A 72,089-nucleotide genomic window follows, 5' to 3' on the forward strand; every position below is an offset into this window, starting at 1 on the left:
CTAGTTAAAGTCAACATGACTTATAGGCTACTATAGAATTTATACAAAGATGTATACAGAAATGTGCTACAGACTCATTATTACATAAGCTACTCACTCGATGGATAATAAGTCATCATCCGTCGGGACTATAATGAGTTATCCGTCGGGACTATAATTCTTATCCGTCGAGTGCTACATAATTTCACTAAGTAAAATCTACTTAGATGTTTTGTTTATGAAATCATCAAGTACACAATATATGCACAACAGCAGAAGTCAAATGGGTTGTTTCGGATAAAATAGAATTCATTGACTGTTATGCATTTTTCCTGTCTGTGGTAGACCCAATTTTTTATTTCTTTGAGGTCTACTCTCAGCTTGTGCCAACTTTTCATCACTTTCAAGTTGCAAGGTATGCAATAAAACTTGTCACAGAATGAGTAAGGATCATTTGCATCTGCTTCATTGTATTTGCAGGCTCCTTCAACTGGCTTTCTAATAACCTTTTTACAAAGGTGAGTTAGGTGATTTACAGAGCCACATTTTTCACATTTCTTTCTTGGACCATCTGCAACATAAGCAAAATTGTTGCTTTTGTTTATCCCAATCTTCCCATTTCTATTCTTCTTCTTCTTTCTTGCATCTTCAGTTTTTGTTTCCTTGACAGGTGTCTTGGAATCTTGGTTGTTCGTGAGCTTCTCTTCAGCTTTAGAAGATTGAGTTATTTCTACATTTTCATTCCCATTGTCTTCATCAACAATTTCTTGCTTTATAATCAACTCTTCTTTACTGAAGTTTACTTCACATGCTTTGAACATAGGTGAACCAACCTTTTTCAGAATAACTGGAACATCATCTTTTTTATTTGTTTTTCCTTTTTCACCTACAGCTTTCTTCTTGTTGTTCAAGGCATCGTAGTCAAGACCAATAGCAATATTAGCACATGTATTGTTATTCTCATGGTATTGTCCAACCAACTCAGATGCATTCCTGAAACATTTTAACTTGACTTCATTCTTTTCCAGCTTCTCCCTTAGTACTGCTTCAATTTCACTTGCACACTTGAGCTTGTTCTTCAGATATGCATTTTCTTATTTTACAGCTTCAAGCTCTACCAGAAACAACTCAGTTTCTTGTTTTTCATTTTCAAGTTTCTCATTTATATTTGTCAGTCTGCTACCCTCTTCATTATCAGCAACCATACTTGTGTGAATGTGAAACATTTATGTGCTCATCCTTTCAACAGTTTCCTTATATTAACTCACATTTAAATCAGTGGTGGTAAGAGTTGGTACCTGTGATTTTGATGAGGATGACTCTCCTTGCTCCAAGGCCATTAGTGCATTATTTCCAACTTTCTCATCTTCATCATTATCAGAATCATCCAACTCTTTCCCTCTGCAATATAAGCTTTGCTTTGCTGCTTCTTCAGAAGAGCTTCATACTTTGCTTCCAATTCAAGACAAGCTTTGTCTTTCTTTGCTTTCTTGGGTTTCCTGCATTCTGTAGCAAAATGTCCTAGCTCATCACAGTTATAGCACCTTATCTTTGATCTGTCAACAGATTCAATTTTGTAACCATTTTTGCTGTCAGATGTGTACTTCCCTTTTCCTTTCTAGCTGTTGTCTTTATTGAATGATTGTCCTTTACCCTTGAAGAATCTTGGTTTCTTAACTCTAATGTTAGAGAACTTTCTTTCCAGATAGGCCATTGACTGATCAAGCTCATCAAGTTCATCCAGGATGTAGAACTCATCATCTTCCAATTCCAGTATGACGTGTTCCTGTGAATCATTGTTTTTTTTGCTCACTTGTTGAGGCAACTGGAGTATGAGATCTTGGCCCATCATTAGAGGACTGGTTTTCATTGACAATTAGAGCACTTGAACCACCTACAACATGCTCTTGACCATCTCTTAATGATTTCCTTTGAATCATCTCTAATTCATATATTTTTAAGATTTCATATAGAACTTCCAGAGTTATTCTGCTCAAGTCTCTCCCTTCTCTAATTGCTAAAATTTTATGTTCCAAATTATCAGGGAGTGTAAGCAAAAATTTCAAGTTCACTTTTTCGGCTTCATAGTATTTGTCATGCAGCTGCAAGTCATTTATCAGTTTGTTAAACCTTTCAAACACATCAGTGATACTTTCTTTTAGCTTAGCCATAAAACCCTCATACTGTGAAATCAGTATTCTTCTTCAATTAGATCTAACTTCCTCAGTTCCTTCACATAGTATTTTAATCTTTTCCCAGATCTGCATAGCAGTGTCACAGTTGACAATATTGTTGTACATTACATTGTCAAGTGACTCTATTAGGATCAACTATAAGCCACTGTCCAGGGAGACTTTTTCTTTCTCAGGCTCAGTGTACTCTGAAGGGTCTTTAGGAGCATAATGAGCTGGGATGACCATGTCTCCATCTGTATATTCCTCAACTTTAACCATAGGAGTGAAATGCCCATTTTTGAGAATCTGAATATATAATGGATTGACCATCCTGATAAACATCAACATTTTCTTCTTCCATAGAGTGTAGTTAGTTTTATCAAAAGTAGGAATTTTGATGCTACTTATTTTCTGTGTATTCATTCTTCCAAGATCTTGAATCTGTTTGCTTTCAGATTTTGCTCTGATACCACTTATTAGGTAATGAATAACACACAGGGGGGTGAATGTGTTTTACTGTTTTTCTGCTTTTCTTTATTTGTTTATGGTGGTGAACAAAGTAAATTAAACCTTGTAGTGAAATGTATTAAAACTGAAATTAAACAAATAATAGTAAAGAACACAGATCTTTCAAAACTCACTTAATTTTATATTAAAATTAAGAATATTTTGCTATAAAATTTCTAGGCTCTTTGTTGATAAAGAGCTTAGCTTCTTGCTTGAGAGAATACAAGATTTTTCTTATCTAATTTTGTTGCACTAAACAAAGCATCCAGTGTTTACTTTATAGAACAGTAAACACTGGTTATTACACAACATGCATTAGCTGTACTAAACCCTATTTTTGGAAATCAAATCTTTCTATTTCTGGCTTAGTATATATTTGCTAATCTTGCACGCCTGTGACTTTACCCTGTCAGTTAATCTTGGCCTTTGATCTTATACTCTTCAATCTGCTTTTTGTAGACTTGTCAATCCAACTGATTGGATTGTTTGTTGATTGTTAATCTTGGATATTGAACTGGTCTGCACTTTGTACATTGAGTTTTACTTCAAGATCTCCAGTTTGGTATATAGAGAACTTGACATCTCGATAAGTATAATGGCTTATTGAGATCTCTCATTACTCTATAGTTGTTTTTACTTGTAGAGGTCTCTGAGTTCTCTATAAGAAAATTTAGCTTGTTGAGATCTCTCATCTTCATGTCTTTACTTTGACTTATCGATATATCTGAGTTCTCTAGTGACCAATTGACTTGTCGATATCTCAGAGTTTTTAAGTGATATTTTGACTTGTCGATATCTCAGAGTTCTCTAGTGATATTTGACTTGTCGATATCTCTGAGTTCTCTAGTGAATAAATGACTTGTCGATATCTCCAGTCTTCATGTCTTCAATTTGACTTGTCGATATCTCTGAGTTCTCTAGTAGCTTTCCTGACTTCTCTACAAGTCATTCTGGAGTTCTCAAATGACTTCTCTATAACACTAAATCTGTGACTTGTAGAGATCTTGACCCATAATTTTTTTCTCTAAACAGATTTATTCAACTCCAAGCTTCTTCATATTTCTTCTGAGGTATGATCTTCTTGATCTTCTTCCAGATAGAATTCTTAGGCTTGATACTGTTTACAGAAAAAGACTCCAGTCTGCTCCATTTACATTTTTACAGACTTTAAATGTTACAATACAAAATGCAAACTAAGATTCCAATAACTTACTTAGGGTTGTCAATTTAACTTTGTCTTGTTATAGTACAGGCATGTCTTGCACAACATATCTTTGTTCTACGTGGCAGCCACATCATTATAATATTATAAAATTTAACACTGGGGATTCTATATTAGGGGTGGTTTGATAGGCCTTAGTGTTATTGAGAGGGATAGTATTGATCATATGGTGTTAGTTGTTGTATTAAAGTGCAAAATAAATTAGGATGCGTAAGTAGCATAAATGGCAGCGACAAGATTTGGCATGGTTGTTGCAGAAAGATTAGGATACCTTTCAAGTCACAAAATATATATATATATGTAACTCTTATTCTCCGTTGCAGTCACCCCCTCGGAACATTATTAGTCCAAGATTGATGCTGCTATATTGGGGGGATGGATAGATAGGCCTTGTTGTTATTTGAGAGAGTGACAATGGTCAAGTGGTATTAGTTGTTGTATTAAAGTGCAAAAAAACCAGGAAGCGAAAGCGGCAAAAATGCTAGCTGCAAAATTTAAATACAGTTGGAATTTAATGCGCTTAACGTAGTCAACCTTTTCAATGATGGTAGTTGTGGCCTGCGGGTATGCTCCGGAAGATTTATTAGTTGAAGATTAGCAAGTTTTTAGTTCTAAATTCAGTTCTTTTTATTTTACATATGTAAAGAGAATAGGTAATTTCGTTGTTCATTCAATGGTTAGATTTTCTTTGTTGATGAGTGATGAATGTATCTTGTTAGCAATTTTCCTCCAAGCATTCTCGTTTTGGCGGAATCTGATTTTAGCTAATAATTTTTGTATTTGATCTAAAAAAAGGGAGTCGAATAAAATTTCAATCTTGTAGGATTGTGTTCGACTCTCTTCTTCTTCTTTTTTTCTCGTCTCATGGAAATGTGTCGGTTAGATTTATTAAAAAACAAGCGAATAAAGTAGCCCATCAATTGGTTCGTTTTCCTTACTCGTTAGATTACTACAATTTTTTTATCTCCTCCTAATTTGATGGGGACCATCATGCATGACTCTTTATCAATTTATTAAAATAATAATTATTCTAATAGGATGATTGGATAATGCAATAGAAATTGGGAATGACAGACACATACATAAAAGAAGTAACAAGTTTTGCTACACAACCTTTTTTCTGTCGAGTCTATATACACGCACGTAAATTATATTGAGATACAATATCCGCATCGGTGATTTATTTCTTTTAATTAAGTGTATCATATAACTGAAATATATATAAATATATCTCCAGACGTTTATATAATAAAATTTAATGATCGAAAAGAGAAAACCCATTAAGCGAAATTATTTATCCCTATATACATTGCTTTTCCAAATTTACAACTGCAAGATACGAGGGGTTGTCCTCTAACTCTCGGTGGGTTTGTTTTTTTACTTATGTGGGTTAGTTCTTCAAATAGTCTTTGCCTTGGCTTTCCTAAGATACATAGGTGTACTCTCAAACATCAAAAATTAAATTTATATGTTAGATATATTTGATAATGTCATGGCTAATATGTTTTATGTTTAGCTTTCAGAATCTTACGTGAACAGGATAAATCAGTACTTAACTGTTGATCAGTACTTATACTGGAAGTCAGGACTTATGGATATCAGTACTTATATTATCAGGAGATAATCATCAGAAGATAGATATCAGAACTTAAGTGCTGAAGGACAATCAGATAAGGACAGTAGCTGATTAAAGGAAAGAAGATCGAGATAAACATAAGAAGAGATATGCATGAAGAAGGAATTCCGTAAAGAATGGAATACTTGGAAGAAAAGATATCTGATTGATATATTTTAGGAAGCAGAATTATATTCCATATCAATTAGCGATTATCTTGTAACTGTGTAGTATATAAACACAGACATAGGGTTTACACTACAAGTGTTATCATTATTAGAAAAGATTATTCATTGTAACCCTTGCAGCTCTCGTGATATTTGTTCATCACTGAGAGGTAACAGTTCCATACTGTAACAGAGTTTATTGTTTCAATAAAGTTTGTTTTCTGTTACTTAAGTTCTTAAAGTTCGATTTGAGTGTACTATACACTGTATTCACCCCCTCTACAGTGTGTGTGTGACCTAACAATTGGTATCAGAGCATATCTGTTAACATACATACAGTTAAAGATCCAAACACAATCATGTCGGACACAGAAACTCCAACTAAGCCTACCACAACTGAGGAACCACCAAAGACACAAATTCAGAGTCGGTATGAGACCATCAGAGTCCCCATACTGAGACCATCTGAATATCCCATATGGAAGGTAAGGATTTCCATGTTCCTGGAAGCAACAGATCCAGAATACCTTGATAGAATCAAGGAAGGTCCTCACAAACCAACCAAACTCGCTGTTGCAGTTGCAGGTGAAGCAGCAAAGACCGTACCAAAGGAGAAGAGTGATTATACTGCTGAGGACATAGCATCAATTGCTAAGGATGCTAAGGTACGACACTTACTGCATAGTGCCATTGATAATGTAATGTCAAACAGGGTAATCAACTGCAAGACTGCTAAGGAGATATGGGATGCTCTGGAAACAAGGTGTCAAGGAACTGACATAATTAAGAAGAACAGGAAGACAATACTCACTCAAGAGTATGAACACTTTGACTAAAAGACTAATGAGTCATTGAATGATTTATATGATAGATTTGTCAAACTTTTGAATGATTTGTCATTGGTTGATAAAGAGTATGATCTTGAAGATTCAAACCTTAAGTTCCTGTTAGCTCTTCCTGAATGCTGGGATTTGAAGGCAACGACAATAAGAGACAACTACAATCTTGATGAAACAACTCTTGACGAAATCTATGGAATGCTCAAGACTCATGAGCTGGAGATGGAACAAAGAAGCAAGAGGAAAGGAGGAAAGTCAAAGACAGTTGCTCTTAAGGCTGAAGAAGAATTCCCCAAAGCAGCTTCCTCAAAGAAAGACAAGGGTAAAGCTCTTTTCATAAAGTCTGATACTGAGTCATCAAGTTCTGAGAGTGATGATGACTCAGATTCTGAAAGCTTGCCTGAGACTGATGCTGATGAGGAGATGATGAAGCTGTGTGCTCTTATGGTGAAAGGAATCACAAAGATTGCATACAGGAAGTTCAGGAAGGGAAAGAAGTTTTCCAGGAAAAGCATAAGTTCTGATAAGAAGAATTTCAGAAGATCTGAAGGCAGAGGAGGAAAGTCTGACAGAGGAGATTACACCAATGTTAAATGCTATAACTGTGGTGAGAAAGGCCACATATCTCCTGACTGCAAGAAGGTAAAGGGTGACAAAGGCAAGGCTCTTGTCACAAAGCAGAAAAGCTGGATAGACACCTCAGACTCTGAAAGTGAGGAGAACTATGCATTGATGGCAAATGCTGATAAAGAAAGTGCTGAGAGCAGTTCTGAAGCTGCTGAAACAAAGGTACCTCAGACTACTTATGCTTTTCATACTGATGATATTAATGAGTTGAGAAGATATCTTAAAACCATGTTTGTTAGCTATAGAGATCAAACTTTAACATGTGAAAGATTAACTTCTGAAAATCCTGCATTTAAGAAAAGGAATGATTTCTTAGAAAAAGAGTTAGTCATGTTCCATCAAACTCAGAAGGATAGAGATGATGCTTTTTATGTTAGGAATGAAGTGCTAAAATTAAATGAATCTCCAAAAACTGAGTTAGAAAAGGAAAGAGAGATTATCAGGACTTGGACTAACTCTGGCAAAACAACTCAAAATTTTCTAAGTAGTGGAAACTGGAAAGAGGGCTTAGGTTATGGAGAAGATAAGAATGATAAAAGAACTGAAGAAATTAAGCATGTTGTTAAGCAAAAGCCAAAGTTTAAACCTGTTAAGTTTGTAACTGTAAAGTCTGAAAATGAGAAATCAGAAGTTAAAGAGGAATTAACTTCTGACAAACTAAAATAGGAAAAGATAGCTGAAGTGAACATAGGCTTAATGACAAAGAAGCAGCTTAAGCATAAGCTGAAAGATGTCAAGAATGCAAATAAGGTAAAATCACCTAGGAAAAATAGGAATGGAAAGGAAGGTGTGAATAAAAGCAATGATTATAAACCTGTTCCTGATGCTCCTAGGAAAACATGTCATAACTGTGGAAGTTCTAACCATCTGGCTTCTTTTTGCAGGAAGAATAAGAATATTAACTCCTTACCTTCAAAATCAGGAGTTAAGAGTCAGTCTGTTAGATACAAACCACAAAATCCTTGTTTTCATTGTGGTAGTTTATGGCATTCCATTTATACTTGTAAGGAATATCATAGTTTGTACTATGATTATTATCAAATAAAACCTTCTTTGAACAAAGTTTCCATTATTCCTTCTAGTGTAAATTCTGATTCGAAGTCTGATAGTGTAAGTTCTGATAAGAAAAATGTTAACATAAACTCTGATGCTAAATCCGCTGCAAATGTTAACAAACTTAATAAGGCCAAAGGATCCAAGCAAGTCTGGGTCCTTAAAACTAATAATTAGTGGTGTTTGTGATTGCAGGGCAACAGGAAAAATATTCTAGTTCTGGACAGTGGATGTTCAGGACATATGACTGGAAATAAGGCCCTGCTATCAGACTTTGTGGAGAAAGCTGGCCCAAGTGTTTCTTATGGAGATGGCAACATTAGAAAAATATTGGGATATGGCAATATCAATCTTGGAAATGTCATAATTAAACAAGTAGCTCTGGTCTCAAGACTTAAACACAACCTACTGAGTATAAGTCAAATCTGTGACAGAGGTTATCATGTTGATTTCTTTGAAGAACACTGTGAAATTGTGAGTAAATCTAAAGGCAAAGTTGTTCTGAAAGGATACAGACGTGGTAACATTTATGAAGCTAAGCTTTCAACAAGTACTGATGGTTCTGCAATCTGTCTGTTAAGTAGAGCATCAATTGAAGAAAGCTGAAATTGGCATAAGAAACTCTCTCATTTAAATTTCAACAATATAAATGAACTGGTCAAGAAAGATCTTGTGAGAGGATTGCCAAACACAGTATTTGCTCCTGATGGTCTTTGTGATTCATGTCAGAAAGCCAAACAAAGAAAATCTTCATTCAAGAGCAAGACTGATTTATCAATTCTTGAGCCTTATCATCTTATACATGTTGATCTATTTGGTCCAGTAAATGTCATGTCTATTACAAAGAAGAAGTATGCGTTGGTCATAGTGGATGAGTTCACCAGATACACATGGGTGTATTTCTTGCATACAAAAAGTGAAACTGCATTTATCTTGATTGATCATGTCAAACAGCTGGATAAAATGGTCAAAGATTCTGTGAAAATTTTAAGGAGTGATAATGGCACTGAGTTCAAGAATTTGATAATGGAAGAGTTCTGCAAAAGCCATGGAATAAAGCAGGAATTTTCTGCTCCTGGAACTCCACAGCAAAATGGAGTTGTTGAAAGGAAGAATAGAACTCTCATTGAAGCTGCATGTACAATGCTTGAAGAAGCAAAGCTTCCAACCTATTTCTGGGCTGAAGCTGTGCAGACTGCTTGTTTTACTCAAAATGCAACACTCATTAACAAGCATGGAAAAACACCATATGAGATGGTGAAGAAAAAGAAGCCAAATCTGAAATATTTTCATGTATTTGGATGTAAGTGTTTTGTTCTCAAGACTCATCCTGAACAGCTATCAAAGTTTGATCCAAAAGCTGATGAAGGAATCTTTGTTGGATATCCACTTTCCACAAAAGCCTTCAGAGTCTATAATTTGAGAACAAAAGTGGTCATGGAATCTATCAATGTCTCTTTTGATGACAAGAAGATCACTGGTCTTAAAGATTTCATTGACCATGATCAGCTGAGATTTGAAAATGAAGACTCATATTCTGATACTGACAGTCTAAGTCCTGATACTGCAAACTCTGATGGATTAAACTCTGATGTTATTGAAACTGTGGTGACTACGTTAAAGGAAGATGCACCTATGCAGGGGGAGCGTACTCAAGATCCTACCACATCTCAAGAAACATCAGAACATGCATCTGGCTCTTCAAGTTCTGATTCGTCAAGTTCTGATAAGCCAAGTTCTGATAGTGCTGAAAATCTAAATACTGAAGAATCCAACTCAGAGAGCATAGTTTCAGGGGGAGCATCAGAAAATGAAAATGAAGATAGCATGGATCATGGGGGAGCATCCAGTTCTAGAGAAAACCTTCCATCTGCAAGGAAGTGGACAAAATCACATACACCTGATTTGATAATTGGAAATCCTGATGCAGGTGTCAGAACTAGAACAGGTACTTCAAATGAGTGTTTTTACAATTCTTTTCTCTCTCAGACTGAGCCAAAGAAAGTGGAAGAAGCTCTTCAAGATGCTGATTGGGTGCAAGCAATGCAGGAAGAGTTGAATGAATTTGAAAGAAACAAAGTCTGGACCCTAGTGCCAAGACCAAAGAATAGATCTGTTATTGGTACAAAGTGGGTATTCAGAAACAAAATTGACAGTGATGGCATAATTACAAGGAATAAGGCAAGGCTGGTTGTAAAAGGATATTCTCAACAGGAGGGAATTGATTATGATGAAATATTTGCACCAGTTGCTAGGTTAGAAGCCATAAGGATATTTTTGGCTTATGATGCTCACAAAAATTTTACTGTCTTTCAAATGGATGTGAAAAGTGCTTTTCTCAATGGAGAATTGGAGGAAGAGGTATATGTTGAACAACCTCCAGGTTTTGTAGATACCAAACATCCAGATTATGTCTACAGGCTTGATAAAGCACTTTATGGACTTAAGCAAGCTCCTAGAGCATGGTATGAGACTTTAGCTCAGTTTCTTCTGGAAAGTGGATTCAACAGAGGGACAATAGACAAAACACTGTTCTACCTCAACCATGGAAAGGACTTACTTCTGGTCCAGATTTATGTTGATGATATCATTTTTGGATCTACAAATGACAAACTTTGCAAGAAGTTTGCCAAACTAATGCAGTCAAGATATCAGATGAGTATGATGGGGGAACTTAGCTATTTTCTGGGCCTTCAAGTCAAGCAGAATGAGGAAGACACTTTTATTTGTCAAACTAAGTACACCAGAAACTTGCTAAAGAAATTTGGAATACAAGATTGTTCAAGTGCATCCACTCCAATGGCCACTGCGACAAAACTGGATAAGGATACCGGTAAATCAGTAGATATTACTGACTACAGAGGTATGATTGGCTCTCTACTCTATCTAACTGCTAGTAGACCTGATATCATGTATGCTACCTGTCTTTGTGCAAGATTTCAAGCAGATCCAAGAGAACCTCACTTAACAGCTGTAAAAAGAATCTTTAAGTATCTTAAAGGAACAACTGCTCTGGGATTATGGTATCCTAGAGAAACAGATTTTAAACTAATAGGTTACTCAGATGCAGATTTTGCAAGTTGCAAAATTGACAGGAAAAGCACAAGTGGAAGCTGCCAATTTCGTGGAGGCGGATTGGTTTCTTGGTACAGCAAGAAACAAAAGTCAATTTCCACATCAACTGCAGAAGCAGAGTATATTGCTGCAGGAAGCTGTTGTGCACAGATTCTTTGGATGAAGAATCAGTTACTGGATTATGGGTTAACATATTTCAAAATCCCTATTTACTGTGATAATCAAAGTGCTATTGCTATGACAGGTAATCCAGTTCAACACTCAATGACAAAGCACATCAGCATCAGGTACCACTTCATCAGGGAACATGTGGAAGAAGGTACAGTGGAATTGCATTTTGTTCCCACAGATCAACAATTGGCAGATATCTTCACAAAACCATTATGTGAAGCTACTTTTACAAGATTGGTAAATGAACTTGGAATAGTTTCAGGTTCTTTCTCTAAATCTGCTTAGACTTGTTCTATGTTATCAGACTTTATGCTCAGTATTTACAGAATTAATCTCATTGTATATTCTGTGCTTAATTGATAAATGTCTTTAAGTACTGACTGTTGTCTGATATATGTTTCTAAACTCTGATAAGTGATATGTTTGTTCTAGTACCTATTCAATCCTATGAGGATAACTGTGCTAGATAACTGACCTAATAGTCTTTAATAAACAAATGATTCCATGTAAGAAGTAATTATTTCGGTGGAAATCTTATGACACTAGCAAATTCTGATAATTGAGCTTAGTTAAGTTTACTTTGTATATCTTATTACTAAGTCACAAATTAGAATAATGCTACTCATCTGTTAAGTTCTGATACTAGTAAAACTGGTGAATGTACTAAGTGCTAATAAACCTCACTTATCAAAAGAAAAAGCAAAAAGATCAAAGAATAAAATCAGGTACTCCTTTGAGATCTAGAGTAAAAATGTGGAAGGGACGACCCAAGTGCATTGCTGGTATTAAGTAAATATGCATTAGAAAAGCAAAATATTTTCTTGGTGACTTTTCACACTCTATGATTACTGGAGAAATACTCTGAAAATAGCATAAATTCTGATAAACAGTCGTGACTCACTTACACTGAGAAGCCACTGTAAAATAGAATTACAAAAGATGCATAAAATTAGCACAAAACAGTTGAGATGGACTCAAGCATGAACTCATTCATCAATAGGTTTCAGGACAATGACAGATCTTTAGCAAAATTTTAGTTATGCCTTATTTCTAAGATGTACTGAAGTGAATCAGACTTTACTCTTTGTCTGTTTTTAGCTTAATGCACACACTAATCACTCCATCTGAATGATGAAAATTTCTGTGGTGGTCTATTTTATATTAGATAAACAGTCATAGTGTCATTATTGCACAAATTCTGAGGACAAGTTCTAAGTTACACGTTCTGATGATTAAGTTCTGACGTCCATAACTCAGAACTTGTATGAGTATTTACTAAGATGGGCATTCCTTTTTCGAGTTAAGAAATTATGTTCTGATGACTGTTAAGTTCTGGTATAGGTCTAAGTTCTGATTTCTCAGTCTAATCCTTTACTTGGCTTATCTGTGAATAAAATTTGATAATAGTCTCAGTTCGAACTAGAATATGTTGAAGTGGAAGATTAATAGTCACTATGATTAGGATTAATGGTATTTGTACTTGAACAGTCCACTGTTTTTTGTGTCTTGTGCGGTCTAGACCATGATTCCTCTTTCCAATGACTGTTATTCTTTTTCAAAGTCTAGGGAGATGAGGTAGAATTAATTCTACCTGTCAGCATTAAATATCTTTGCGTCTCTTGGCATTCTCTTGCCTATATAAGCAAGCACTTCACATCAGTCTTTCCATCACATTCTTCTCACACACTTATCCTTTTTTTTCTATCAAAAACACAATGGTCCGATATAACATGTTTTTGAACTACCAAACCTTCACTATGGAGCTAAGTTGTGCCGAGTGGCAGCAAGAGTGGCATGTAACAGCCATTCCTAAGGAGATCTGGGATTCTGTCCCACAGGAGGTGCTGACTCACCTTCTATTCTTCTATATGGATTACCATCGCCATCTGGAGCGATTGGAGGAGGAAAGGCGGGAAGCTATCCGTCAGCAAGAGCGAATCATACGACTCGCCATCTTGTTCGTCGAAGATAGGAATAGGAAGATGACTTAATCTTGTCTTCTTCCTGTTCTTCTTCATCCTCAGCTTTGTCAGGCTTCTTAGCTAGGACTAAAGTTGTTGATGTTAGGATTAGGAGCTTAGGGAAAATCTTGTATAAGTATTGATGTAATTTCCATTTCATAAATGTATTGTCTTGATATATTAATGAAAGCTGTTTTTACTTCAAGATTTTGTCTCTAAGTTATTTCATCTTGTGTTGATAAATCCTGATTGATGTTCTGATGACCATATATATTTTGTTTTATATTAAGTTCTGATTCATTTTCAGCACTTACTCATCTAATTTATCTTGGTCATTTTCATGTGATGTATTTTCAGAATATCAATGATGTAGTGAAAAATAATTTAATCAGTACTAATGGTTTAAATTTTGAATTAAAACTGTTTCTCTTGATTAATGGAACGGTTTTTCCTTGAAAATAGGCAACTGGGTAAGTAATGATTCCTGTTTTCTCGATCCCAGTAACTGACCGTTATTATTGCATGTCTGACAGGTGTCCAACGGTAACATTTTTTTGTTCAGAGTATAAGTACAACAGAGAGAAGATTTCTTTACTCTTTTATTTTCTTTATAATTTATCTCTCTCCTTACTTTTACTCTCTTTCTCCTTCTTTCTCACGTTGGTTTTTCATACAGACATTATCTCAAACACCTAACAGGCATACTTGAATCTCAATATTTTTTCACATGGCACCAAAGGATTTAATCATTGATGGAGCAAAGTTTGTTCCAAACAACTATGCTGCAATTCTTGATCATGCTGAAGCTCCATCTGAATTGCACTTTGTGCAAGATCTTCTTGCACATAGTGAGGTTGGGTACGCCTTAACTCAGCCTGAATTATTTTCAAGTCAACAAGTTCTGAGGTTCTGGAGGACTGGAGTTTTTGATGATGGTGGTAAACGAGGAACTCCCAGTATTATCTTCCAAGTGGGTGATTCATCCTATGTAGTCACTCCTGATACAGTACGAAGAGCATTACATCTTCCAGAAGATTGTACTTTCTCTATACCAGAGGAATCAGAACTTCGGGAGTTAATGACTGATTTGGGATATGAAAAGAGTCTGATAAAACTAGGACAATTGAAACGGGCTCATATCAGAAGAGAATGGAGTTTCTTCTTCGATTGCATCACCAAGGCTTTTGGCAACAAGTGTTCAAACTTTGATGCTATCCCAATCATGAGTCAGCACATCGGGTATTCACTTATCAATCAGACTCACTTTGATTTTGCACCTGCTTTAATTGGTTTTATTGGGGATAGGATGACGGAGGATAGAACTGTTGTTTACTTTGCTCGATTTTGTCAACTTATTTATACGTATTGTACTGATGAACCCCAGTTAGTCAGCACTCAAACCCCACCTTTTAAGGTTGCAAAAAGGTACTTTAACGACCTGATAAATGCTGACACAAAGAAATCAATGGTGAGACCATTACAAATTCCTCAGTCTGTGAAACAGATTCTGGTAAATGTTGATCCTGCTACTTACCAATCTGTTTACTCCAATGTTCAACCAACTCACCATAACCAAAATTCATCATTTTCAGTCCCTACCACTCAGGGTATATCTCAGCCTACCCTCAGAACTTATCTCAAATCCTATCTCTCCACTTCACAGACTGCTCAACCTTCTTCTTCAGCACCTACTGTGAAGCCTACATCCTCTAAGCCAAAGAGAACAAAGACTGTTCCTCAAACACCTCAAAAGAGGAGGAGAATTACTTTGAGAGATGAATTAGATTCTGAGGAACAGATTCCTTCTTCAGAACCTGTGGTAAATGAAGCTGAGAAAGCAACTTCTCAGAAGGATTCTGAAATTGGGGGTTCTAGGCTTCTCAAGAGGTTTAGACGAATGGTATTTCCTGAAACTCCCAAGGAATCCAAATCAACAAGGAAGTACAAGAAATAGAGGGCACAAAGGCCAGTTTCAGATGATGAGGAGGAAGCAGCTAAGGAAGGGGATCAGGAATCTCTGATCTCACAAGACAAGGAATTTGCTCCAGTCACTTCTTCTCCATCAACTCCATCTCAGGAAGCTGTATCTGACAAGGCTAACTCACCATCTGTGTCTCTTGTTGATCCAGGCATAAGTGCTGAAATTGATATTCAGAACCTGGTTGTGCCTGAAATACTTTTCTTAGAAGCTCCAACAGCAAATAATCCTTCCACAACACCTGTTACTGATGCTGTTCAAACTTAAGAGTTATCAACAACACCTTCTCTGCATCAAGATGCTGATGATCAGATTTTAGGTGAGCATCAGGATATGGCTGTTGATCAGAACTTAGTATCAGATCAGCAATTAGAGGATGCTGAAGCCTCCATTGCTACTCACACTGTTGTCTTATCAGAAGATACTGATTCTTTAAGTTCTGATGCTGCAAATGTTGGAGATACTGGTGAAGTTGCTCCAACTGTCGATGTTGATGAAGCAGGTCCTTCTGGACATACTCCACCACCGACTCTTCCTAAGTCTGAACTGGTAAAGGAGTTTGTTATCAGGGATGCACCAGTGCCTTGGAGTGAAACTCCTGCAGGTCAGGAGTGGACTAAGGAATGGAACTCAGTTTCATGTGTTCCAAATGCTTTACATCTTGCTGAGCACTTGACTAAAGCTGATGAAATGTTAAATTCTGATGATTTTAAAACCCAGCTTAGAGTCACTGCATTGAGTACTAAACATCTACAAGGTCTTCATTCAACTACTCATGTAGAGCTACACAAGATTCAGGAGAACTTTATCAAACAGGAACAAGTTTGTAAAATTGATAAGAAAAAGTTCTTTCAACCTACCATTGACAGGATTGCTTATATTGAGAAAACTCAAGAGAAACAACAAGCTCAGATTGATCAAATTCTGACAAATCAAGCTTCTCAGCAATCGCAACTTACTGAAATCCAGACCTCAGTGGAACTACTTATCTCTCTTTTACTACCTGCTGATGCCAAAAAGGGGGAGAAGGTAATTAAGTCCAAATGCAAAACCAACAAGACACTGCAAGGAAAGGATGATGGAAAAGATGACCAAGGAAACTCTGGAATGGGTAGCGGTCATAGTCAAGGTAGAAGGTTTACATCAAGACAAGCTAGTCACAGAACAAGTTCTGATACTGGGAAAAGAATAAGTTCTGCTGCTGGTAAAAGGATAAGTTCTGATGAACTTCTAGATCTTGATGAGGAAATGTCAAGACAGTTATTTCTTCAAGAAAATCCAGGAATGGACTTGGAAAGTTTAAAGGAAGAAGAAGCCAGACTTAAATCAGAGAAAGTCACATCTAAATCTGAAGCTTCTGGTAAAAAGTCACTTCCAAAACTTAAAGGCATTGTGATCAAAGAAAGGACACATACTGAAGCAACATTGGCTAGATCACAACCACAGATAGATCCAAGATCCAAGGGTAAAGAAAAGGTTGGTGAACCTATCAAGGGTTATGTACCTCCTGAGGAAGAAGAAATTGCTGATGAAAAAGATGATCTTGCTCTGACTTCAAGAAAAGTTCTTAAAACAACCTCTGACATGGCTCAAGTTGTTCAGAGTCAAGAAATTGTAAGTTCTGATATTCAGAAGAAGCAAGTAACCTCTGATAGAGCTCAAGTTAACTTGATATCAGAAAATAGATCAAAGATACTCCTACCAGGATTCACTAAAGCAAAACAGACTCAATCTTTGAAGACTACTGCAAGTGGTTTTGAAGCAAGAGTAGTTACTGGAAAGGAAGCTAGAGATAAAACTGGATTGGGAAGTGCTGATGAAAGAAGAGTACACAACACTACCAATGATCCAACTTCCTTGAGTGAACCAGGTATTGGAGCAACTCCTGAGAGATTGAATCAACTGGAATCTGTACAGATGGTTTACCATACCTACTTGAAAGAATACATCATGTTGTATTTCATGACAGATGGTAGGGTTTATCATATAAGACAAAATGCCATTCCTTTGAAGTATTTTGAAGAATTGGAGCATGTACTTTTCTTACTTCAAGTGGATGACAGAATAACAGAGACTGCTGCAAACTACTTAAAAGAACAGATTCAGAGACAGAAAAGGCTTTATTCTGTTAAGTCTGACAGCATATATGTTCCAAAGTACAGAGATCACAATGGTGATATTGTTGATATGAAGTCTAATACTGTACAGATCAGAACGTATCTTGGTATTAAGGGACTTGAATTCAATCTTGAGTCTGACAAAGCTTATGTCATAAGACTAGATCAGGAGTTGAGAAAAGCAAAGATTAATGATCTCAGAGCTGCAATCTTTCAAACTGGTGAAGATACTGCAGAGCTTAAAGATGTTAAAAGGAGAATGATTGATGAACTAAGATATGCTGAGAAATGTTTGTTGAAGAACTATCTCAGAACAACTCCTGACATCAGAGAGATCAGAAAATGAAGAAGCCAAGTCGAAGATCTACAACTGCTTAAATTCTGATATTTATACAGATTGAAGTTGTTATCAGAAGTTGAAATTGGTAAAAACTTTAAGGACTGTAAGTTATAGTTATCTAGTCTATTTCTCATGCATTTGTACTTAATGTTTTTGACATCATCAAATATCTGTTAAACTTGTATATTTTGTTAATTTACAAGTTGGGGGAGATTGTTAGATATATTTGATAATGTCATGGCTAATATGTTTTATGTTTAGCTTTCAGAATCTTACGTGAACAGGATAAATCAGTACTTAACTGTTGATCAGTACTTATACTGGAAGTCAGGACTTAAGGATATCAGTACTTATATTATCAGGAGATAATCATCAGAAGATAGATATCAGAACTTAAGTGATGAAGGACAATCAGATAAGGACAGTAGCTGATTAAAGGAAAGAAGATCGAGATAAACATAAGAAGAGATATGCATGAAGAAGGAATTCCGTAAAGAATGGAATACTTGGAAGAAAAGATATCTGATTGATATATTTTAGGAAGCAGAATTATATTCCATATCAATTAGCGATTATCTTGTAACTATGTAGTATATAAACATAGACATAGGGTTTACACTACAAGTGTTATCATTATTAGAAAAGATTATTCATTGTAACCCTTGCAGCTCTCGTGATATTTGTTCATCACTGAGAGGTAACAGTTCCATACTGTAACAGAGTTTATTGTTTCAATAAAGTTTGTTTTCTGTTACTTAAGTTCTTAAAGTTCGATTTGAGTGTACTATACACTGTATTCACCCCCTCTACAGTGTGTGTGTGACCTAACATTATATTTACTAGCAAATTAGCAAAAAAAAGTACACAAATTTCTATTATAAAAAAATAACTATCCAGCTTGTTAGGGATTCAAGGCACAAAATGCAATGAAAAATAAAAAAATATTGAATCCCTGCCGCATGATCTATGTATAATTTTGAATATGTGGCTCAGTTGTTTAAAAGAGTGGATAACTATCCTCTTGGTCACGAGTTCGAATCCCACAGGAGGAGAATTTATGATTATGCCTCCTGAACCAGAGCATGTCGCTTAAATGCGGTTTACCTTGATTTACGTGGTTTGCAGGCTAATGCTTGAGCCCGTAAGGTTTACCCAGTGCGCACCCGAAGGGTAGCAGATGCGGGTTACCTACGATAAAAAAAGAACAATAAACATAATCAAAATTTTCAAGCAAATGATCAATACTAATAATAATAAATATGAAATCCGTAAGTTTGGAAATCACAACTCCAGATATAATAATTATATATGCTTCTATAAAATATAAATAATTTGATTTTAATTTCGTTTATAGGGATCATATCGTAATTGTTACCAAATCGTTACTTTGATTTTTCAATTTTTTGTTTTTTTTCTTGCCCTTATTAAATTGTTACGTTCATTGAAATATATATTCAATCAATCAACCGTACCCAGTAAATACCGTCTAGTACAGTGTCTAGGGAGGATATACTGTACGCAACATTACCCTTATTCCAAAGAATGAAGAGTCTGTTTTCTCAAAAGACCCCCGACTTGTGTGTGCACAAATATGTGTGTTATAGGTACAAAGTGATATTAATAATACATAAAAGTACGTAAGATCAAGCGGCATAATACCTTGACCCATAATTTTTTTCACATGGGACTTACCTATGACTTTGGCACCATCTCCCTGCTTAATTCTTAATGCCTCCCGGCTAAAAACTCACATTGCCACTTCCAAGATTTAGCCGCAACATTTTATCTTGATTATAATTAATACCAGACACAATATTTAAGGATTTGATCAACCACTTGTAATATTTGGAATTGGCAATGAAACCGAAGTATTGTTAAAAATATGATACTACGTATAATTATTAACCGAATAATTCGATAAAACCCTAAAACACTGACTAATTCGGTTCAGGATAAAACCAAATAGTTGAATAACGTGTTAATTGATTTTCCCAAAAGACAAAACTTTAACAAGACGATGATATGAGGGCATCTGATCAATATTATGAAAAACTTTAATAATATATTCGTGTAATTGAGAAAAAAACACACACTCTCGGTAAATAAAAGCGAGAGTATTGGATCGCCGCTAAAACAAATACAAGACATTTGGATCAATTGTGATAAGAAATATCAAAATACATATATACTTGCGTGTGAGGGTTATTGATTGATGAGAGTTACAAAAATATTGTTATGGATTAAAAGCTAAGGTATATTGATTGCTGTATTATTACTAAGGTTCGGGAGCTCTAGGCCTTTAATGGCTGCTCTCGTATTTCGTAGCTTAATTCTGCCTTTACGAGATGCCTACGTATCTCTGTGAATTAGAAAATCAAGCCAAAAAATGTAGTTCTGATCTGAGGGGTAGATCCCTTTATATAGATGTTGAGAGTCCTTGAATTGGACCAGGGATAGGAGACTTGTTGATCAAGTTCTCAGACTTTGGATAGACTTTGAAGTATTAGAATAGAGGAATCAGATTCCTAGTTGGTATAGGTGCCCTTTGAGGCTATCTTTTATAGAATTACATCATCGTTAGGACTTATTTAATGAGCTGATAATCCCCCCTATTTATTAATTACGAAACTAATAAATAATCAGGGCTTTGGCCTCATTTAATGGGCTTCGTTATTGGACCATATCCGGTCTAATTAATTCAACATTTATTATATTTCTAGGCTAATTTTAGGCCCATATCATTTGCCCCCCAACTTCTGGGAAACCGTAAAATATTTCGCAGAAGTTAAGTTCATTCGTTCCCTTACAGGGTATCGTTTCTACGTAAAGTGTGGAGGACCTACACATTTACAATGATTCGCCTTGCACACGGCTTCAGGGTCATTTTAGAACCTCCCTCTTATTTTCCTTACCTTATTCCTTTTTAGGAATTTTGTGGTATTTTTCAGGAATTTTTTCTTAATTTCTGAGATTTTTCCCTAATTTACAGGAATTTTCCCTTAATTTCTGGGATTTTTTTCCTTAATTTTTCAAGAATATTTAACAAAAATTATTTTTGAAAATTATTTATTAATTTTCATGTTTTTTTGGGATTTTTTGCTTTATTTTCCCTATTTTTTGGAATTTTTCAGCAATTTTCTTGATTTTAGCCCATTTTCTGATTAATTAAATAATCAGAAAATAGGCTTTTATTGCATAATGCATCCTAGGCGTTGTTGACCCCCGCCTAGGAGAGGTCCTTCCAACATCGCCTAGGAATATTGTCTCATGGGCGTTGTTGTAGGGTCCATACTTCCTAGGCGTTGTTGACCCCCGCCTAGGAGACGTCCTTCCAACAGCACCTAGGAATATTGTCTCCTGGGCGTTGTTGGAGGGTCCATATTTCCTAGGCGTTGTTGACCCCCGCCTAGGAGACGTCCTTCCAACAGCGCCTAGGAATATTGTCTCTTGGGCATTGTTGTAGGGTCCATACTTCCTAGACGTTGTTGAACCCCACCTAGGAGACATGTTTGGTACCACGCCTAGGAATCATGTCCTCTAGGCGTGGTTTGGGCTTTTAAGCCTTGATATATCCTAGGCGTGGGTAACCCCCGCCTAGGAGGCATGTTTGATAACATGCCTAGGGATCATGTCCTCTAGGCGTGGTTGGGCTTTCAAGCCTTGATATATCCTAGGCGTGGGCAACCCCCGCCTAGGAGAGGTCCTTCCAACATCGCCTAGGAATATTGTCTCCTGGGCGTTGTTGTAGGGTCCATACTTCCTAGGCGTTGTTGACCCCCGCCTAGGAGACGTCCTTCCAACAGCGCCTAGGAATATTGTCTCCTGGGCGTTGTTGGAGGGTCCATATTTCCTAGGCGTTGTTGACCCCCGCCTAGGAGACGTCCTTCCAACAGCGCCTAGGAATATTGTCTCCTGGGCATTGTTGTAGGGTCCATACTTCCTAGACGTTGTTGAACCCCACCTAGGAGACATGTTTGGTACCACGCCTAGGAATCATGTCCTCTAGGCGTGGTTTGGGCTTTTAAGCCTTGATATATCCTAGGCGTGGGTAACCCCCGCCTAGGAGGCATGTTTGATACCATGCCTAGGGATCATGTCCTCTAGGCGTGGTTGGGCTTTCAAGCCTTGATATATCCTAGGCGTGGGCAACCCCCGCCTAGGAGACATTTTTGGTACCACGCCTAGGAATCATGTCTTCTAGGCGTGGTTTTGTCCCTTGATATATTCGGTGAATTTTGGTTTTTTGGTTTAGAATGTTCTAGATCTTTTCAAAATTCAAACTTTATGGGCTTCCCGCCTTAATTAGGCCCATTTCCTTTGGCCCAAATACGTCTGAGCTTCCACACGCTCATCTATATAAGGAGTGGAGTTCATTTCTCACACTTCACTTCCACAAAATTTCTTCACCTCTACCTTTTTCTGCTCTGCAACTATTCTCTCAAGAATCGCCACCACAAAGCGATTTCCGGCTTTCTACACCACCGCTTTCTGGGCTTATTTTGAAGATTCCGTTTGAATCTTCATCTCCTTCGCTTATCTTCAAGAGCTTTCTGGGTTTCAGTCTTCATCCATGGCGGATTCCGACTCATCCCACTCCCAGGTTCCCCAAGCTGTTCCCCGTCCATCTAGGGCCAGCCGAGGTAAAATATCTCTCGTTCATTCCTCAGTTATTTCTCTTAGGAATCTTTTAACCGAATTTGGGCAAGTCTTCCCTAATATGTTACACTTAGATGCATATAATTATCCTTCTATATTTGATTCGGAAAAAGTAGGCACCATAGCTCGTCTTTTTCGTGTTTCTTACCCTTATACGGCCGTGGCTCTAGGCCCAAATGATAGGGCTTGTTACCCAAAGCCTGGGGCCATTCGGGTCTATAAGGAAACCTTTTATGCTGGTTTTTATCTTCCTCCTCATCCCTTCGTTTTTCGCCTTTTGGCTAAAGCCCGAGTCTGTCCAACCCAACTCACACCCAATTCTTGGCGTTTTATTCACTGTATGTGGCCCAATCACGTAAACACGGTTTCGAGCCTAACGTTTGCGTCTTTCGCTATTTATTTAAGTTTGTAAATGCTTCTGAGGACCAAGGATGGGTCAAAATAGTTCATAGATCCTTGGCCCGCTCTTGCTTTATTTCTGGCACCAATCCTGACTCGTATCCAACTTGGAAGAGCGAGTGGTTTTATGTGTTTCTGGATTCCGAGGAGGGCTGGGACCATTTTTTCAGGCCCAACTTCTCAAAAAGTATAGACGGCACTTTAAGAGACCTAAAATTGGGAATAGATGAAGATGCGGCCATCAAGGCCATCACATCTGATAACTTGCATCATTGCGCTCTCATCCTTTCAAAGGGCAATTTGCAAAATTTAGGTCTAAGTGACCTAGGTCCCAAGGGTATTTATTTCCCCTTTTACTTCACTATTTAACTCCTTATTTTTGTCCTTCTTTCTTACGTGCCTATATCTTTTTGCAGCTAGGGAGGCTCTGGACACGATTTTTAAGAAGAGAGAGGCCCGTGCTGCCAAGGGCTCCGCTGTTGAGACTCACTGCGACAAGCGGGTTAGGATTGGTGACGGCCCTTCAGTCACAGTTTAAGGAGGTCGTCCTTACTTTTATATCTGAGAGGCCCCTTAGCCTCGATGAGGATACTTCTCCTTTTACTGTCACTTGGGGCCTTTCAGATGAGGGACACTATAGTAGGGAGCTCTGAGGCTGCCGCTGTTTGGTCCGAGAGCGTGGTTATGCCTCATGACAGGGCCGAGATAGTAGAGTCTTCTGACGACCTACAGATCGAGCGGCGGGGTACTCAGGCCGTAGCTTCTATAATCCTCTCGCTTGTCTCTTTTTTGACTGTTTTTCAACCCTTTCACACTTACTTATTGTATTTGGATATGTTTATGCAGATGAATATTATCTCCAGGAAGCCCTTTATAAACTGAAGGATGTGAGGACTAGCCTGACCGTTGCTAAGAGAGATAGGGTTAGGTACCTCAAGGCTTCGGAGGCTAACTTCAATCGCTTCCGTGAGGTGGAGAAGGAGCTGGCGGAGGAAAAGGAGAAGGTTCGCAAGCTGGAGCTGGATGCTCAGAGGGCCCGGGCTGAGGTGATAGCTGAGTATAAGGGATGTCCTGAATCTGAGTATGATGCTAACTTTCCGGAGACCTTTTCTAGCTGCTGGGAGCAGATTATGGAGGAGATTGGGAAGAAGATCCCTGGGGTGACTCTCGCAGCCTATCCAGTCCCTGCTATTCCTGGGCAAGGGCCTCTTCTTGAGGATATTCCCCTATCTCCTACTTTCACTACTTCCGCTAAGGCCACAGCTGCTCCTCCTTGAGAGGCTGATCCTATAGGAGATGAGCCCGTTCCCCCTTTTACTGCTATTGATGGGGAAATGATGATGATGACTTTTTCAAGGATCTTGAGTAGTTTGCTTTTCTTATTTAGCCCGTCGTGGTTTTTTATGTATTAACTTATTTGTATTTGGAACTTATTACCCTTCGGGGTTTATTATGTTATTTTAAGTTGTTTGTTTGCTATTCTACTATTTCTTTCAAGTACTTGTACTATTAGTTTGCTAGCCTTTTCATAGTTTTTCCTTATTTTTCCTCGTACTTGTACTAAAATAGATAAGCAAACTCAACCATATATGGTATGAACCAAACAGTTCTAGGATAAGATGAACCAAACAGTTCTAAAACAAGTTTATGGAAACTATTGGGATTCATCCCTTACACAAGTCTTAATAATCCTCAAACTAAAACATGTAAATCCTAAGCAAGCAAAGATTCAAGGTGCTTTTCAACCTACTTGTCATCATGACAAGTGAAAATCATACGATCATTTTACACATAGTAAACCTTCAGGTTTTGTGCATGCCAAGTTCTCGGGACTTCAAAACCATCCATAGTCTCCAGCTTGTAGGTTCCTCTTCCCTGAACACTTTTGACCTTGTACGGTCCTTCCCAATTTGGGGCAAGCTTCCCTTTCTGCCCAACGCCAGAGGCTTCCACCTTCCTTAGGACTAAGTTACCTTGCTTGAAGAACCTTTCCTTAACCCTTAGGTTGTAGTAGAACGAAGCCTTTTCTGATATTCCACTATTTTCGCATATGCCTCATCTCGTACTTCATCAATTAGATCCAGGGGTAATATTTGCCCTTCTTTATTTTCCTCAGGATTAAAAGTATGAATCCTGGGAGAGGAATGTGATATCTCTACAGGAACAACTGTTTCTGCCCTATATGCTAACATGAAGGGAGTTGCTCCAGTTGTGACTCTACCCAGTTATTCCTCGACTTCTCGATCCTCTTCTTTAGTCCATCCATGATTATTCGATTCGCAACTTCCGCTTGCCCATTGGCTTGCGGGTGAGCTACAGAGGTGAATCGTAATTCAATTTCATTCTCCTTACAATACTTCTTGAATTCCTCATTGTTAAATTGCGTTCCATTATCGGTAACTAGAATACGGGGAATTCTATAACGGCACATGATATTTTCCCACAGGAATTGTACAACCTGCTTCGTTGTGATTTTGGCCAATGGTTTGGCTTCAATCCACTTAGTAAAATAATCAATGGCTACAATTAGGAACTTCCTTTATGTCTCGGGGGGTTGTCGAATGACAGGTGCATGTTTCTGACAGCGATCACACTTTTTCACATACTCTTCGGCATCGACCATCATCTCTGGCCAATAGAAGCCTAAACGGGTTATCTTATGAGCCAGTGCTCTGCCCGCCAAGTGTTGCCCACAGATTCATTCATGTACTTCCTCAAGAGCCAAGCGTGCCTCATCGGGCCTGAGACATCTTAAGTAAGGAACCACATAAGATCTTTTATACAAAATTCCATCTATCAACGAGTATCTCAGTGCTCGAACAACCAATCTTCGAGCTTCAGTAGCATCATTTGGCAGACAGCCGGTTTGAATATGGGCCTTAATGGGATCTATCCATGACGTCCCCAAACCTATAGGAGCTACAAGCTTAACATCAATGCTCCGTATTTTCAGAACGCGGAAGTATACACTTTCTGAACTTTCCTCTATCTCAGATGAAGCAAACTTTGATAATGCATCTGCCTTAGCATTTTCCTCCCTTGGAATGTGCTCAACATGGCATTCATCGAATTGGGTCATCACAGCTCTTACTAGGAGGACGTACTTAGCCATCGTATCATCCCTTGCCTCAAACTCTCCCTTCATCTGGGATATGACCAACTTTGAGTCTCCACAGACCTTTAAGTTCTTGATTCTCAGTGTCCCTGTTAGGCCAAGGCCAGCTATCAGAGCTTCATATTGTGCCTCATTGTTTGTGGTTGGAAAGTCTAACCTCATAGCATATTCAATCAAGAACCCATCGGAGCTTTGTAAGACTAACCTTGCTCTACTTGAATTTGTTTTTGATGCTCCATCAAAATAGAGAACCCAATATTCCTTCTCCTTATCATCCTTTTCTTGAGGTATGGTATCTTCTTACCCCCCGACTCCTTGGTTGGGTATGGTACATTCCACCACGAAGTCCGCCAATGCCTGGGCTTTTATTGTCGTTCGTGGCTTATACTTGATGTCAAATTCTCCCAGCTCTATTGCCCACCTAATCAGCCTCCCACTAGCCTTGGGACTATGAATAATATTTCTCAAGGGCTGATTTGTTAACACTTCAATCTCATGAGCCTGAAAGTAAGGACGCAACTTTCTCGAAGCCATTACCAAGGCTAAGGCAAACTTCTCAATAGTTGAATAATTCAACTCAGCTCCATGCCGAATTTTGCTGACATAGTATACGGGTTTCTGGATTTTTAGTTCCCCCTTAACCAATACAGCGCTCAAGGCATTCTCTGAAACTTAACGGCCAAGTACAATTATAAAACTTCATTCAAAGCTGTCTTGGCCAACAACGGGGTCTGAGCCATATATTTCTTTAATTCCTCAAATGCCTTCTGGCTTTCCTCACTCCATACAAAATCCTTAACCTTCTTTAAGTATTTGAAGAACGACAAGCACTTGTCCCCAAACTTGGAGATAAATCGTCCCAACGCAGCAACCCTTCCAGTGAGCTTTTGAACATCTTTGATAGTTTTTGGTGGCTCCATGTCCAGGATTGCCTTTATTTTATCGGGATTGGACTCGATTCCTCTCTTGGAGACCATTAATCCCAAAAACTTTCTAGAACCTACTCCGAAAGCACACTTTGTAGGATTTAACATCATCTTGTGGTATCTCAGGACTTCAAAACTTCCCTCAAATGGGTTATATGGTCAGTCTTTACTAGACTCTTGACTAACATGTCATCGACATAAACTTCCATGGTCTTTCCAATAAGATCCTTAAAAAATTTATTTATTAACCTTTGATAGGTGGCTCCTGCATTCTTGAGACCAAATGCCATAACAAGATAACAATAAACACCAAAGTCAGTGATGAATGATACCTTTGGGATGTCATTCTTGTGCATATTGATCTGATTGTATCCACTGAATCCATCCATGAAGCTCATCATCTCATGTCCAGCGGTAGCATCTATCAATATATCTATCCTTGGCAATGGGAAACAGTCCTTAGGGCATGCATCATTCAGATCAGTGAAGTTCACACACATCCTCTATTTTCCATTGGCCTTCTTTACCATCACAGGGTTTGTTAACCATTCTGGAAATTGTATCTCCTCAATGAAACCGGCCTCTAAGAGATTCTCTACTTCTTGTTTTATAGTTTCTTGTCTTTTTGGGGCAAAACTTCTTTTCTTTTGCTTCACCGTCTTCCAACTTGGATCCACATTCAGCTTGTGAGTGATCAGTTCTGGGTCTATACAGGCATATCAGCTGCCGACCATACAAACACATCACTATTTTCTTGCAAAACTTTTACCAACTTCCCTCTATGGGGCTCTTCTAGTGTTGCTCCAGCGAAAGTCACTTTCTCAGGATCCTCGGGAGCTAAGGGAATCGTAACCAAGTCTTCTGTTGGCTTCCCTCTTTTCTCATCATCCTCTCGGATATCTAGATCTTCAATAGGCAGAACTTGCCCCCAACTCCATCTGCCCTTAGAGAGGCTACGTAACAACTCCTTGCCATTTTTTATTCTCCTCTCTCTTCTCCAATCCCATTCCGGGTGGGAAACTTCATAACTGAATGGTAGGAAGAAGGGACTGCCTTGAAGGCATGTATTCCTGTTCTCCCAATGATAGCATTGTAAGTTGAACTAGCCTTCACCACCACAAAGTCTAACATCTGTGTTGCTTGCCTTGGTTCCTGTCCTATGGTTATTGGCAACTTGATTATCCCTTCCACGGGGCACTCCACTCCCGAAAATCCATATATCGGCATATCCGTCGAGGTTAGTTGAGAATCATTATAACCCATTCTTAAAAAGGTGTCATGGAGCAAGATATCCACTGAAGCACCATTATCCACAAGGACCCTCTTAACCGGGTTGTTTCCTATTATCGGTGTTATGACCAGCGGGTCGTCATGGGGAAATTTCACACCCTCCAGGTCAGAATCATCAAAAGCCATTGTTACTCCTGCCCTGGCCCTCTTCGGGGCTTCCCCAATAATATGCATAACTTCTCGGATATATGCTTTCCTGGAGTTCTTGGATAATCCAGCAGCAGTTGGTCCTCCAAAAATTGTGTTTATCACAGGCCCTCGGGGTCGCGGTCCTCCAAAGATTGCATTTATAACCGGTCCCCTAGGATGGGGATTCCGCCCCTAATCGTCTTGGTCCCTCCTACGATCTTCAAAGTTCTTTCTCCCATTGTTATTCCTATCTCTTCCTTCCGCAGTGTACTTGTTCAATCTTCCTTTCCGAATGAGGAATTCTATTTCATCCTTCAGTTGCTACACTCATCGGTGTCATGACCAACATCTTTATGAAATCTAAAATATTTGCTCTTATCTAGCTTGGCAGGATCAGCCTTCAAGGATTTAGGAGCATTCAGCTTAGCGTATTCAGTGAACTTTTGTCCAGGTCCTACCTTCTTTAGGGTTGAATCAGGGTTTTGCTCAGTTCTGGGATACTTGTCCTTAGCAATATATTTCAGATCAGTTTTTCGCTTCTTGCCTCCAGTGGGCTCGTTACTTACTACTGTCTTCCTCATGCTCTCCTCCACTTTGATGTACTTCCCGGCCCTATCTTGGAGCTGCAACATGCTTTCAGGGGGGCACTTGACCAAGGACATCTTGAAGAACTCATCCCTAGTTCCCTGTTACAGTGTTATCATGGCTACCTTGTCATCAAGGTCCGAGACTTTTAAAACTTCCTTTGTGAAACGATTTAGGTAGTCTCTCAAGGATTCATTCGCTCCCTGCACAATGCTCATGAGGGATGCTGAACTTTTCTCATGCACTCTCCCGCTGATGAACTGCTTAATAAAAGCCTGACTTAATTCTCCGAAGGACCCAGTAGAGTTCGAGGGCAAATGACTATAACATCTTTGAGCCATACCCGACAGGGTTTGAGGAAAGGCCCGACACTTAATAGCGTCATTCACGGGCTACAACAACAGTACATTGGAGAATGTCCTGACATGATTAGCGGGATCTCACGTGCCATAATAAGCTTTGATAGTGGGCATCTTCAACTTCCTTGAGATATGGGCATTCATTATCTCTTCAATGAATGGTGGAGTAGGATCATTAGGATCTCCAAGGGGAAGAAGATTGCTTGGATCAGCTCTTGGGACTACAACCCTTCTTTGTGACGGACCATCCAGGTCTATGATTGGAGGAGGATTTCTCCCCCTAGATGGTAATGGGAGTCTGGGAGCCTGGTGCGCCTCAAGTCGCGCTTCAACCTTTAAATTTCAGCCTCGTGGGCCTTGATCCTCTCCTGCACTTCTTAGGGAGTCACTCCTCGGATGCTCCTAGGACGTTGGTTACCATCAGTCATCGGCTCTTTGCCAGCACGTCTCCTTCGTGGGGCCACTTTGTCATCCGAAAATTCAGATTCTCTCTTAGTATCAGGACCAGAAAATTCCTGATCCTCCAGGATAGGAGTCAAACCTTGTATGTATGGGGTGTTTGCCCCCGTGCTTCACTCCGTCCAGCATGTCCACTTCCTCCAACCTCGGGGTAAAGGGGCATCCCATAAGGGGGTTAGTAGTCACAATATTTGAATACTCATACCCAACGGGTCGAGAATTCACAGGTGTATGTAGCTGCTGAAGTTGGGAATTCGTCCCTTGAGTAGCCGAGGGAATCGTCTCTTGTGGTTGAGGTTCAGTTGCCCCTACCTGGGCTTCTTCTTGGGTGGCAGCATACGTTGAATACGGAGGTACCTCCACGGTTGACGAAATCGTTTGGGTTGTCCCCGCGGGTTTTCCTCCTTCAAGGGCGCTGCTTGTTCTCCGTGTTCTCGCCATGGTTGTTGTTGTGCTTCCCATAGACGACGCCAAATGTTATGGATTAAAACTAAGATATATTGATTGTTGTATTCATTACTAAGGTTCGGGAGGTCAAAACCTTTAATGGTTACTCTCGTGTTTCGTAGCTTAATTCTGCCTTTACGAGATGCCTACGTATCTCTGTAAATTAGAGAATCAAGCCAAAAAACGTAGTTCTGATCTGAGGGGTAGATCCCTTTATATAGATGTTGAGAGTCCTTGATTTGGACTAGAGATATGAGACTTGTTGATCAAGTTCTCCGACTTTGGATAGACTTTGAAGTTTTAGAATTGAGGAATCAGATTCCTAGTTAGTATAGGTGTCCTTTGAGGCTATCTTTTATAGAATTATATCATCGTTAGGACTTATTTAATGAGCTGATAATCCCCCTATTTATTAATTACAAAATTAATAAATAATTAGGGTTTTGGGCCTTATTAAATGGGCTTCGTTATTGGACCGTATCCGGTCTAATTAATTCAACATTTAATATATTTCTAGGCTAATTTTAGGCCCATATCAAATATATATATATATATATATATATATCATTGAAATATATTTAGGATGAAAAAAAATTGAAATATATATCATTACAAAAAAAATAATTATAAATTAGAAAAAAAAATCGTATTCTAAGTTATTACCGGAAGTTGTGAGTTTAAAATAAATAAATCCAAGAAGAAAAAATACCATACAAAAAGCAAAGAAAGCTCGAAGAGGGAGAGGGAAGAGGAAGGCTAGTCGATACCTGGAGAATAAAATTCCGGCGTGGTCACGTAAGTAACACTTGGCTTTGTTATCGTGCGCCGCGTATAACTTGTAAACACATACGGACACCTCTACCATCACTTGTCCCCACCTCTCTCTCTCTCTCGCATCGATCTAATCTCCAAAACCTCTCAAAAAACATATACATACATATACGATCCGAATGATGCAGCGAAGAAGCCCTCCCAGACACAGGCACGACGGAACTTCCCCTTTACCTCTTGGAATGGATTGGAGTCCCGCTCCTCGCTATTTTGTAATTTTATTCTCACTTTTCGCTTCCATTTTACTGCACACTTTCGATATTCTCTTTTTTCTCTATGTTCTCTTTGATTTTCAGCTTAATTACTTCAACTTAATTTATGTTTTGAGAGCTTGTAATATGCTTGTTACTTGTCGATTTTTTTTATTCCGACCAAATGCTTCTGCTTTCGATCAAATTAATATATTATTTATTCTAGTAGCTTTGTATGTGTATTCTGAGAGAGTGTATATAGTTTGTTGACTTTGACTTGTTCTGGTCAAGTCAACTTCAAAGCAATTGAAAAGTTATGAGTTTGAGTTTTGGTAGAAACACATTTTTTTCAGTATACCTGTTGTTACTATTTAGAATTGATTTTGCGTGACCGTTTTATGACCGGGAAGCATAACTTCTATTTATGTGCAAGTTAGGTTTGTAATACGGAATATAAACTTTCAGCAGCCAGCATGTGAATAACCTACCTGGCTTCTTCTATATTGCTATGTGTTTGCATACGTTGATTAAAATTATATATCAAGGCATAGAAAACTTTTGTTAGAATATACAAGGGGGAGAGAAGAAAGTTTGTCAAAAGTGAAAAAGCGAAAGCTTAAGTACACTACTTAAACATCTGAAGAACCCGATTTATGAAGTCCGATTAAGCATTGAAGTTTATATTAAAGTTTATGGAAGAACAAATAGTTGCAATTTATATATTTAAGTAAATAAATCCATGAATATAGGAGTTAAGAGTCCGGAGACTCTTGACATAGGCTAGGCCGGTATATTGCACTGGATTACCATGTTTCAGGTGATATATTCATACGTAGCTGTAATCAACATCGAAACTTCTTTTCATCTGAAACCCTGTGATAAATATTGTGGTAAATATGTATGAGAGTTGTAATCATTATTCAAGAATGTAAAGAAGACAGTTTTTTTATTCTTGTCTGGATCTCAATTCGATGATGCAACATAAGATGTTAAGTGCTGTATTTTGCTTGACCTTTTTGTTATTAATTCTTCATATCATTGCTGTTTGATCAATAAATAGCTGAGCCTCTATTTTCGGCATACTATTAAAGTTATTATTCATTTGTTATTAATAAAGTTATTAATTTTATTTGCGTAGACCGGGCGAGACACTGTTTGGCCACATGATCCTCGTTCTGGATGGAGTTTCTGTGTCACAATACCTTCATGGGCTGTGCTCCCAAAATCGAGAGAATCGGATCCTGTAGTGGTATTCAAATTAAACGAATCTACTGTATTTATCCATGCAATGGGTTAAATGTTGTTAATATGCTATCATCTGGGACTTTGCGTAGTTACCTATGGACTTACAATATGTGGATGATATATTGTTCAACATCTCTTGTACTGTTTGATTACTCGGCAATCCCTTTATTAGTAAAGAAAGCTTCAGAACTAGAATAAAATCAGACTAGTCATTACTTCCTTCTTTGGCAGCAAAAGAATTACTGTCGATTATACATTCTTTATAGTGCTAGGCAGCATACTTTTGGTTGGAACTTGAGTAGTTTAGTTTACTTAGGAGGTTCTAGTCATTTTTCTTTTATTGATGGAAAGGCAACAGATTAGTATGCGTTTTTTCTTTGCCTTTTAAAAATTAAGCTGATTTCATTTTAGGTATCAAGCAATTTAATGGAACTTGGAAACTTTGTTGTGAATTGTAGAGAGGTATACTTTGGTGTATTTGTGTTATTATGATAGTTGCCTTACTTTCTTACAAACAGTAGACAAAAGCGAATATAGAAGCAACCATATAAAGCAACATGGGGACATCGAGTCCCTTATTGGGATTTGAGATGGCTAGCCCACCTTAGTTATTCATTCTACAGAACTCTATTGGATCTCCTGGGATTTAATTTGTAAATCAATCACTTCTTCGTTTCCCGGACTTAGGATTTCAGCCTGAGGGCGTGGCTTGGGATCTGGTGCCATTATAACACCACTAGTATTGTGGAGATCAGAGTTTAACATGTCCACCTATATGCTCTTCTTGTTTAAAACCAATTTCTTGCTATACTTTGTCTAGCCTGATATATTATATGTATGTATATAAACATGTTATTTTTCTGTCAAACTTTTCTATGTTCATTTGACACTCGCAAGGGACAGTTCTACAGGGTTCAAGTTGGTTTACAATCAGCACATGGAGTTACATTTATGTCGGGAGTGTTAAGAAGATTTAATGATTTCATGAAGTTACTTGATGCGGTAAGAGCATTATCCTGTTTGTATAATTGTTGAAAATTAGTGGGTAGTGGTCGTCTTTAGATTTTAGCATGACAACTTCTAATAATATAATTGCTAACCTTGGTTTTATAGCTTAAAAAGGCATTTCCCAGGAAGACCTTACCACCACCTCCACCAAAGGGGCTGTTACGGATGAGAAGTAAAGCACTCTTGGAAGAGGTAGTTTTTCAGAACGCACTCACAAAATAATTAAGAATACACGTAGTTAGGCTTAAATTTACCAAAACTTCCATATTAGCACTTTTTTGTTCAGTTATAGTCAAGATTAGCATATGTTGCAGCGACGTAGCTCCTTGGAGATGTGGATGGAAAAGTTGCTATCGGACATCGATATATCAAGAAGTGTAGTTGTGGCATCCTTCCTTGAACTAGAAGCTGCAGCTAGGTCTTGTATGTGTACTTATGCTGCAGTGTTCTTCTAAGATTATGAAGTTTAATGTCTTATTATTTCAACCAGTGAGATTTACCGGGTTAATTCTACTTTTGGCCAGCATTTCAAGATGAGAAAGGCAACAGCGGAGATTCAAATTCTTCTGAGAACGACCCTCTGTCATCACTTCAACCTCATTCCAGCCCAATTCAAACAGGTGCTAGTGCATCTCTCGCATCTGATTATGGTAGTGATACTGCTTACGAGGTATCTGAGATTGGAACATCAAGCCTGGGGAGAGATAATAGTTCTGAACTTGGTATAGATGAGTTGTCTTTGGATGAAGATTTGACCGACCCAATAGAAAGGCTCGTGAAGTATGGCATGTCTAACATAGATGATGGGTTGTTTATGGGACAAGCTATCTTAGATCAGCTGGAAGGTCTTCCTAGGAAAAAAGCAAATTCTGTAAAAATAAATTCGGTTCTAAATACTAATATGAGCAATGGAAATGCTTCTGAAGGTCCTCATGTTGGAGGGGATGCCAAGGAACTAATATCTCATCCAGAGCATGATAAGGCATTTTACCATGCTCGAAATTTATCAAGTGAGAGTATTGGAAGTGATGTGAGCTCGCTAAAAGGAAGCACATCATCAAACTCAGGGACTAATACCTTGGGAAATGGCTCCCTTAACCACCCCAGAGGTTCTGAAGTCCCACAAAACATAGAAATTGACTCGGAATTACAGTTTCCTAGCGATGTGAAATTAATGCTTCCATTGGATCATCGGCAAATTATGAATAGGGCCCTCGTTACCATGCAGAGGAGATTAGTAAATGCTAAAACAGATTTTGAGGATCTGATATCGAGGTTAAACCAAGAAGTCGCAGTGAAAGATTATCTGACGACAAAGGTGTGTTATACTCGATTGATGTCTCTCTTCCTTACATGTTTACGGTCTACCCATATATTCAAAAATCTTCATACCAGTTGTAATATACTCTAAATGGGAAATAAAATCACTTGGTTTCCATAGCAGTATCTAATTGTCAACAAGCTTATCTAATTGTTAGCAAGCTATATCATGGAATGTCAAAGGCCAGCAAAAGCTTCATTTGCACTCTATCTCTTCCTCCCCCATTCGAATGCTAAAAAGGAAATGTCATTCATTTCTTTTCCTTTTTATATATTCTGTGATTAGGAATCGAACTTGGCCTGTATAATATAAGTGTTATTTAGTCCCCCATAGTCATCAGCTTCGATTTAATTGATTATTCAAATTAAGTTTTTTCTCTTATGTTTATTTTTCCCGGGGGGTAGAGGTTCTTATGCTGTTGAATCACCCTAGTTCTATTTTTGTTCTTACTTTTATCAAATTTTGCAGTTATAAATATCTGCCTTGCATCAGCTATGCTCAGTATCTACTCTATATTATATACTAAATGAAGCACGTTTTTAAGATCTTCGAGTTTTTTATTCCTTCATCGACTACTCTGTACTTCCAGCTTTGATTTTATTCTTATCTTTTAATAAGCTGAAATTTGAGGTGAATCGTGTACTTGGTGGATTTTGTGCAATAAATTAGGTTGTCAAATTTTATATTTTCGGGGATAACCTACACCATTTATCTTGTAAGGATCGAGCCATCTCATCTTTATAAACTGTTTCGAATATTTAATAGTATAATATTGCAAACTCCGGCCTGTAGACCCTATAATTTGACAGACTATTCGAGTACTGTGATATAAGTTTACTAATTGGATAGGTCAAGGATTTGGAAGTGGAACTTGAAACTACTAGACAAAGAAGTAAAGAAAATCTCCAACAAGCTGTTTTAGTTGAGAAGGAACGACTCACCCAAATGCAGTGGGATATGGAGGAACTTAAGCGGAAATCATTCGAAATGGAACTGAAATTGAAGTCCTCAGAGGTTACCTTCTGATCACCTTCCTTGTATATAAAAGTTTTTGGTCAGGTACAACAAGTGATATCGTGGTTGTACTGTGTAACCTTTTCAGGGTGACAAGTCAGGTAACGAGTCATATAAGGATTTCACCACTCAAATGGAAAATACGTTGCCAAAGTTGGATGCTAATAAACAGCTGCTTGTTGAATTACAAAAACAACACCAAGAGCTAGAAGCAAAATCTAAAGCAGATATTAAAGTTCTCGTCAAAGAGGTTAAATCTCTCCGAAGATCTCAAGAAGAGTACAAGCAACAGCTCAGTCAGTCTATTAAGGAAAAATCTGAGGCTGAGGTAGGTTATTACTTTAGCATAACAAATATAATAATGAAATCATATCTTTAAACTGTTATTAATGTATGAATATGTTTCTCAATCATAAAGACTAGGTAACATACAAGTCTAGTCATGCATTTCTTTAAATTAATGCTACAGTTTACGTATATGTATTCATTAACTTTTCCTTCTTAAAGGGAGAACACATACATTTACTAGTTTGATTCACCTCAGTTTGTAACTTACTATTAGTATTCAAACATTAAAACGAATTTGTGTAACATTTGGTATGATGTAGTCGCGCATAATTATAAAATTTGTGTGTTTGTTTTCCAGAAACTCCTTCAGCGGGAAAAACAGAACAGTGAGCATGCAAATGCTGTGATGCGGAAGTTGCTTAATCAATGTGAATTTCTTCGTAATAAGCTTCAGGAGTGTGCCATTAACTTGGTGGATGAAGATAAGTTAGTCATGGATTCTACATCGTCAGCAGCTGCCTTTGATTTCCTGGCATCTGATAATCACATCAGTGACTTACTTTCTAAGGTAATTTATATGTGCGCTCTCTGCTGTTATTAATCTTGTTTGGGCATCTCTTTATCAGGTTACGTTTTTTATCCCGATTTGTTTTTGCACTTGGTATACTCAATTGCAACTAACTTGTCTAATTGTATTTTATAAATACATCGAACTGTATTTTCTATTTCTCTGTTGATCGAGTTATAGTGACCAAGTGGCAAGGAGATTTGGTTGGATATTACTCTCGTCTTTAGGTATCATTTGGCATCTTCCTGTTATACATCATATCAGAGATGCACAAAAATCCGAATCCAAAAAGCCCGTCTTATCCAATCCGGAAAAAGCCCAGCCCGGCCCGATCCGACCTGCAGGCCACATATTTTTCATAAAATTCTTGGCTGACCCAATTCAGTAAAAGCCTAGATTTAAGCCCGAGCTTTACAAAACCCCGGCTCGAACGCATGAAAGCCTGGCTCGATAAAAACCCAGATTTTATTCGGATTTGTTGAAAGATCCGGATAAAAATTTGGATAATTTTTTTTTATTCGAATTATTTTTATCAAATTGAATAGAAACTTGGATAAAAGTCTAAATTTTCTAATGAAATCTCAGATAAAAGCCTAAATTTTCTAATGAAATCTCGGATTAAAGCCCAAAACTTTAGAATACAAAATAAATCTAAAAATGTAAATTATTATTCAAAGAAATGAAAAATATGAATATTAAATTTATTTGAAAAAATCCGATCCGGCCCGGCCCGATCCACGGGCCTAAACTGCCTAGTTATTTTAGATGAAATCCATCCCAGTCCGATTTTTAAAAATTCGGATTTTTTAAAGCCCGTCCGGAATTTGGCCCAATCCAGTTTTTGTGCATCTCTACATTATACCATTGGTAGTGGAGTAAGTGGAAGAACACACGAATTGTGAACAGTCAGGTGTTAAGTGATACATGGCAAGGGTATAATTTATAAAAGATATTACACGAGCAATAAATGGTAGGAGATAGGGTCAAAGAAATAGATGGTCATTATCTTAGAGAATACTTGAAACCAAACACACTAATAATAGTCAAATATCCTGAAGATATTATTATTATTTTTTCATTAAATTCCATTAATATGTAGTAATAAATCCTGCTGTTTACTATATGGACAGTATTTTTATGTAGATAAAGTGTAGCATATTTAAAAGCAACCTATATGGGCAGGTAATAATTTTGTAGTAATTATATTAAGATAAAATGTAGAATTATTATCTACCATAACTGAACGTCCAAAAGAAATTACTTATATATTTTTGTGTTTTTAGAATAATAAAATGACAATTTTTAAAGAAGCCATCAGCATCTTAATCATTGCTGAAAATCATAAATGTTTTTTCAGTGTTCTAAAAATCCCCGATTCAACTGATTAATCCCCGATTAATCTGGTGTAAAGTACCCGACCGATTCGATTTTTTGAAATCCGATTAATTTCTTACGAATTTTCCTTTATTGCAGTATATATAATTATTTATTAAAATTAAAATACTATATTAATTTAAATATAAATAATTAAAAAAATTATGATATAATAAATTTATATTTGTTAATAAATAACTAATATAATCGTAATAATATATTAAATATAATTTAATATTATAATACGATTTTTACTCCGATTAATCCCCGACTTTCAGTTAATCCCAAATCGGTAGCTTGACCGATATTCCCCGATTCCCGATTTTTACAACATTGTGTTTCTTGTATAAATGTTACACAGTAGCTAATTAGTAATTATGTGATGATAATATAAATTTTAATCTTTAGCAGCTTATCATGTTGCATAATCCACCAGTTTTGTTCAGTTTGCAATGCACTGAAGAGTCATTGGTCAAGAAGTATGAAAGAGTATTTATATGAATATTTTCGTTTTTTATCAATAATATGAGAATTTATAATGATTGTCAGCATCTTATCTGTTAAAAAATAACTGAACATGCTTGTATAGATGTTATAAGTAATTATGTGAAAGTAAAATAACTTTTAATCTTCAGCATCCTATTTGTTAGTAAATTCCCTGCTCTTATTCATTATGCAATGCTGATTGCTGAAGGGTCATCGGTGCACTTTTGGTCGCGGTATCATTCTAGTGAAGCTCTTTTTTTTCCTCCTAAGATGTCCTTTACTGTTTGGAATGCTTCCCTTCCCTATGTCGTTTGATGGATTTTTACACTTCTTATTCTTGTTTGCCTTAATTCAGTGTCTTAAATATCCGGTATGTGGGGGTACCTCGCGCTAGGCAGTTCTAGTATGTAACAAGTTGTGTTACATATGTTACCAAGAAAAAAGAAGTTAAAATGAATTTATTCTAAGCAACGAGGAGCAATCAAATCAAATAAACATAGGAAACTGAGAAGAATAAATACAGTGTTTTGGTGACTGTAATGGTACTAATTCGAGATAAATCTTGTTGGTATCTTTACTACACTTCCCATGTAGAAGAAAGTAAACAGAAAAGTAGGCATGGGAGATTGTAGTTCTGTTCACCATTGTCGATGTTTTTTTTGACAGAGTACTTTACGATTGGGCTTTGTGCCATCCACCTGTTTTATGATTGCGAAAAATAGTAGAATGAGATAAATTTCGAGAATCATAATATTAATTTGAAATCTTCATGCCTTCGGCAGAGATTTCTTAAAATAAAATTTATTAGCAAGTGACATGTTTGATGGTATCAAAACATTGATGTTGTGCTTTTTCTATTCTTGTATAAATAATGTTGTAAATCATTTTCCTTTGTATATATATTTAATTACTTAATTCTTATTAGAACCATTAATGCGGAAGTAATTAAAGTTGGTTTATATAATTGTTGATGATTAGATTTGTTTTGATTTAATGGTAACTTCTCATTATTGATAATTTTATATTGTATTACGAAAGCCAGGTTCAGCTATTAACTGAAGAAGATAACGACGGTGCTTCTACGACTGAAAATAATAAGTTTTCTGATGATGGACCTAAGGCGATAGATCAGGAATTGAGGGTGCTGCTCGCAAGTATTTTTGTTGACAATACTAATTTAAGAAAACAGGTGAACTCAGTCATACGTTCTGCACTGAAAATGAACATGATAGCGGATAAAAATAATGATGAACAGCCCCTGGACTTAAGTCTAAAAAAATGAATATAGAAGCTAAGTATTTGTATATTTAGTCATAAAATCTGTGTTACCCCCCTGTCATTTAGGTTCACTTTGTTTTTAAGGAGGGACTTCATCAACAGAAAGGCGCCATTGGCCATAGAATTTTTTACGCATTTTGTATATGTATTACATCACAATTACTTGTAGATTTGATTTGTATCTCAAGAGTACACAATGTTCAGAACTACATCGTGATTATGCTTTATAGATAAATTGTCTGTACTCTATTATTTCACCCAAAGTATTTTTATTCATCTGGATGTCTTGAACCACATATAAAAAACGGACAAAGTTATAAAATATTAAAACAAGTTACGAAATATTAATTATAATTGTTAAGCCCAAATTTGTGTGTGGCTGCTGGACCAGTTTGAACTTGAGAAAAATTGGGGCTGAGTAGACCGGGTCGAAGAGACTTGATGACCCTTTAGCATAGGGCAAAATCTAAATCTTTAAATTCATTTTCCTACATTTATTCAGTTGCATGCTTTATGACACTTATACCATCAATACATCCGTATATATTTCTAATTATAACATTTTGTTATTTTACAGACATGTTTAGCAACCTATTGAGGTGAATTTTAGTTTTTTAATCCAATATTATAGAGAAAGAATGGAATCCTAACCAACCACCCTGGGCCAACTCATTTGAAGTCTTATTATTATGAATTTTAAATACTGAACTGCGGTTTGAAGAATTGGTTGATTTGAATTGAAAATCCAATAGATCATGACCCGGGAAAATCATGATCTCACTCTAACAAGTCCCTCCACGTGAGAGACCTCGCGACAAAGTCATCAATAGAAAAAAAAATGATACAAACTACATGATTGATGTGCATGAACACAAACATAAGGTTGGGGTTTCAAGGAAGACTATAGGTGAGGACGTGAGGCAAAGCTTCAACCTGGGAGACAGACTTGGAATAATTGTCCGAGCATCACATATTCCATTACAGAATCTGTTTTGGCAGAATACAAGTTATAAGCCAATGAGAAAAGAGTACTAGTTTGTAAATTTTAATTTTCAAGATGGAAGAGCAAGGAAACTATAATCTTAAAGATGCACAGACTTGGTCAGAAAAATATGCACCTCAGCAACGGTCATCTACTTCTCGCGGCTCGACCAGAATATACAGAGGTTTCCCATGTAGCTTGCGTTTTCCCTGGAGGAGGATGCAAATGTGAGTACTTATAATTTGAACGTGGATAAAATCAGGTGATCAGTCTAAATATGCATTACAAGGAAATGAAGAGTGCTCTTCATGGACACAAACAATGTAACAGATCTTCTTAAAGGTTTTTACACTTCAAGTTTCCAAAGGGCTTAGATGGTTATAGAAAAGAAGTGAATTACACATATAATACAAGTACATAGTAGAAACATGAGCTTTATAATATCAATTTATAAAGCAAAGCTAATGATTAGTTGGCATGTAAATGCTACATAAATCAAGAATCATTCCACATTAAATTATGTTAAAATAGCAAACATGCAATAGCTTTTCTATAGTTTTGTCCCATGGAATACCCAGACTAATTAATTATCCACTCCCATCTCAAAGATAGAAGTGTTCCCCACTGTTTGAGTGGAAGCCTACACAACCCAAATGTTCACAAACATTGATGCCTATAGTTGGGTAAATATTTAACTAACCCTGTGTTATTATGACTGGAAGAACAATTGAAAATTATTACTTCAACAGACAACAATATATAAATCTGTTTGCAATAGTTACAATCCATGAAGCAGGAAGTTTCAAACTTAACAACGGTATCCAAACAGAGAAAGTTAAGAAAGACAAAAAAGTGTTTAAATTGCTAAGGTGTAAGTATATAACCTTGAGATCGCTCAACCCAATAACACATGCACATTCAACCACTTCAGCTTCCATGCGTTCTGTAAAGCAAATATATTTTGTTGTCAGTTGAATATTATAAATAAAGACCTGATCAAAGAAATTGATGAAAGGGGTAAGCATCTCGCCTAAAAGGTTTATTGCTGCAGATAGGGTACCACCCGTGGCTACCAAATCATCTATTACCACTGTTCGTTCTCCAGGAAGCACAGCCCCAACATGCATTTCCAAACAATCTGTACCATACTCTAGTTCATATGCTTGTGAAATTACTTCACCTGCATATTTATTTACATGTAATCAGTTATTCCAGAGAAAAAACATATAGGTATGAGTTTTTCTAAAGAGCAAGTCACTGAATTGCGAATCAGAAGAGTAAGAGCCTAAAAGGCATATAATGTTTGCTTTATCCAATCTTTATTGATTACATATAATTTTCTATATATATATATATATATATACCATCATTACTTAAAATATTAATAATCAGCACAGTTATCTATGTTCCACGTGGAGGGAACACTAAATACTACATAAAAGTAACAGAACGTACAAATACTTAAAAGCATTAATGAAAGATGGGTGAAAATTGTGGGGAAAAAAGGTTAGGTTGAATTATACTAGCAAACCCCATCTTCTCCTTTTTAGATGTTCCCTAATGGCCACTTGTTCCATTAATTCTTTTGTTAATCAATGTTACTTTCTTCCATGGTTTTAAGTGTGTATAATCTATATAGCAAAAAAAACGTGCAAACTCTACCGTAATAATTAGTGAATCATTCACTATTCAAGATTTAATCTCTCCTACCAATTGTCCAAGGGAAAATAACATACACTTGGTAAGATAGAAGTAAAAATAATTTAGTTTCACATTGTTCTGTAATTCTCTGTTAGGGACACAGAAAGGGACTAAGGTGGTACAATATAAAGAAGGGTTTATAAAGTAAATTCTGTTTCAAAAGTATGTCACAAACCAACCATGAATGTTACTTTATGCAATCATATTATGGCCTTGATCATTACACTTTAATTTAGTTTTCTTCCACTTAACATTAGCAGAAATATTCTAGCAGGTTTACAAGTTCAAAAAGTAATGTCAAGATTTGTTAAGAGATCCGCGAATAGCGTAGCTCACAATTTAGCGAGGTATAGCTCTTTTTAGCTGATCGTAAGTGGAGGATGGAGAATGTCCATTCCGAACTTCACTATGTATTGTGTAATGATTTGAGTTAATAAAATCTCTCTTTATTGGCAAAGAAAAACATTAGCAAAAGTGGACGTAAAACAATTTTCCAGCACCAATTCTTCTTTTATCCCAACAGAGATGCAAAGGAAAGAATGGTTTTGTACAGTTTTCCATTTAAACCATTCAATTTTTTTTAAAATTAAATCATGACAAAGAAGATTAAAAGGATACATTGTCCTTTCAAGGATTATTGGTAACTTTAAATTTCCTTGTTAAACGAGCAAAATCAAAGGTTCAACTTGAACCATAAACCAGATATCACCATAACCCAGACATCACCACATTCTTTTCAAGTAATAACTTCAATACTTAAATATAAAGTCACCCCTGATTCCTGAAACTTGACATCAAATCAGCATACCTGGTAACTTTCCGGGTTTCCGTAATGGGATAAACTTTGCACCAATAGCTAAGGCAATAGATGGACCAAACATAAACCCTCTGGCTTCAATTCCTACCCAATAAAAGATAAATTTGTATTATTATTTAATGAATGTATCACCAAGGCAATGAAAGGAAGAAACTACAGAGCTTCTAAGGTACAAACACTATATTGCAACATATATGTTTATTTTTAAAAGGTGAAACACCTCGGACCAAGATCGGTGCTCCAATAAGGCACATGACTTGCAAAATATACGAAAGTATGCAGGGTGTTGACTGTCGTTCCATATCTAGCCTTACCTAGAGATGATTTTATAGATCATCTAGTAAATATTATGGATCCTAATTAAAACAAAGACTTCTGCTAGCAGATCCAGCAGAACTTTAGAAACTCTAGCTAGGTCTTCTTTAATACACCATCTTGTATCCATTAAATGAGGGCATTGCATTCTTTAATTTTCCAAACCATTTTTTTTCGTTGTTGTTAGTAGATGTAATACTGAAAATATTCAACACAAATAACTGACTTCAGTTTCCACTGGAAACTTTAGAAAGTTCATCTGAGGATCTAGATAAATAGCCAGAGCTGCACCTGTCAAACCATTTTTCTTTTACTTTTTTGGCTCAGAAAGCTGCAGACTGAAAGCTTAAACCAGGGAAAAGAAGAGGGCGAAAAATATAAGAAGTAACTAAAATAACCTAGTGGAGCAGCCAAACTATCACTTGACATCCAGAGACAATAGACTAGAAAAGAATGAAAGTTACACTGCAGAGTGACAAACGCTAATAAAAACTGTATTTTTAATTTCCTACTATCTTACTGAATATTGAATATATCCTGGCAAAATGAACAGAATCGCAAAGTCACAAACATGGATTTTGTTAAACTACTTGAGTAATGTAAGAAATATATATGCACAGAACAGAAGTTATCAATTTTCAGACCAGCAGCATCTTCCTCACCACCCAAAACTTAAAAACTAAACAAGTGTCACAATTTCAAATGCATTAGAAAATGTAAATCTCTGATATGAGTACTATAAATTTCTCAACACTAGAACCTATATACTGATCTATCCCAAGAAATGTTTTTTACCGATCTACAGTAGTTAAGAGAAACAACAAAATTATACTTGGAGCAAAAAACTATAATTTTTCAATTATCTGAATATAAACTTCACCATAGATTAACAAACCTCGGAACCAGTTTCAATTAGAAAGAAAAGAAGAATTATATAAAACAATATATAAAGAAAGATTTACAATACCTGCAACTACAGAAATACCCATATCTCTGTACCTATCAACAAAAATTTCCACAGTATCCTTGAAAGCCTTGTGATTCAGTAGCAAAGTTGTTATATCTTGAAACATAATCCCTAAATCAATCAAAACAAAAAACCAGACATACAAAAAAAATATTAAAATGAGTACTTAATAAGTTAAATATCAAGAAGTAAAAATATACAAAACCTGGTTTTGGGAAGTGAGGAATGACTCTAATAGCTTCAGAAATGGCCTGAAGTCTTGGGTCTCCCTTGAGTCCATTCTCAGCTGCAAACATTTTGTTTCCCTCTTGTTTCTTGAAATAAAGTTTGCTTCTTTTTTCACCTTATATAAAAGAAAGCAAAGAATCTAAAGTCCAAGATTTGCTCTCTTGTAGTTTGTACCACTAGTACAACCAAGTTAATTTTCTCTCTCCTTTAAAAATTTCAAAAGGTGAAGATTTGTATTGCAAATTCCAACAAGAAGTTTTTAATATTTTCCCTCCCAATCTAGAGCAACTAGTACTACTACTGCTACACAGAAGGTGGAGATCAATTATAATAAAATCCAAGGCACTCTCATACATACTCCTATACTATTGACTATTGAGTAGTTGTAGTGTAGTAGTGGTGCTGTCCAGTGTCCATAGCCTTTTCTTTATCTTGTGTGTGTGGGAATGTGTGTATTGTGTGTTTGCTTGCACTTAATATAAACACTTTACTATGCCATTTTGTGTTTGCTGCCTCATTGATATTACCTATGGATATGGACTAGACTCTCCAACTGAGCAAGTGTATATAGTACAAAATAGATATACAATCTTTTTAATACAATTGGCCAATGCAGAATTTCAATATCAATGATTCAAGTGCATTTTGATTTTACCATGCATGTCAAAATACATCATCATTCCATTACACACATTAAATAGATACTTATATAAGTTGTAGTACATTGTTTTTTTATTGCATGCATGTTTTGTTTGTTATGTGAAAAAATTACCATTCAAACACTATGGTGTTAGGTTGTACACGATATTTGTACATGCAGCGAAAAGATGCAGTGCAGTACTGCATCAAAATCTTTAAGTGAAATTTTATCATGTAAAGATATGAGAGGTAAAAAGTTTAGAAATAAAAAAGAGAAAGATGGTAACTGCTGGGAGGATAGAAACTGACGGCTGAAATTGGACAGAGAATCATGCAGGAGCAGCTTTTAAGATTCTGTTGCGGGCCTCCATACAACCTATGCCCTTCTGTCACTTCCCACTTTCCAGTTTCCACAACCACCATTTTTTTTATCTTTATACCAAACAAATTCAGTTTCTCAAGAGTAAGTTGTAATTTATGGCTATGCAGTTCATAGAATTTGGATACGTGAATATTTGGATAAACGGATAATTAAGTTCAATATTGGCAGATGTTCTTTTTTTTCACTCAATTATTTATATTTTTAGAGGAGTAAAATACACTTTATGCCCTGCTACTTCGTTTCAAACTTAGTTCACGACCCAATACAACCCATTTTCAGAATTTTGTTGGATTGAGAATGGATAAAATCGAAAATTCAGTAATATTCTTGATTATAATATATTTTTTAAAAAATAATATTAAAAATTAAAATTTTCTTTAAATCAAATATAAAATAATAAATTTTGAATTTTCAAATAATACTATTAATTTCAATTTTGCTTTTCATTTTTTAAATATTAATTTCAAAATTTTACGACTCTGCTACAACTAAATTCAAGTATATAATCAAGACTAACTATTAAAATCATTTTAGTAGAAATATAAAATATCAGCATTAGTATTATAGAATGAAAATTAAAACTGAAATTACTAGTATTATTCGAAAATTTAAAATTTTTAATTTTGCATCAACATTTAACTTTTTTTTATATATTTTACTTCTTCTTTTTCCTAAATTTCTAGCTTTGTCCTGTTTAGTTAAATGAAATTATGAAAATGGATGCATAATCAATGCTAAAATATAAGTTAAATGGTGTAATCTATTTTTTCCAAACTTTGATACACATTTATTATTTTATCAAAGTTGACAGGTGCCAAATCTCATTAACTCTTTTTAGAATCATGACTCAACTATGAATCGACTCCAAATTAAATGCAAATTTAATTATTCGTTTATGATCAATTATTCCGTGGAAAATGAAAAAAATGTTTAACAAACGTTAAGTCTTCCACGTATCAAACTTGCATCAGTGGCTAGTAACATGAATGATGAATAATTAAAATTTAAAAATGACGAATGATATTAAAACCATCAATAATTAAAAAAAATAAACATAACAAGTTCAAAACCCTCGATCTAAGGGTAAATCCAATAAAGATACAAAATCCAAATTTGGGTCAGATTACCCCAAATTTCATTTCAACAGAGTATTGGACCCCAAATTTCATTTCAACATAGTATTGCTGTTCACTGATCCAAAATATAAAATAATAGTTTTGTTATTTGTAGTTTATGAGATTTTAAATTTATTTTTAATTATTTAATTATATAATTAATAACTGAATATAATTATTAGCAAACAAAATTTATTTTAAAAATAAAATTTAAAATAATGAGAAAACATAATTTCATTAAAATTTAAAAATAAAAAAATAAAGAAGCATATATTGCACTTAAAAATGTATTAATTGAGTATTTGTAGGAAGAATACACTAATTCGAAAAATTAATGTGTATTAATGATATTTTGTATGTTAATTATTGCAATAAATGTTTTTTCGTGAATTAAGTGCACAATTTTATTATTTTTATGTGTATTAATTTTTTTCGATTTAATTGATTTATGAAATATTATATAAATTGTTAATAATGATTAAATAATAAATTTAAGATAAAATTGTTTAATATGATATTTATATATTATTATATGTAAAAAATAATTTGAATCAAATATTTGGATCAGAGTTGGAGTTGGTCAGAAATTTGGAGTATTTGAATCAGTTGGTGATTCAGATTTGAATTTTTGGATCACAACTCTGTTGGAGATGGCCTAACACCACTTTTTCATTCCCAAACCTCTGGATCAAAAATCCAGGATTCTTCAAAACGATGATCACATCTATTATTCATCCTTCTACTGATAAATGACAAGGTACGCCTTGTTAGTATTGATTACTATGTTTACATGTTTACTATGTTTGTATTGAGTGTAGGTTACATTGTTATTAAATATGGTTGTAGCTATTAGGGATGCTCGTAGATTTATAAACTCGATCAAACGGACCTACCCCACCTTTTCCCGACAATCAAATCGATTTGAAAAAAAACATGGCACTTGACTGGGGTAATAAAATATTTTGTTGGGTCACACAACACTATAAAAAGGGGTTGAATATAGTATTTATACAATCAAATCGATTTTGGACACAAGTATGTAACAGTAATCAAGTATATTCAATATAATAAACTCTGTTACAATAAAACAATTGTTCTCTTTCTGTGATGAACAACATCACTAAGAGCTACTAATTTACAATGTATAATCTTTCTCGTGAATGATAACACTTATAGTGTAAACCCTAAACTGTGTTTATATAGTACACAGTTACAAGATATCTTCTAATTTATATGGAATATAATTATGTCTCCTAAAATATATCAATCAGATATTATCTTCTACAAGTATTCTAGTCTTCTAACTCTTCATGCATATCTTCTATTGTTTTAGTCACGATCATTTCCTGTAAATCAGATGCTTTCCTTATCTGAAGTATCCGCACTTAAGTCCTGATATAAATCCCGACAACCTTAAGTTCTGATATAAGCTCTGACTTCAGTAAGTTCTGATTTCCAGTAAGTCCTGATATTAAGTTCTGAAACTAAACACAACGTATTAGACATGACATTTAAAATATATCTAACAATCTCCCTCAACTTGTAAATTATGAAAAATATACAAGTTAATAGATTTGATGATGTCAAAAATATTTAAGCACAAATGCAATGAGAGTTTATTTAGACAACTAACTACAACTTACAGTCCTTGTAGCTTTTACCAATTTTACTGAGTCAATCTGAATCCAAAGTGATTCTTGACAAAGTTTGATATCAGCTTCTCTTCTGCATTCTTCAGGACTTGAGATAATGTAGCTTTGACTTGCTTCATCTCTTCATCTTGACTTCCAATCTGGTAGATTGCAGTCCTAAGTGCTGAGATATGGTTTCTTTCCAAACCATCACCAAGTCTGATTACCCTTGGGTGAGATGAGTCTTCATTATAGCATAGACATTTCTCTTTCAGAATGACTTCAAGTTTAGCAGAATCCTTTTTCATTGAAATTTCACTTCCATCATCTTCAACTATATTTGGAATGAATTATGTAACCCTTGATCCAGAAATTCTTGCTTTATCCCTTATGGTCTTCATGATGAAATTTGACCATCTTCTGGTAATCTCAGACTTTATCTCCAAAAGATAATGAAAGAATTAAAGTTCTTTCAGAGATTTGTTCAGCACATCTGATTCTGACATTCTGTATGTTCTTCCATCTTCAAGAAACAGAATCAGCTTTTCTTTGACATTACTTTTATCATGAGCATCCAGTACCACTTGAACAGATATAACCTTGTCAAGGTGTTTCTGTGTAACTTCTTCAAGAGGTTTTTCGGTCAATAAAAATGGATCTCTTGTAAGTACTTCAACCCATGTCTTGATCTTGGCATCTTCAGAACCTAATCCAGCTATGTCCCTTACTTATCTGGCTTTCAATCCAACAATCATGAAATCAGATAACAATTGGCTTTTCTTAGGATCTGATGAATTAACATTCTTCAATCGGAGTTTTCTCTTATCAGTAACTGTCAATTTATTCAAATCAACTTGAGCACTGTCAGAGGTTGATGTCTTGATGACTTGATCCGAATTTGATGTTTCTTCTGTAGCTTGTTGTTCTTCACTCTGAACAACTTGAGCTTTGTCAGAGGTTGTCTTAGATTCTTCAGTTATCTTCCTTCTTTTCAGAGTTTCAACAATTTCATCTTCAGCAGCTGTGTCATCAAAAACTTGAACCATTTTGCACACTGGTTTCATCAGGATTTGAGAAATCTTCATCGCCTGTGGCTTTGTTGGTTCATCAATCTTTCATTTCCCTTTATCCTTGAGATCAACTTGTGATTTTGTCTTGGGCTTTGAAGCCTCATAATTTGATCTTTCCTTGATCACAATGCCTTTTACCTTAGGCCTTGGAGGTTTCTTTGCATCAGAAACTTTAGACTTAAGATTTGTCTTCTCGGCTGCAAATCTAGCTTTTTCCTCCTTTAAAGTCTCCAAATCCATTTCAGGATTATGTTTGAGAAATAATCTTCTGGAAATTTCTTCATCAAGTGTCTGAATCTTGGGATCTTTATAATAGACTGTAGTCTCCATTCCCTTGAGTTTCAGAGTTTTGCAAAAACTTATGAGAGTCTTGACTATCACCTTGAATGAGAAGATCAGAACTTGATATCAGACTTTGATCATCAGAACTTGCTTTCAGAGTTTGAGCATTTACAGCTTCAGAACTTGTCTTCTTCTGTGTAGAAGATTTGCTAGAATCAGAAATTAGTTTTCTTGAAGAAACTTTGTTGTTTTGCCCTTGACCTTGACCCTTGCCCTTGCTAGGGTTTCCCTGGTCATCTTCTTTATCATCCTTCTTCTTCAGTACTTGACTAGTTGAGCATTTGGACTTCACTACCTTCTCCCCCGTTTTGGCATCATCTGTTAGGAGTAAAGATAGAAGAAGTTCTACTGAAGATTGGATTTCATCCAGTTGAGCTTGTTGAGAGGCTTGATTCTGCAGGACCTCAGTCTATTGGGCCTGTTGCTTTTCTTGAACCTTCCCAATAGCCTCTACATTCTCATGAATAGGTCTGATAAACCTGTTCTTGTCTAGCTTGATCATCAGCTACAGCTTATCAGCATTTTCCTGTAGCTTATCAACCTTGGCATGAGTAATGGAGTGTTGACCTTGAAAGCTTTTAGTACTGAGAGCTGTGACTTTAAGTTGAGCTTTAAAGTCAGAGTTTGTCATCAACTCATCAGTTTTAGCAATATGATTTGACAGAACTTTGGAGCTTGGAATGAAATCAGATTCATTCCACTTTTTGATCCATTCAACTCCTCTGTGAGTTTCTTCCTATGGAACAGGAGCTTCTTGTTCAACATATTTCAACAGTTCCTCCTTTTGGGAACCACGGACTTAGGGTGTTACTACGTTTTACGATAAAGATTACGAAAAGAGGATTATCTTGTTAATGGTTGATTCCACGCTCTTCTATTGTATTCCCAAATTGCCTTGAGCGAAGTGTGGCCTCCGTCTTCTCAAGTTATCCTCTCTTCTTGCTCCTTGGTGGTTACAATATGTTTTTACACAATTGTCAAGCAAGAAGAGAATAAGAATATATATAGGCTACAATAGGGACCATGGATAATTAGGTTGGGCCTTCTAATTACATCTTGAGCCTAGCCCAATGTAATTAAATATTAATTCAATCCACTAAAGAATTAATATTTGCACTACCTTTCCTAATACTGTAATTTAATTAATTCGGTTCCAATATTATTTGCTTATTAAATTCCCCATGTTTAAAATATCATATGTCCATTAATTAAATAAATTACTGATAATTTATTTAATTAATATCTTTTATCCTTGATCATCCACTCAACCTTTATTTAATTATGCCAAAATAAATTCCACCTACAGGGTTTCACATAATTAAATCTTTTTGAGCTTTCAAGGGGACATCATTAACCCGAATATTATCAGGACATGGATTCCTTCAATAAATAATATCCACCATGTATATAATTCCATCACCCAAAATATAATGATATAATTCAAAAGAATTATTTCATATATAAATCAAAGCATGTAAATAATATACATGTGTCAATTACTATTTCCGGATTAAGAACCTAAGCATTAATAATAACATAGAATCTTAGTTCTCCTTCTTAATCAGTATTAAGGGAACAATTCTAAATTTGATCTTGTTCAATATACACAAAGTATACTAGTATTATTTTTTAGTCAATATAAACTAATCTAAATAATACTAGAGCCATACCAGTGGATTGTCCAACACCACATGTGTTGTGAATCTTATTATATTATATAACCGTATTTAGCAATCTAATATTCTGTATCCCATTTGATACTAGATTGTTCACAATATATAATATTAGACAACATGTAAACATTCAAATGATTCTCAAATAAACTGGCCAGAAATAAATGTACATACTTCAAATAAATATTTTCAGTATACACTAACAATCTCCCACTTATACTCACAATATTCTATGTGTACATCAGTGTTTATTTAATCCACTATTACATAAAAATCTATGTGTCCATCCATCTGACTCCTATCGCTTCCACATGCTTGTCAAAAACCTTGGTTGGCAAGCTCTTTGTGAAAGGATCTGCTCGGTTGTCTTCTGATGATATGTGAACCACAACTATATCCCCTCGCTTTACGATTCCTCGTATGAGATGATACTTACGTTCAATATGTTTAGCTGCTTTGTGGTCTCGCGGTTCCTTTGAATTTGCCACAACACCGGTGTTATCACAATACACCGTCAAGCTCCTAGGCAAATTAGGTACCACATCTAAGTCCAAAAGGAAGTTCCTGAACCATACAGCGTCCTTGGCAGCCTCAGAGGCCGCCACGTACTCGGCCTCCATGGTGGAGTCTGCAATGCATTTCTGCTTTACACTCCTCCATATAACGGCTCCACCTCCCAAAGTAAAAACATATCCCGAGGTTGATTTCCTATTATCCCTATCTGATTGGAAATCTGAATCAGTATATCCCAAAGGAAATAGATCTGAGGCCTTATAAATTAACATATACTCCTTAGTCCTTCTCAGGTACTTGAGTATAGTTTTTACTGCACTCCAATGTTCCTGACCTGGGTTCGACTAATATCTACTAACCATGCCTACAGCAAAGCAGATGTCAAGCCTCGTACATAACATAGCATACATTAAGCTTCCACATGCTGAAGCATAAGGAACTGCTTTCATGCTCTCTATATCCTTAGGTGTCGAAGGACACTGCTTCTTAGATAGAGCAACTCCATGCTTAAAAGGTAAAAAACCTTTCTTGGAGTTCTGCATGTTAAAACGAGCTAATACTTCATCAATGTAGGGCTCTTGAGATAAAGCCAACATCCTTTTCTTGCGATCCCTTATAACTTTGATCCCAAGGATGTATGCCGCTTCACCTAAGTCCTTCATGTCAAATTGTTTGAACAACCATGCCTTTACTGATGACAACATCTCAACATTGTTTCCAATGAGTAAAATATCATCTACATATCGTACTAGAAAAACCACTGCATTACCTTCACTTCTCTTATATAAGCACGATTTGCTTGGACTTTGATCAAATCCATATGACTGGACTGCCTGATCAAAATGAATATTCCAGTCTCTAGAAGCTTGTTTAAGTCCATAAATAGACCTCTTAAGCTTACATACCAGATGTTCTTGGCCTTCCTTAATGAATCCTTTTGGTTGCTGCATATAGATGGTTTCTTCAAGACTTCCATTAAGAAAAGCTGTCTTGACATCCATTTGCCAAATCTCATAATCGAGATGAGCTGCTATAGATAAAAGAATACGGATTGACTTAAGCATGACTACCGGTGAAAAGGTTTCCTCATAATCGATACCTTATTTCTGAGTATACCCTTTCGCAACAAGTCTTGCTTTCCAGGCTTTCACCTTTTTATCTAATCCCCTCTTTTTCTTGTAGATCCACTTACATCCAATAGGTTTTATACCTTTGGGTGGTTCCACGAGCTCCCAGACTTGATTAGAATATATTGATTCTATCTCAGATTCCATCGCCTTTTGCCAAAGATCTGCATCTTTGTCTTGTACTGCCTCTTCGTATGTACGGGGATCATCATCATGTTCACCAGGGACCAAGTCTGAAGACTCTCCCAAAAACATGAATCTATCAGGCTGTTGAACAACCCTCCCACTACGACGAGGCACTGGTGCGGTATTAGTGATAGGTTGTACATTATGTTATGGTTGTTCTACTTGTACTACAGCTTCATGGGTATTATTTGTCCCTCCCACTAGTTCCTCTAAAATGACACTACTCATGGGTTTGTGATTCATTATATAGTCCTCCTCCAAGAATCTTGCATTGGTGCTAACAATGACATCCCGATTCTTCGGACTATAAAATAAATATCCTTTCGTTCCCATGGGGTAGCCTACAAACAACCTTACTTCTGTACGAGATTCTAACTTAGTCGCGTTCTTGTTCAGCACATGTGCTGGACAACCCCATATTCGAATATGTCTTAGACTCGGTTTATCCCCGGTCCACAATTCTAAGGGGGTTTTAGGAACCGACTTAGAAGGTACTAAGTTCAGAAGATAAGCTGTTGTCTCTAAGGCATGTCCCCAAAACGACTTGGGTAAATCCGAATAACTCATCATCGATCTAACACTCTCTAAAAGAGTCTGGTTCCTTCTCTCTGCTACAACGTTGTGCTGGGGTGTGCATGGTGCAGTTAACTGGGATTCTGTCCCATTTTCTGATAAATATTCCCTAAATTCTCCAAGCAAGTATTCGCCACCACGATCTGATCGTAGTGACTTGATACTTTTATTAAGTCGCTTCTCCGTTTTAGCTTTGTACTCTTTGAACTTATCAAAGCACTCAGACTTACGGTGCAACAAATAAACGTACCCATATCTAGAATAATCATCAATGAAAGTGACGAAATATTCATAACCACCTCTTGCTTGGATATTCATGGGTCCACATAAATCAGAGTGAACCAATTCTAACAGTTGTTTGGATCTATTCCCTTTTGCCTTGAAATGCCTATTAGTCATTTTACCTTCCAAGCAGGATTCACAAACTGGAAATGGCTCCACTGCCAATGAGCTTCCAGTCTTTGAATCATCCTCAAGTTAATATGTCCTAATCTCAAGTGCCAAAGATATGTTTGGTTCAAACTAGAAGGTTCCTTTCTTTTAGTAGAGTTAGAAGATGTGTTGTTCAATTCCCTAAATTGCAGTTGCAGTGCAGGTTGACTAGGATTAATTATATACAAATTGTTTTGCAATATACCAGAACATATATTTCGTTTATTCATCATAATAGAAACATTACGATCCAAATAAACATTATAACCATCCAAAGCAAGTTTAGAAACCGAAATTAAATTCCTTCTAAAAGAAGGTACATAAAGACAATTGTTCAAAACCAAAATCATATCAGAACCAAAAGATAAATGAATAACTCCTACTGCAACTACTGCTACTTTCGTAGCATCTCCCATGAACACGTATATCTTACCATCTCTAAGCATTCTGGATAGTTGGAACCCCTGCATAGAATTACAAACATGATCAGTGGCTCCTGTATCTACACACCAAGTGCTCGTAGATATAGCCGCTATAAATGTTTCTGTAACTAGAGAAAGAGACATACCAGTATTGTTTGTCTTCTTAGGAAGAGGACAATCATGTTTCCAGTGACCTGACTGTTTGCATCTGAAGCACTTTCCCTTAAGCTTTTTCCCACCACCCTGAACTCCCACTGCCTTCACAGCTTTCTGTGTCTGAGCCTTTTTCTTCTTCTTAATACCTTTCGGCTTAGAGGAAGAACCTTTATCAGCCACATTCACTTGAACACTCTGCCGAAATAATCCTTCAGCTGCCTGAAGTTCTGTCAGCAGTTCCACGAGACTATACTGCCTCTTGTTCATGTTGTAATTCAAGCGGAACTGCTCAAAACTCTTGGACAAGCTCATAAGGATAATGTCAATCTGGGTTTCCCCGTCAAGTTCAGCACCAAGGATCTCTATCTCATTCAGATGAGACATCATCTTGAGAACATGATCCCTTACAGGTGTGCCTTCAGCCATATGAGTGTTCATTAAAGCCTTCATGGCTACTTGCCTAGCAGCCCTATTCTGATCTCCAAAAAGTTCCTTGAGATTAAAGAGCATATCCGAAGCAGTGGCCATAGACTGATGCTGATGCTGCAAAACACCCGACATTGCTGCCAGAATGTAACATCGCGACATTTCATCAGCCTTAATCCACCGTTTATAATACTTTTTCTCATCTTCAGGAGCATCAACAGCAGGCTGTTCAGGCTTGGGTTCATAAGTGCAAAACTTGTACTCCTCAGCAGTCAACACAATGTCCAAATTTCGTTTCCATTCAATATAGTTAGGTCCGGTAAGTTTGTTATCCTTAAATATGGTGAATAGTGGATTAAAACCCATTTTATCCTGAGAATCATGCATAAAAACATCACATAAATAAGGGTGCATTAATTATTAAGATCTATTGATTTCTCTAACAATTATTAAAATTTAATGCACTAACATATAAACACCATAAGCTTCTGGTACGCCACGATGTGTGACATGTATACCACCTAATTTTGTTTAAATGTTACTTCGGTCCTATTACTAAACAATATGCCACGTTGGGGTGGACTATATTATTTTTCATAGCTAAGTGTATACCATCATCAAATCTTAAATTATTTTGAAATCTATGAAACTTGGTACGCCACGATGGGTGGCGTGTATACCTTCCAATTATTCATAATTTTACCTTGAATAGAATACTTTAATTCAATATTCATCAATGGTTTGATTTCCAGGTAGTGGAGGAGTCACATCGGTCTCGCTTAAAACCCACAGCCTTACAAGTTCGATGAACCCGTTTTTGACAAAATCGCCCCAAATCAGAAATAAAGAAAATCCGTATTTATTCCTTTCAAAATTTATTAATTTAAGAAGTTTGTTCTAGTAATTTCTATAACATTCTAGACACCATAAATTACATGCCACGATGGGTGACGTATATATAATTTATATTCGTCTTTATGTTAAATTACCTACAACCAATAATGGAGACCATGGGATTTAATTTCATATTAATTCCCTCTCCCACTTAGATTTTTTTTTATTAAAATTGAGGAATTTTAAAATTAAATGGGGCCCTATGTTGTTATAATTATGTCTAATCATGCATTCAAAATACACACATAATTTTAGCAACATATAACATTTAATTAAAGTAATAAATAAAAGTTATGTTCATGTCGTTCTAATTAAGTTAAACATGCAATTTTAAAAGAATTACACACATAATTAACGATACACATAATCAATAAATTAAAGCAATAATTTAAATTTAATGGAAAAAATTTTAAAATAAATTTTCCACTATTATGGCCCTTGAAAAAAAAATCCAGCTCTCAAAAAAAAATCTGCCCCAAGCGCGCCCCGACGCCCCCAGCAGTCCCAGCAGCCCCAGCAGTCCCAGCTGCCGCAGCAGCCCCAGCAGCCCCAGCAGTCCCAGCTGCCGCTGCGGCCCCAGCAGCCCCAGCGGCCGCAACGGCCGCAGCGCGCGCGCGCCTGTTGCTTATCTGTGAGTTTTGTTTTGATTTTGTTCGATCCAAACATCAACAGCAGCCCCTTGTAATCGCACAATGGAACAAAAAACTACCGGAATTGATTTCCGATCGCACATAACTATTACAAAATACCCGGAACAATTACAAAAAAATAGATCTAATACAAAACTAATTTTGTAAAATCTATTCTAACACGATCAACCCTCGTGTAAATTACAACCACGATTAAACCACGTGGAAACCAAAACAAAAATTAACCACGATTAAACCACGTGGGATCCAAACACATAATTAAAATATACATGGCCATAATAGTGGATTAACAACCTGCATCAAAACCAATACAAGCAAAACACTATATACACGCATATATAATTACGACATGGACATTATATCATAAAACGTAGAACCCATTACCAGGCTCTTGATACCAATTTTTTGGAACCACGGACTTAGGGTGTTACTACGTTTTACGATAAAGATTACGAAAAGAGGATTACCTTGTTAATGGTTGATTCCACGCTCTTCTATTATATTCCCAAATTCCCTTGAGCGAAGTGTGGCCTCCGTCTTCTCAAGTTATCCTCTCTTCTTGCTCCTTGGTGGCTACAATATGTTTTTACACAATTGCCAAGCAAGAAGAGAATAAGAATTTATATAGGCTACAATAGGGACCATGGATAATTAGGTTGGGCCTTCTGATTACATCTTGAGCCTAGCCCAATGTAATTAAATATTAATTCAATCCACTAAAGAATTTATATTTGCACTACCTTTCCTAATACCGTAATTTAATTAATTCGGTTCCAATATTATTTGTTTATTAAATTCCCCATGTTTAAAATATCATATGTCCATTAATTAAATAAATTACTGATAATTTATTTAATTAATATCTTTTATCCTTGATCATCCACTCAACCTTTATTTAATTATGCCAGAATAAATTCCACCTGCAGGGTTTCACATAATTAAATCTTTTTGAGCTTTCAAGGGGACATCATTAACCCGAATATTATCAGGACATGGATTCCTTCAATAAATAATATCCACCATATATATAATTCCATCACCCAAAATATAATGATATAATTCAAAAAAATTATTTCATATATAAATCAAAGTATGTAAATAATATACACGTGTCAATTACTATTTCCGGATTAAGAACCTAAGCATTAATAATAACATAGAATCTTAGTTCTCCTTCTTAATCAGTATTAAGGGAACAATTCTAAATTTGATCATGTTCAATATACACAAAGTATACTAGTATTATTTATTAGTCAATATAAACTAATCTAAATAATACTACAGCCATACCAGTGGATTGCCCAACACCACATGTGCTGTGAACCTTATTATATTATATAACCGTATTTAACAATCTAATATTATGTATCCCATTTGATACTAGATTGTTCACAATATATAATATTAGACAACATGTAAACATTCAAATGATTCTCAAATAAACTGGCCAGAAATAAATGTACATACTTCAAATAAATATTTTCAGTATACACTAACACCTCCTTTCCAAGAATTGGAGCTGGAGTGTTAACTGGAGCACTGTCTCCAGAACTTGAGTTAAGCTCATCATCTTCTGACAGCACAAGTGTGTGTGTGGCTGTTGGAGATTCTGGTACAACTTCATCTGTTTCTACATCCAAAATTGGAGTGCTTGGAACTTCAACATTTATTGGAGAAACATGCGGAGTTGTCATTTGTCCTTGTGGTGCTTCCAAAAACAAGACAGATGGAATGATCAGCCTATGAAGGTCAATTTCAGAACTTAATCCTGAATCGTCAACTTGAACATTTTCTTTTATTGGAGAGACATGAGGTGTGATCACTGTATCTGAAACAGTATCTTTAGCTTGAGGTGGAGGTGGCAAAGCTTCAATCACTATTGGTCTTGATGAGATCATAGATTCCTGATCCCCTTCCTCAGCTTCTATAGCATCCTCAGATTGAGGTTGTGCCATATGCCTTCCTGCTCTCATTTTCTTTGATCTCCTAGATGGTGGAGGAGTTGCTTGAGCAGTATCAGAACTTGAAGTTCTTTTCCTCTTTGCAATACTAGAACCCTCAGCTTCAGTTTCCTTCTGAGAAATATCTTTTTCAGCTGCTACTGTCACAGGTTCTGATGCATGAACCTGGAATTGCTCCTCTTCTTCATCAGACTCATCCATTAGTATCATCCTTCTTCTTCTTGGTGGAGATTTAGGAACAGATTTTGCTCTTGAAGGTTTGGGTCTAGATGTTGTAGCAGATGGTTGTGGTTGAGAAGATTGTGCAAGTTGGAAATAAGTTCTAATGGTTGACTGTGATGGTTGCGATTGTGAGGATTGGGCTGTTTGAGTTATGGTTGTAGGTATTGATGGAGGTTGAGATGGTGCTACATCAGGATATATGGTACTGTATGTGAGAGGATCAAAATTTACTAAGAATTATTTAACTGATTGAGGAATTTGTAGGGGTCTTAGTACATTCTTCTTATTATCAGTAGATAATAAGTCAGTGAAAGCTCTTTTGTGAAGTTTAAAGGGTTCAATTATCTCACTAAAGTTTTGAGGTGAATCAGGAGAACATAAATTATAAATAAGTTGACAAAATCTAGCAAAATAGACTATATTGCTATCTTCTTTCATCCTATTACCAATAAACCCTAAAACAACACTTGTATAATCAAAATGTGTTTGATTCAAAAGGGCATACCCGATTTGCTGACTCATTATGGGTATAACATCAAAGTTTGAACACTTGTTGGCAAAAGCTTTTGTAATACAGTCAAAGAAAAAACTCCACTCCCTCCTGATGTGGGGTCTCTTCAATTGTCCCAGCTTTTCCAAAGACTTTTCATAGCTTAGATTTGCCATCATTTGTTGAAGAGCTGGCTCCTCAACTGTTGAATTGAAGGTGCAATTTTCTGGCAAATGTAGTCACCACATGCTCATCCTCCCATGTTGTAAAGATAATACTTGGGGACCCAGCTTTTCCACCATCATCATAAATACCAGTCCTCCAAAACTCCAGTATTTGCTTGCCTGAGAGAACCTGGGGTTGGGTCAGTGCATAGCCTATTTCACTTCGAGCAAGAAAGTCTTGGACGAAATGAAGTTTTGAAGGAGCCTCGTCCTTAGAAAGAATAGCCATGTAGTTATTGGGAACAAACTTGGCTCTATCATATATTATATTTTTGGGTGCCATTTCTGTAAAGAAATAAGTGAGAAAATGTGTGTTCACAATGGTGTTTGTTAAAATGCCTGTAAGAAAGTCCGTCAGAAAATAGTGAGTAAAAGAGAGAGAGAGAGAGAGAGAGAGAGAGTAAAAGAAAAAAGAAATTAAGTAAGAGAGAAAGTAAAAGATTTGGGTAATCTTTTGTCTCTAATATTTATACTCTTTCCACTTAACAGCTCTTTTTGGAAGTAAAACAGACATTTTACACATGTCATCCAGTAAATAGTCAAAACAGTAGTTAGTGGGCACGGGAAATAAGCAGTAATTATTGCGCACATGCTGTTACCAAAACAAACACGCAACCCATAAACCAAATGATTATCACTGTTTTTATCTCACTTAATTATTTTCTGACAAAATATAACTGTTACAGTAAATACTAAAAAATAAGCCAAACAATTAAATAATGCCACGTAAGCATCAGAGTTTCCATCAGGATTTGCATCAGAACTTGACTATTATCAGAATTTAACGGTCATCAGAACATGGCTTCTGTACTCAAAAAGTGAATGACTGTGTATGTGATTCTTCACACAAATACTAACTGGTTTCTTCAGAGTTTAATCATCAGGACTTTTATCAGAACTTGTACTCGGGATTTATGCAAATAATACTTAACTTTTTGTCAAAAACAACTTAATCACCACAATAATTTTCATCATTCATATGGAGTGAGAATGAGTGCATTTGCAAATGATCAGAAAATGATGAAAGTCTGATAAACTTCAGTATATCGTAGAAATAAGGCATCACTAAGAAAAGTGCTTAAAATTTGTCTTTAATTTTGAAGTCTACTATAGAATAAGTTTATGCAAGAGTCCACCTCAACTGTTTGTGCTCATTTTATGCATCTTTTGATATTCTTTTTACTGTGGCTTCTCAGTGTAAATGAGTCACAACTGCTATCAGAATTTATGCTATTATCAGAGTATTTCTCCAGTAATCAGAGAATGTGAAAAGTCACCAAGAAAAATCTATTTGCTTTTCTAATGCATATAACTTAATACCAGCAATGCACTTGGGTCTTCCCTTTCACATATTTACTCTAGATCTCAAAGGAGGACCTGACTTCAATTGTTCTTTTCTTTTGTTTTCTTCAGATAAGTGAGGCTTATCAAGCATGTAGTTCATCCTTAAGATTTACTGACATCAGAATTTGATAGTTAAGAAGGAAAAATCTAGTTTGAGACTAAGTAATAAGATACATAAAGTAAATTTGACTAAGATCAAAATCAGAGTTTGCTTGTGTTATGGATTTCCACATAAATAATTCATTCAAACATGGGATACACGGTTTGTTAAATACTACTAAGTCAACATCTAACAAATAATCCTCATTGGATTGAATAGTCACAGAACATTCAAAACACTATCAGAGTATATAGAATCACATCAGATAACAATTAGTAATTAATCATATTACAATATAAACACAGATTTCATGGAGATATAACAATCTGTAAACACTGATCATAAAGTCTGATGCATGAGAACAAAAACTAAACATATTTTGAGAAAGAACCTAGAACCATTCCAAGTTCATTTACCAGTCTTGTAAATGTAGCTTCATATAGTGGTTTTGTGAAGATATCTGCTAGTTGTTGATCCGTTGGAACAAAATACAATTCCATTGTACCTTCCATCACATGTTCCCTTATGAAATGGTACCTAATGCTGATGTGCTTTGTCATTGAGTGTTGAACTGGATTACCTATCATAGCAATAACACTTTGATTATCATAGTAAATGGGTATTTTAGAAAATTCTAACCCATAGTCCAGCAACTGATTCTTCATCCAAAGAATCTGTGCACAACAGCTTCCTGCAGCAATATATTTTGCTTTTGCAGTTGATGTGGAAATTGATTTATGTTTCTTGCTAAACCAAGAAACCAATCTGCTTCCGAGAAATTGGCAGCTTCCACTAGTGCTTTTCCTGTCTATTTTGCATCCTGCAAAATCTGCATCTGAGTAACCAATTAGCTTAAAATCTAATTCTCTAGGATACCACATTCCTAGATCAGCTGTACCCTTGAGGTACTTGAAAATTCTTTTCACAGCTATTAGATGAGGTTCTCTTGGATCAGCCTGAAATCTTGCACAAAGACAGGTAGCATACATGATATCAGGTCTACTTGCAGTTAAATAGAGTAAAGAGCCAATCATACCTTTGTAGTTAGTAATATCTACCGATGCTCTAGTATCCTTATCAAACTTGGTTGCAGTGGCCATGGGAGTGGATGCAGTTGAACAGTCTTGCATTCAAAATTTCTTGAGTAAATTTCTGGTGTACTTGGATTGATTTATGAAAGTACCTTCTTCATTTTGCTTAACTTGATGTCCCAGAAAATAGCTAAGTTCTCCCATCATACTTATTTGATATCTTGATTGCATTAGCTTTGCAAACCTTTCACGGAGTTTGGCATTTGTAGAACAAAAGATGATATCATCAATATATATCTGTACCAAAAGTAAGTCCTTTCCATGGTTGAGGTAGAACAGTGTTTTATCAAATATGCCTCTGTTAAATCCACTTTCCAGAAGGAATTGAGCTAAAGTCTCATACCATGCTCTTGGAGCTTGCTTAAGGCCGTAAAGTGCTTTATTAAGCCTGTAGACGTGATTTGGAAATTTTGGATCTACAAAGCCTGGAGGTTGTTCAACATATACCTCTTCTTCCAATTCTCCATTGAGAAAAGCACTTTTCACATCCATTTGAAAGATTTTAAACTTCTTGTGAGCAGCATAAGCCAAAAAGATTCTTATGGCTTCCAATCTAACAACTGGAGCAAATGTTTCATAATAGTCAATACCCTCATGTTGAGAGTAATCTTTAGCAACCAGCCTTGCTGTGTTTCTTGTAATTATACCATCTCTGTTAGTTTTATTTCTAAACACCCATTTTGTGCCAACAATGGATCTGTTCTTTGATCTTGACACTAGGGTCCAGACTTTATTTCTTTCAAATTCATTTAACTCTTCCAGCATTGCTTGCACCCAATCAGCATCTTGAAGAGCTTCTTCTACTTTCTTTGGTTTAGTCTGAGATAGAAAGGAATGATAGAGACATTCATTTGATGTTGTTGTTCTAGTTCTGACACCTGCTTCAGGATCTCCAATTATTAAGTCAGGTGTGTGTGATTTAGTCCACTTCCTTGCAGATGTAAGTTGATTTCTAGAACTGGATCCTCCCCCATGATCCATGCTGTCTCCATCAACATTTTCTGAAGCTCCCTAAAGTTATGCTCTCTGAAATTTCAGAATTTGAGTTGAATTCTTCAGGAATTAAAGAATCAGAGTTTCCAAAATTATCAGAATTTGGTTCATCAGAACTTGATGAATCAGAACTTAAAGAACCAGTGACAGGTTCTGATGCTTCTTGAGAGTCTTGAGATGTGGTAGGATCATTAGCTTGCTCCCCCTGAACAGGTGCATTTTCCCTTGGAGTAATTACCACAGTTTCAATGACATCAGAATTTAACCCGTCAGAATTTACAGGATCAGGATTTAGGTCATTAGAATTTACAGAATCAAAATTTAAATCTTTATTTTCAAATCTCAGTTGATCATGATCATTGAAATCTTCAAATCCAGTAATCTTTTTATCATCAAAAGAGACATTTATAGAGTCTATGACAACCTGTGTTCTTAAATTGTAGACTCTGAAGGCTTTTGTGGAAAGTGGATATCCAACAAAAATTCCTTCATCAGCTTTTAGATCAAATTTTGACAGCTGTTCAGGATGAGTCTTAAGAACAAAACACTTGCATCCAAATACATGAAAGTATTTCAGATTTGGCTTTTTTTCTTCACCATCTCATATGGTGTTTTTCTATGCTTGTTTTTAAGTGTAGCATTCTATGTAAAATAAGCAGTCTGCACAGCTTCAGCCCAAAAGTAGGTTGGTAGCTTTTCTTCATCAAACGGTTCGTGCAGCTTCAATGAGAGTCCTGTTCTTTCTTTCTATAACTCCATTCTGCTGTGGAGTTCTAGGTGCAGAAAATTCCTGCTTTATTCCATGCTCTTTGCAGAATTCTTCCATGATTGAATTCTTGAACTCAGAGCCATTATCACTTCTTATTATTTTAATAGAATCTTTGACCAATTTATCCAGCTGTCTGACATGATCAGTTAGAGTAAATGCAGTTTCATTCTTCTTGTGCAAGAAATACACCCAGGTGTATCTTGTGAACTCATCCACTATAACCATAACATATTTCTTCTTTGCAATAGACATGACATTGACCGGACCAAATAGATCAACATGCAGTAAGTGATAAGGCTCAAGAATTGAGGATTCAGTTTTGCTCTTGAATGAAGATTTTCTTTGTTTTGCCTTTTGACATGAGTCACAAAGACCATTAGGAGCAAATACTGATTTTGGCAGTCCTCTCACAAGATCTTTCTTTACTAGCTCATTTATGTTGTTGAAATTTAAATGAGAGAGTCTCTTGTGCCAATTCCAGCTTTCTTCAATTGATACTCTACTTAATAGACAGATTGCAGAACCATCAGAGTTTATTGAAAGTCTGGCTTCATATATGTTACCATGTCTGTAACCTTTCAGAACCACTTTTCTTGTAGAATTACTTACAACTTCACAGTGTTCTTCAAAAAAATCTACATGATAAACTATGTCACAGATCTGACTCACACTTAGAAGATTGTGTTTAAGTCCCGAGATAAGAGCTACTTTTTCAGTGATGACATTCCCAAGATTGATATTACCATATCCTAGAGTCTTTCCCATGTTGCCATCTCCATAAGAAACTCTTGGGCCAGCTTTCGCCACAAAGTCTGATAGCAGGGCTTTATTTTCAGTCATATGTCCTGAACATCCACTGTCCAGAACTAGGATGTTTTTCCTATTGCCCTGCAATCACAAAGACCACTATTGGTTAGTTTTAAGGACCCAGACTTGCTTGGATCCTTTGGCCTTTTTAAGTTTGTTAGCATTTACAGCAGATTTAATTTCAGAGTTTATACTAACTTGCTTCTTATCAGACTTTATATCAGACTTTGCATCAGAATTTACACTAGAAGGAATTACACTAACTTTCTTTAAAGAAGGTTTTATTTGATAATAATCATAGTATAAACTATGATATTCCTTAAAAGTATAAATAAAATGTCATAAATTACCACAATGAAAACAAGGATTTTATGATTTAAACCTAACAGACTGACTCTTAACTCCTGATCTAGGAGGTAAAGAATTTATATCTTTATTTTTCCTACAAAAAGAAGCAAGATGGTTAGAGTTTCCACATTTATAACATTTCTTTCTAGGAGCATTAGGAACATACATATAATTATTGCTTTTATTCATACCTTCCTTTCCATTCCTATTTTTCCTAGCTTCCTTGACCTTGTTTACATTTCTAATCTCTTTCAGCTTATGCTTAAGCTGCTTCTTTGTCATTAAACCTATGTTTACTAAAGCTGGTTTGTCCTATTTTAATTTGTTAGAAGTTGACTTTTCTTTGACTTCTATTTTAGAATCATTCATCTTTTCAGACTTGGACACATCAGTTTTTGCTACAAATTTAACAGGATTAACTTTAGGCTTTTCAGCTTTCTTGGTAAAGTTTGGTTTAGATGACACAGTTTCCTTTTCTTCCTTATCATCTAGGTAACCTAGACCTTCTTTCCAATTTCCATTTTCTAAGATTTTCTGAGTTGTTCTTCTAGAGCTAGTCCAAGTTTTGATTATCTCCTTTTCCGTTTCCAGTTCAGATTAGAGAGATTTATTCAATTTTAGCACTTCATCTCTAACATACAAAGCCTCATCTCTTTCTTTCTGAGTTTGATGAAACATAACTAACTCTTTTTCTAAATAGTCATTTCTGTTTCTAAGAGCAAGACTTTCAGATGTTAATCTTTTATTTGTTAAATTCTGATCTCTAAAACCAATGAACATGGTTTTCATATATAATCTTAGCTCATAAATATCATCAGTATGAAAAGCAAGAGTTGATTGAGGTACCTTTAATTCAGTAGCATCAGTACTGCTATCAGCATTTGCCATAAAGGCATAGTTCACCTCATCTTCAGAATATAAAGTATCTACCCAATTTTTCTTCTTTGTGATAAGTCATCACAGCTCTTACTAGGCGGACATACTTAGCCATCGTATCATCCCTTGCCTCAAACTCTCCCTTCACCTGGGATATGGCCAACTTTGAGTCTCCACAGACCTTCAAGTTCTTGACTCTTAGTGTCCATGCTAGACCGAGGCCAGCTATCAAAGCCTCATATTCTACTTCATTGTTTGTGGTTGGGAAGTCTAACTTCATAGCATATTCAATCAGGAACTCATCGGGGCTTTGTAAAACTAGCCCTGCTTCACTTGAATTTGTTTTTGATGATCCATCAAATTAGAGAACCCAATATTCCTTTTCCTTGAATTCCTTCTCTTTTCCCCCTTTATCACCTTCCGTGTTTGGAGGTATAGTACCTTCCTGCCCCCCGACTTCTTGGTTGGATATGGTACATTCCACCACGAAGTCAGCCAATGCCTGGGCTTTTATTGCCGTTCGTGGCTTGTACTTGATGTCAAATTCTCCCAACTCTATTGCCCACTTGATCAGCCTCCCACTAGCCTTGGGACTATGAATAATATTTCTCAGGGGCTGATTTGTTAGCACCTCAACTTGATGAGCCTGAAAGTGAGGACGCAACTTTCTTGAAACCATTACCAAGGCTAAAGCAAACTTCTCAATAGTTGAAAAATTAAACTCAGCTCCATGCAGAATTTTGCTAACATAGTATACGGGTTTCTGGACTTTAAGTTCCTCTTTAACCAATACAATGCTCAAGGCATTTTCTGAAACAGTCAAGTACAAGTATAAAACTTCATTCAAAGCTGGCTTGGCCAACAACGGGGCATGGGTCATATATTTCTTTAATTCTTCGAATGCCATATGGCTTTCCTCACTCCATACGAAATCCTTAACCTTCTTCAAGGACTTGAAGAATGACAAGCACTTGTCCCCATACTTGGAGATAAATCGCCCTAATGCAGCAACCTTTCCAGTGAGCTTTTGAACATCTTTGATAGTTTTTGGTGGCTCCATGTCCAGGATTGCCTTTATTTTATCGGGATTGGCCTCGATTCCTCTCTTGGAGACTATCAATCCCAAAAACTTTCCAGATCCCACTCCGAAAGCATATTTTGCAGGATTTAACATCATCTTGTGGTATCTCAGGACCTCAAAAGCTTCCCTCAAATGCGTTATATGGTCAGTCTTTACTAGACTCTTGACTAACATATCATCGACATAAACTTCCATGGTCTTGCCAATAAGATCCTTAAAAATCTTATTTACCAACCTTTGATTGGTGGCTCCTGCATTCTTGAGACCAAATGTCATAACAAGATAACAATAAACACCAAAGTCAGTGATGAATGATACCTTTGGGATGTCGTCCTTGTGCATCTTGATTTGATTGTATCCACTGAATCCATCCATGAAGCTCAGCATCTCATGTCCAGCAGTAGCATCTATTAATGTATCTATCCTTGGCAATGGGAAACAGTCCTTGGGGCATGCGTCATTCAAATCAGTGAAATCCACACACATCCTCCATTTTCCATTAACTTTTTTTACCATCACAGGGTTTGCTAACCATTCTGGAAATTGTATCTCCTCGATGAAACCACCCTCTAAGAGCTTCTCTACTTTCTATTTTATAACTTCTTGCCTCTCTGAAGCAAAACTTCTTTTCTTTTGCTTCACTGTCTTCCGATTCGGATCCACATTTAACTTGTGAGTAATCAGTTCCGGGTCTATGCCTGGCATATCAGCTGCTGACCATGCAAACACATCACTATTTTCTTGCAAAAATTTCACCAACTTCCCTCTAAGGGGCTCCTCTAGTGTGGCTCCAACGAAACTCACTTTTTCAGGATCCTCGGGGGCTAAAGGAACTGAAACCAAGTCTTCTGCTGGCTTCCCTCTTTTCTCATCATTCTCTCATATATCCAGATCTTCAATAGGCAGAACCTGCCCCCTAACTCCATCTGCCCTCAGAGAGGCCACATAACAACTTCTAGCCAATTTTTGATCCCCTCTCTTCTCCAATCCCATTCCGGGTGGGAAACTTCATAACTGAATGATAGGAAGAAGGGTCTGCCTTGAAGGCATGTATCCCTGTTCTTCCCATAATCGCGTTGTAAGTTGAACTAGCCTTCACCACCACAAAGTCCAATATTTGTGTTGCTTGCCTTGGTTCCTGTCCTATGGTTATTGGCAACTTAATTATCCATTCCAAGGGGCATTCCACTCCTAAAAATCCATATATCGACATATCGGTTGGGGTCAATTGAGAATCATTATAACCCATCCTTAAAAAGGTATCATGGATCAAGATATCCACTGAAGCACCATTATCTACAATGACCTTCTTCACCGGGTTGTTCCCTATTATTTGTGTTATGACCAATGGGTCATCATGAGGAAATTTCACACCCTCTAAGTCAGAATCATCAAATGCCATTGTTACTCCTGTCCTGGCCCTCTTCAGGGCTTCCCCAACAGTATGCATAACCTCTCTGGTATATGCTTTCCTGGAGTTCCTGGATAATCCAGCATGAGTTGGTCCTCCAAAAAATTGTGTTTATCAAAGGCCCTCGGGGTCGCGGTTCTCCAAAGATTGTATTTATAACCGGTCGCCTAGGTTGGGGATTCTGCCCCTGATCGTCTTAGTCCCTCATACGATCTTCAAAATTCTTTCTTCCATTGTTATTCCTATCTCCTCCTTCCCCAGTGTACTTGCTCAATCTTCATTTTCGAATGAGGAACTCTATTTCATCTTTGAATTGCCTACACTCATCGGTATCATGACCAACATTATTGTGAAATCTATAATATTTGCTCTTATCTAGCTTGTTAGGATCAGCCTTCAAGGGTTTAGGCCAACGATTATCTCGATCTTTCTCGATTTACATCAAGATCTGGCTTATAGGAGCATTCAGCTTAGCATATTCAGTAAACTTTTGCCCAGGTCCTCCCTTCTTCGGGGTTGAATCAGGGTTTTTCTTAGTTCAAGGATACTTGTCCTTAGCAATATATTCCAGATCAGTTTTCCGATTCTTGCCTCCAGCGGGCTCGTTACTTACTACTGTCTTCCTCATGCTCTCCTCCATTTTGATGTACTTCCCGACCCTATCTTGGAGCTGCAACATGCTTTCAGGGGGGCGCTTCTTGAATAACTCATCTCTAGTTCCTTGTTGCAGTGCTATCATAGCTACCTTGTCATCAAGGTCCGGGACTTTTAAAGCTTCCTTTGTGAAACGATTCAGGTAGTCTCTCAAGGATTCCTTCGCTCCTTGCACAATGCTCATGAGGGATGCTGAACTTTTCTCATGCACTCTCCTGCTGATGAATTTCTTAATAAAAGCCTGACTTAATTCTCTGAAGGACCCGATAGAGTTCAGGGGCAAATGACTATACCATCTTTGAGCCATTCTCGACAGGGTTTGAGGAAAGGCCCGACACTTAATAGCGTCACTCACAGGCTGCAACAACAGTGCATTAGAGAATGTCCTAACATGATTAGCGGGATCTCCAGTGCCATCATAAGCTTTGATAGTGGGCATCTTGAACTTCCTTGAGATATGGACACTCATTATCTCTTCAGTGAATGGTGGAGTAGGATCATCAAGATGTCCAAGGGGAAGAAGATTGCTTGGATAAGCTCTTGGGACTACAGTCCTTCTTTGTGACGGTCCATACAGGTCTATGATTGGAGGGGGATTTCTCCCCCTAGGTGGTAGTGGGGGTCTGGGGGCCTGGTGCGCCTCCAAGTCGCGCTTCAACCTTTTAATCTCAGTCTCGTGAGCCCTGATTCTCTCTTGCACTTCTCGGGGATTCGTCCCTCGGGTGATCCTGGGACGTTGGTTACTATCAGGCATCGGCTCTTTGCCAGCACGCCTCCTTCTTGGGGCCACGTCATCATCCAAAGATTTGGAGTCTCTCTCAGTATAAGAACCAGAAAATTCCTGATCCTCCGGGATAGGAGCCAAACCTTGTATGTAGGGGGTGTTTGCCCCCGTGCTTCACTCCGTCCAGCATGTCCACTTTCTCCAACTTCGGGGTGAAGGGGCATCCCATAAGGGGGGTTAGTGGTCACAATAGTTGAATACTCATACCCAACGGGTCGAGAATTCATAGGTGTATGTAACTGTTGAAGTTGGGGATTCGTCTTTTGAGGAGCCAGGGGAATCGTCCCTTGAGGTTGAGGTTCAGTTGCCCCTACCTGGGTTCCTCCTTGGGTAGCAGCATAGGTTGAATGCGGAGGTACCTCCACTGTTGACGAAATCGTTTGGGTCGTCCCCGCTGGTGTTCCTCCTTCAAGGGCGCTGCTTCCTCTCCGTGTTCTCGCCATGGTTGTTGTTGTGCTTTCCCACAGACGGCGCCAAATGTTATGGATCAAAAACTAAGGTATAATAATTGCTGTATTTATTACTAGGGTACGTGAGCTTCGAGCCTCGATTTGTCTGCTCTTGTGTTTCGTGACTCAATCTGCCTTAACAAGATGCTTACGTACCTTGCTGATTGGTAATGATCAAGTCAAAAAATGTAGTTCTGATTGGTGGGGGTGAGATCCCTTATATAGATGTTGGGAGTCTTTGAATTGGACTTGGGTTGGACTTGGGTTATGAGACTTGGTGGGCAAGTCTCAGGATTAGAATGGACTTTGGAGTCCTAAGAGGTAGTAAACTGATTTTTTTCCCACGAGGTTCCTTGGAGGCCAATCTACAATGATTTATTTTCCCACTAGGACTTATCTTATCAGCTAACTTATCCCTTATTAATTAATTACGAAATTAATTAATATTCAGGGTTTTGGGCCCTCTCAAATGGGCCTAACTTTCACCCCAATTCTAATATAATTAATACGACATTAATTACATACTCAGACCTTATTTTATTCCCTATCAAGCACCGAATTATAACTTGTATATTAACGTTATTTATATCTTAAATTTGTTTATAGTGGTTGATGTGTCTTCTAATTTTAAGTATTTAATTGTAATATTTCTAACATGCATTGTTAAAATGTATTTAGTTTGAAGTAGCCGCCCACACTCATTCTGTAAAGAGTATTAATACACATGTACACCAACTTTTCAAACGCCATCATTGATGCCCAAAGATTTCGAAAAAAATCTACAAATGTTTACAGAACCCCATTTATCAATACACAATATTAGAACATACTTGTACTTTTAAAACAAAATCAATAGTCATAGATTCAACTTATGGTGCTCTTCTTCAGCATAGGGTTCAATCCATTTAGCCTATTCAAAGTTTTTATACTTGCACACAAGAATGAGAAAAATATGGCAAAACCATCCAAAACTAAAGACACGACCCTATATAATTTGGTCCAAAATTCTAATGATCCTTTATCCGTTATTGTGCCTGTTTGGCACATCATTTAAGGCCCATTGCAGCATGAAAACGTTCATTCATGTTTTTAAGAGGTGTTTGGGTGATTCAGCCCACGAAGAAAATAACAACTTAAATGGCGAAAATCTGAAAGTTGGAGAGATGCTACTTTTTCATTTCATTTTACTTCAGATCATGCACTCCCGGTTACCCTTCCTGTAATTTTATTAGATAATTTTTATTTGTTTGACTAATTATTTAGTCATATTTATTTGAAAATATTTAATTTGACTAATAATTACAAATTATATGTGAATCAAATTAAATGTAAATAAATGCAACAATAATTCAAAGAAGGGTTTTTCCTTAAAAAAAAGTTTTTTGCGAAATATTATATTATAACATTTTGTTTTTAAAAAAATGACTTTTCATTTTTTAGCAAAACAATA

General features: G+C 36.6%; 2 protein-coding genes across 6 annotated transcripts; one reads left to right on the forward strand and one right to left on the reverse strand.

Annotated features, from left to right (window-relative positions):
• Window positions 1-30,883: 30,883 nt before the first annotated feature.
• Window positions 30,884-40,051, forward strand: LOC141667171 (PX domain-containing protein EREL1-like). 4 transcript variants are annotated; one of them, XM_074473561.1, is made up of 10 exons: window positions 30,884-31,233; window positions 32,351-32,461; window positions 33,361-33,459; window positions 33,571-33,657; window positions 33,780-33,888; window positions 33,990-34,783; window positions 35,636-35,800; window positions 35,889-36,128; window positions 36,447-36,656; window positions 39,555-39,717. In XM_074473561.1, the coding sequence occupies exons 1-10, from the start codon at window positions 31,141-31,143 to the stop codon at window positions 39,573-39,575; spliced, it is 1,929 nt and encodes a 642-aa protein (XP_074329662.1). In that variant the 5' UTR covers window positions 30,884-31,140; the 3' UTR covers window positions 39,576-39,717. The 4 variants fall into 4 exon arrangements, with proteins under 4 accessions (XP_074329662.1, XP_074329660.1, XP_074329663.1 ...); XM_074473559.1 differs by having other exon boundaries at window positions 30,885-31,233; window positions 39,559-40,051; XM_074473562.1 differs by lacking the exon at window positions 30,884-31,233 and having other exon boundaries at window positions 33,369-33,459; window positions 39,559-40,051.
• Window positions 40,052-40,503: 452 nt separating this feature from the next.
• LOC141667172 (adenine phosphoribosyltransferase 5-like) lies at window positions 40,504-45,339 on the reverse strand. 2 transcript variants are annotated; one of them, XM_074473565.1, is made up of 7 exons: window positions 44,782-45,339; window positions 44,577-44,687; window positions 43,286-43,378; window positions 41,807-41,956; window positions 41,661-41,719; window positions 40,893-40,985; window positions 40,504-40,781 (listed from the first exon to the last, which is right to left on the reverse strand). In XM_074473565.1, the coding sequence occupies exons 1-6, from the start codon at window positions 44,870-44,872 to the stop codon at window positions 40,914-40,916; spliced, it is 576 nt and encodes a 191-aa protein (XP_074329666.1). In that variant the 5' UTR covers window positions 44,873-45,339; the 3' UTR covers window positions 40,504-40,781; window positions 40,893-40,913. The 2 variants fall into 2 exon arrangements, with proteins under 2 accessions (XP_074329666.1, XP_074329665.1); XM_074473564.1 differs by having other exon boundaries at window positions 40,913-40,985; window positions 44,782-45,335.
• Between the last annotated feature and the right edge of the window lie 26,750 nt (window positions 45,340-72,089).

This window comes from Apium graveolens, chromosome 6 (genome assembly GCF_009905375.1).
Source record: "Apium graveolens cultivar Ventura chromosome 6, ASM990537v1, whole genome shotgun sequence".
In the NCBI taxonomy this organism is placed as follows: domain Eukaryota; kingdom Viridiplantae; phylum Streptophyta; class Magnoliopsida; order Apiales; family Apiaceae; genus Apium; species Apium graveolens.

Bases quoted from the DNA above. Each gene is read 5' to 3' on its own strand.
- LOC141667171 (XM_074473559.1), top strand. From the start codon at position 31,141: ATGATGCAGCGAAGAAGCCCTCCCAGACACAGGCACGACGGAACTTCC. The intron at 33,889-33,989 runs GTATGTGTACTT...ACTTTTGGCCAG, and splicing joins AGAAGCTGCAGCTAGGTCTT to CATTTCAAGATGAGAAAGGC. The intron at 36,657-39,558 runs GTAATTTATATG...TACGAAAGCCAG, and splicing joins TCAGTGACTTACTTTCTAAG to GTTCAGCTATTAACTGAAGA.
- LOC141667172 (XM_074473565.1), bottom strand. From the start codon at position 44,872: ATGTTTGCAGCTGAGAATGGACTCAAGGGAGACCCAAGACTTCAGGCC. The intron at 44,688-44,781 runs GTTTTGTATATT...TGATTGATTTAG, and splicing joins TCCTCACTTCCCAAAACCAG to GGATTATGTTTCAAGATATA. The intron at 40,986-41,660 runs GTTATATACTTA...ATCCTCCTCCAG, and splicing joins TTGGGTTGAGCGATCTCAAG to GGAAAACGCAAGCTACATGG.